Source organism: Ascaphus truei, chromosome 3 (genome assembly GCF_040206685.1).
Source record: "Ascaphus truei isolate aAscTru1 chromosome 3, aAscTru1.hap1, whole genome shotgun sequence".
NCBI lineage: Eukaryota > Metazoa > Chordata > Amphibia > Anura > Ascaphidae > Ascaphus > Ascaphus truei.
Window position 1 is genome coordinate 285,151,252 of NC_134485.1, and position 72,089 is coordinate 285,223,340.

The 72,089-nt window shown below is 42.4% G+C and overlaps 1 long non-coding RNA gene across 1 annotated transcript; it reads left to right on the forward strand.

Moving 5' to 3' along the window:
• The first annotated feature begins 11,779 nt into the window (after positions 1 to 11,779).
• LOC142491074 (uncharacterized) lies at positions 11,780 to 55,828 on the forward strand. The gene is made up of 2 exons (XR_012800263.1): positions 11,780 to 12,056; positions 55,419 to 55,828. It is a non-coding gene; the product is annotated as an uncharacterized LOC142491074 (long non-coding RNA).
• The last annotated feature ends 16,261 nt before the right edge of the window (positions 55,829 to 72,089 follow it).

Here is a 72,089-nt window from a genome sequence, read left to right on the forward strand (position 1 = left end):
CCTCAGGCCACCCTCCCCCCTTCACTCAAGGAAGCTGCTTACTACAACAGGGCGTAGATTTAACCCTAACACTGCTTGCACTGATACCAGGGCTTATGTGCTAGGCAGGGCAGATTAGTAGCCAAGGGGATACATGGCTACATAAGGATGTGGGGAAAGGATCTCCTATGTTAGCTACAGTAAGTCACCCTTAATTAAAGAAAGGGGTGATACCAGCATGGAGAAGGAAATGTTTCCTTTTTTGTCTTTTAGCCAATATTACTTGAAAATTGGGAATGATATCTTAGACTATCATTTAAATAAAATAGTAACATATAAATATTTTTATTTGCTATTATGCCCCAAATGGAAGTAATATTTATTTGTGTATTAAGTATATAGCTTTAAATAAAGTATTCTTTCTTTATGGTGTATTGTGTATTATTTTTTGTAATGTGTACTAATTTCTTTCCTGAAAGAGGGAAATAATATTTTCTCTTCTTCTTATAATTTATTTATAAAGTGCCAACATATTCTGCATAATGGTACAATGGGGAGGGAGGATGGGGGGAGGGCCAGAATTACATAAATGACGTAATCTCAGAATGACATACCAAATAACAAACTAGCAAAAACAGATTAAAAAATGGTAACAGGAAAAGGACATACAGTCCATCATCGGTGCATCAGAAGCAATCACAGTTATAGAGTATGACATCCAATAAATACCATAAAGACTGAGCAATAGTGGTCTTAATCCTGGGAGAATAAGTCCTTATGTAGCTGCTCCAATATAGTGAGCTGGAGTAATGACCTTAAGTGTATATTAAAACCTATGACTCATAAAAAAGTGGCCGCCAACATAACCGGCTTAAATCATAAAGTGGGATTTATAGAGTACTGGGGAGGCACAGACACCAAAAGGTAAAGTGCCCCCTTTTTCCCAACCACACTCAGAAAAGGCCACAGAGCATATAGGTAACACAGTCAATTTACAGCAAAAAAACTCCACAGTACACTCACTGTTTGTAGAGATGGAGGTTCACTTGAATAACCATCCACATAAATAACACAGGAACTCCGTCAAAAGCGTGCATCCAACTTGATTGAAGATCAACAGTAGAAAGAAACCTCAAGGGAGGAAGGTGGAGCACTGCGCTGGGATATGGCAAACAGGAAACCGGCACACCAATGGATAAAAAACTAATTTATTAAGTGACTGCGTGAGACACCAAAACACAGGACAACTACCCACTCTGACAAAGGGCTTAGCCCGAAACGCGTCAAAGAGTATGCCCTTTGACAAAGGGCTTAGCCCGAAACGCATCAGAGTGGGTAGTTGTCCTGTTTTTTGGTGTCTCACGCAGTCACTTAATAAATTAGTTTTTTATCCATTGGTGTGCCGGTTTCCTGTTTGCCATGTCCCAGCGCAGTGCTCCACCTTCCTCCCTCGAGGTTTCTTTCTACTGTTAAAAAAAGGTAATGAGAGCCCTGCTCAAGAGATCTTACAATCTAGAGTCTAAAATATTAATTTACTGACTCAGCTATGTGATGAAAGGAATTGGTTCCTAGGGATTAATTATTTTATGTTTCTTTATGGGGTTAAATCCTGTGTTGGACAGACACAGACACCGGTAAGGAATATGTACTGTCTTTATTACTGTACATAAAGAAAAGTAACTAGTATTTTCCTTTTACAACACCTATACAGTATGCTGATGGTAAAAACGGCCCAAACAGCTGTATAAGACTATATAGAATTACCCCCGAAGTGGCAAAAACTTTTTGGGGTAACCTGACATGTAATTTGTTTGGGGCTAGTTGGTATAGCCTTTCCCTTTTTAAGATAAGGGGTTATGCTAGAAGAGAATATCCTGTTTTCTTGTGAATTATGTAACCGATAGTATACCGTAAACATTTTGTTTTGCTAGTGTCTGCCTGAGAACGGCCCTTTTAAATTGTTATGTACTCTTTTTGTTCCCTTTTTTATTTTTGGCCCTTTTGTTGAAATGCTCCCTGCAGACTGTATGATTCCATTTTTTTCCTGTCTGAGGGATTATTAATCATGTTTATTTAACATAAAATAGCATTCCTGTCATAACTTGGTGATTACTAGAGATGGGCGATAGAAATTCAAATCCATTGCGAATTTGCAAGCTCCTTTCATCCGTGGATCTGTCTCAAAAGGGTAGATACTTTAGTTTTTTTCTATCACTGAAGATCTGCACATGGATTCCAATTTTTATAAATCCAAATTAGTTTACAGATTCGGAACCCTAAAATGAGAACGAGGGTAACCTATTTTATTAGAGTCTAACGCACTATATATATATATATATATATATATATATATATATATATATATATATATATATATATATATATATAATCCTTTCAAAGCTCCATCCACATAACATATGCGATACCCATGCTCCACTACGCAAAATAAGGGTACGGGGGGCCCACCTTCCATGGGTTACACCTGACCTTATAGCACTCAGTTCAGGGATGCCTTGTGGAAAAGCTACAAAGTAACTGGCACTACCAAGGATCTCAATCACTACAGATGCCTGCGGAACGTGTGCACAAGGCAAACAAGGTATGCAAAAGCACAATATTACTCTGACAATCTCCACCAAAATACATCAAACCCAGCTAACTTCTGGAAGGTTATCAACAATATATTCCAGGCTCCTAACCATCAACAAACAAGTAATATCACTAAGGGGGATATGACTCTGACAAACCCCACTGACATTGCAAATGCATTCAATGATTACTTTGTGGGGTGTGCCACTAACTTATTAGCGAAACGCAGCACAAACCCCAAACCTGAATCTCATCCTGGGAGTACCCCTATAGTCCCACCCCCTCCCAACACTGCCCACAATTTTCAATTTAGCCCAGTATCTGAAGAGGAGATTACACAAGCGCTCCTCAAACTAAAACTAAGCAGCCAATGTGGACCCGACTTACTACAATCTAGGTTCCTACGACTTGGTGCCCCAGCCATTGCCAAACCAATTGCGTCCATAGTCAACTCTATCCTGTCTGCAGGCCATATCCCTAAGACCTGGAAAACTGCCAGAGTTGTCCCAATCTTCAAAAGTGGGGACAAAAACACTGTCTCAAACTACAGGCCAATCTCACTTCTCCCAATTCTATCCAAAGTTATGGAAAAATGTGTCCACTCCCAATTAAGCGATTTCTACACCAAGACAAATTTCCCTAGCCAATTCCAGTCTGGGTTTCGTCCCAAACACTCCACCGTAACTACCCTGCTTAAAGTTGCAATGAAATCCAGTGTGGAATGGAACGGGGACAACTCACTGGTGCAGTATTCCTAGATTTTGCAAAGGCTTTTGACACAGTTGATCATGTTATCCTGCTTAACAAACTCCAGAGCTCTGGAATAGGGAAACATGCTTTAAACTGGTTTCAGTCCTACCTATCAGGAAGATCCCTACATGTGTCCATCTCAGGCTCTAACTCCAACCCCGTGGATATCACCTGTGGTGTCCCGCAAGGCTCTGTTCTGGGGCCCCTACTCTTCTCAGTGTTCATTAATGATCTTCCCACAGCTTGTAAGGAAGCCTCAATACACATGTATGCAGATGACACAATCCTGTATTCACACAGCCATAGCCTCTCTGACCTTCAACACATACTTCAGTCTGACTTTTTGAGACTCGAAAACTGGATTTCCCAAAACAAACTGTTTTTAAACACTGATAAGACTGTAACAATGGTATTTGGGACCAAGACTAAATTTGTAAAGCTTCCAGTGACTGAGCTCCAGATTAGAACCAACGCTAACACCACCCTAACACCTGTCACTAGTTTTAAATACCTGGACTTATGGTTTGACTCCCACTTAACATTCGGGATGCACATTGATACCCTGACAACTAAGACCTATGCCAAACTAGGGGTACTTTACAGGAACAAATCCTCCCTAAGTCTCCTGGTCAGAAAGCGTATTGCACAGCAGATGCTAATGCCAATTATTGACTATGGAGACATAGTATATGGCTCGGCTCCTCAAACCCACCTTAGCAAACTTGACACCCTCTACAATTCAATTTGTCGTTTTGTTCTCCAATGCAACTACAACACACATCACTGCGAAATGCTCAAATAACTAGATTGGTCATCACTAGAGTCTAGGTGCAAAGTTCACCTTTCCTGTCTCACCCTCAAATACTTTCTGGGCAAGCTACCCAGCTACCTGAACAAGCTCCTCACCCCTACCACATGCAGCACCTATCACCTGAGATCAGACTCCCAAAGACTATTCATGGTCCCAAGACTCAACAAAGTATCCGGACGTTCCTCCTTCTCCTTCCGTGCACCCCAAAACTGGAACAACCTACCAGAGACTCTCATATCCACCACCAGCTTAAGTTCTTTCAAATCTAAGGCTGTCTCACACTTTAATCTGGTCTGTAACTGTTTCATACGCTCATAATATATATTTTCTTTAACTGTGCACGCAATGTCTTGTATATAATGTATACCTTGTTCATTTATGTAACTGTATTTGTAACCATGTATTATTTTGTTTTACTCTGTGCCCAGGACATACTTGAAAACGAGAGGTAACTCTCAATGCATTACTTCTTGGTAAAATATTTTATAAATAAATAATAACATATGGATACATGAGGCATGTGCAAAGTATATTTAATTGACTAACACTTCACAAAAGTTTTCCTTTCAACCTATATTGACAAACCTAATACACCTTCTGAAGAAGGGAGTTCTGGTATAAGGACGAACAGGATCAGAATCCACAGCCTCTGTTATTCAAGACAGCAGCTCTAGCAGTATGAGCTAATGCAGCTGCTTGGTAGCATAACTGTCACAGCATACATTTGAGCTCTACATCTCATTTCTCAAACTGGTAGCCCACTCCCCTGGCTACCTTAAAAAGCTGACCACTTCCACTTCCTGGTTGCCAGTTCAATGTTCCTTGTGCACCAAAAGGAGCAGATCTGAGATACCAGGGAGATATGCTAATACCCAGATTAGCTACAGGTGTGAGCGCTACAGCTCCAAAGTATGCTGTGACTGTGAAGCTATTGAGAAGCTGTTTTATCTCACACTTCTAGAACTTCTGCCCAGAATAGCAGAGGTTCTAGGTTCTGATCCTGTTGGACCTTACAATACCCACTTTCTCACAAGTATCTACTGTAATATTAGGATATCTAATCTAGAAAAATAACAGAAGCTACACTGTATCCTATGAAAGATATTTGTAATGGATACTTTTTGCACCTAAGTCCCTGCACAAGTGAATGTAAGGGATACGTTATACAGTGACATTGAGTTTGTCCTAGCACCGGTAAAGGTGATTTGGGGCATGTGATTGTGTAATAACTGTATCTCATTATTGTGATTAAACAATAAGGGGATTGTGTTTGCTGAGTAATATTGCTAACTGTCTTATTTTGTCTTAAATAAATGTACATTTTTGGATTCCCAATCAAGAGGCCTTTATTATATTTTTGTTTTCAAAGGTATAAACCCTGAGTTTCCTAGCTAGGGATTGCTTATTCTTCCCTGTCCCAACCCAGACCAAATTCTCTCCTGGGTCTAATTTGAGAATTACAGTTATATACAGTAGTCCTTCCAAGAGACTTGGCTAGATTGTATATTGTGGGACCCATGATGATGACGTGGTACACCATGAATTTTTTCGGATCTACAGTGAGTTAGTCTGAGTCTGCATATATACAAGGAGTATATATATATATATATATATATATATATATATATATATATATATATATAATGTAATCAATAATTACTTTGAACTAATAATATTCAATTAAAGCTGTTAAAATATTTAGCAGAGCACTCAAATTAACCTCTTCACATATAATGGTGCGACACTTATGACTATTAGAAAAGTGAAGCCCTAACAGCATCTCAGAGGTGGCAGGCAAAAAACAGGTCAAAATAAAAGTGTGAGTGTATAAAGTACCTAAGGATTTACAACTCTGCATTTGTAATTGCTGCGGCAAGGCAAGATAGATAATAAGCCCATAAAAACACCAGTCTTTCCTTTTGCAAATCACCCAATGGCTCAGTAAGCGTTACCTCGGGCAACAAAGTCAAACAGGGAAGAAAGCTTATTAGAATAAGCTTGATAAATGCCAATTCGCAGAAACACAAGGTAATCTAGGAAATTGTCCTGTTTTCAAGAATTTTGTTAAATTCTTACTTTCTTATATAGCCACTTAAAAGACTAGGGTTGCATTGCATTTATCTCTGACAGTGAATGATGTACTCTATTGTTCTTAAGAAATATAAAGATAATTCAAATGAAACATATGCTAGGATTCTTGATCCTAATACTACAGTTACAGAAGTAATCTCCTGTTTGAATGTGTCATTTTATCTAAGGTGAGGTACAATGCTTTATATTTAAAAAATGTAGAGCAAACCACCTCCTATTCCAAACCCCTTCTAACTGTATTTTGAACCTAAGGAAATATATTGAACCTTGATCAAACATTATGGCATAACAATTATACACATGTTCTCAGTTAAACACTGGGATTTGCTTTATGATAGTCATATTATCCTTTATTTAAACATGGATTAGAGAAGATGCATGTCAAAAAAACATGCAAATAATGATAAAGATAATCCACATATTAAATAGAATAAAGCTTTTAATCACATTGCATTCCAAAAAATAAAAATGATATTGTAGTAGCACTGCCTGTAGTCCAAAAAATTAGGTTGGCCTGCTAATTACCAATTATTATGGCACACGTAATCAGAATCCTCATTAACAAAAACTCACTATATTGTCTATTAGAAAATTTGAAATGCTAATTCACTGAATCAAAACGTTAAATGAGCTCTACTCAAGATGCCTGGAGCTCCTGCCAGGGCAGTACTGCATGCTGTCCAACACCTGCCCGGAATTCTCCCTCCAGATGAATGTTTCATTCTGGTTCAGACTTAGCATCCTAATTGACCTGCTTATGATCTCTGCCACAATTAACATATGCTTTTCAGTAATGGCTGCTGGTTAAAGATTTCAAACTGACACAGTTGACAAAGTCTAATAGAGATGGCACACCATGGGAAAACTAGGGCTAATATTTCCCTCATTTCTTGTAGTGTGATCACACTAAACTGAGTATAAATTCATGCATTTGTTAAATGAATAGGAATAATTAAAATAATAACCGCCTGAAATGGGAATGCCCACACATACAGTACCTGCAGTATGCTATGAAATACTTTGTGATATTGTTTATTATTTACATATCTACTACTTTTTACTCTTATCTAATAATAGTATTACGTATATTTGTATACACGTGTGTATACTATAAATAAATAGAATACAATAGAATTCATTATTTCATTTATATTGCAAGTAAATGTAGTTAAAACTTTAAGAATGTTTTACGAAGGAAAGATCATTGAAGCATTTTTACTTAGTTTGGGATCGTGTTATTTAGAAAGAACAGGTTGTTGTTTTGATAATTTTATAATCCGTCTTAAAATATGTTCATTCTAAATTGAATTACTGTAGTAGGATAACGTTTGTATGAAAAACATGTATTTTAAGCCTATCATTACTGTTTGAGAACCTCACCCCTATGAAAATAAATTTGTAAATGAGCAAATTAAGGGGCAGGACCACAGAGCTCTATGAAATCAGGCCAAATAACGTTGTTATCTAAATAGATAACAGACTTAATTTGTCCTAATTTTAACAGGTATCCCCAAAGTTAATGATATGCAAAAACGACATTGTTTTCCAAAAGTAGCATCAGTACATTATCTGTAGTAGCATGGATGGTCATAGTGTAGAGAGCACATCTCTGCACTATGACCATCCATGCTACTACAGATAATGTACTGATGCTACTTTTGGAAAACAATGTCGTTTTTGCAATACACTGGGAACAATTTTTAACTTGCGTTCCAATAACAGCTGAGATAAAACGATTTAGAGCTATATCCAAGTCAGGATAAATGCCCTTGGCCATATGATGAGTGCTGTTGATATGTTAAAGAAGTGCTGGTCAGACAGTATGCGGAAGGTCAAGAATAAACTGGCCGACCATGCTGCCCAGATATGGGTGACAGGAGGGGCCCCGCACCACAGCTCACTCTTTTGAGCTATGAGGATGGCTTAATAGAAGTGATCTCTCCCTCCCAAATGCTGGGCCTTCCATCCGCGGTGGACACTGTGAATCTTGAGAATTAGCAGCTTGGTAAGTTTAAACTGACATCTTACAATGTTTATCAATTACATTTATACCTGTAATATTCTACACTACCTTGTCTATCACACATTACAGTATTATTAGCGAGTCACACGCACATACGTGTGGTGGGTAGTTCTCACAATAAGTTAGATGTCACATGTTTACAAGAAAGATTTCATATTATTCAAGTATTCTACAGGCCAAGTCTTACATATTACAGTTAATGAAAAATATATATACAATATATGTATATATATATGACTTATATATCCAAAATCCAATATATATATATTTTATCCCCATACCTATCTTAACTATCCTTTAATCGATTACATCAAATCACTATTTTTACTATACTTACATTATGGTACATACTAAATATTTAATCATATTTATACGCTTAATAAGGGAAATAAACGTGTATTGAAATGTTTGATTCTTCACACAATAGCAATAGTTATTTTTTTATATGTACCCAAAGACATGTACTATGATTTACCTTTTCTGGAGGATCATCAAGCAAACAGACCTCTCTGGAGGCTGAACCCTCCTTGGAGGGACAACCTGCTACAGTCTAGGAAGCGGACACTCTAGTTCTCCCCCTGATACCTGTACCAGCAGAGGATTACATGACTCCACCCTCCACTCATGTTGAACCAGCAGCTACACCTCCATCTCCTTCCTCAGCTCCATCCAGAGTTCCCTCCATCTGCACTTTAATCTGCTGTAGAGTATGATGATGCTATAATGTATTATCAACAACAGCTGATTCGCACACGCCTCAGGATACAATAACCTGACTGTGCAACTCAACAGGATGTTGTGCAATAGTGTCCGTAATTTCAGACATGTGACCAATGTAATTTGTTGTGGCAACATATTACCCAAGCGAGCAACAGCCTAGCCCTACTGACTGGCTAACGTGGGCATTACAGCAAGCACTGGAGAGCTTGTGACCACCATCCTCTGTGTCCACTCCGACAGCATCTACTGCGTTGCTACCAACATCTCTGGTATAAGCGGTGATGTCCACTCCTCCACTTCCTCATGCTCTTACCCCTAGTCTACCTACGGAAGAAGTGGCCCTAGCTCCTTTGAGGTGTGGGAAGTAATGCCAAAGGCGGCCCAGTCAGCCTGCTCTTTCCCAGCCCCAAAGAGGAAGAGAGAATGTCTTTTTTGGTGGCGTATTGTTATATGACCTTGTTTATTTAACAGTTTGTGTTTCAAAGTTATGTCCCTTTCACAGTTCTTGGTAATAAATGTTTATTTAACTATTTATGTCTTTGCAATTATTTAAAAATAATAATAATAATTATGGTAAAATAAACGTATTCCTACGTGAACTTTGCACAAATTCAAAACATTATACAGCTTATTACATTACTTGAATTATACTGTCTCACATGATGTATTTCAGAATAGTTGTTAATATATTAATTATATAACACTCACACTTATAACGTTTTCAATGAAAAGTGCTACTTGCCATTAACAAATAAAATATTAGGGTACCACTTTTTCAAACCCTTTGCTATTATAGGCTATTCAAAGAAATAACGTTATGATAATCAAGGTCTGGCTGATACTAACAGCAAGTTTAGGTGTGACCTAATTATCATAACTTTATTTCGCTGCCCTAACATGAACGGATGTTCGAGGATATGCGAAGTTAGGCTAACAAGTCATTAGCATCTCATTTGCATATGAGTTTACCGAAAATCCATAAAAGTTAGTGAAACAATATTTTACTGGCTCACTTGAGGTCATCATAACATTAATCACCATTGTGGATAGGCGTTAGGACCAATGTTACCATAATTTTAGGTAACGGCCACGTTAAATAGCAGAGCTCTCTGGATCTGTCCCATAGTATTCTGATTTTAACTATCCAACACACTTTTTAGGGAATTCTGTGCCTTGTCTTTTCATGTTTTTGCTTCCACACATTTTTGGGACAATAAGGTTAACGTTACAACATTTTCAATCATGCATAATGATTTTTGCAACTGAATTTTCTGTTATATAGAGGTTTGCGTATGCAGGCAATATTGTATTGGAATATATAAAGGTATATCAGAGAAATGTATGTTAATATTTATTATATGTGTCTGTGTAAGGCCCACAAAATCGCGTCAAAGATAGAAAACTTAAAATATTCACATTGCTATTATATCAAGGGTTCTACTGTATTTTATTTACTATTTTTATTTAATTTCTTTTAAAAACACTTTATATTTATTTACGTATTTATTTAAAAAAGAAGAATTGACCTGCTCATCTAGTTTTGAAGTGTACCCTTTAAACTGTAGTATCAGTGGTATATTTGCCTCTTAGCAGATGGGTTCATCATAAACAAAGATTTCCACAAAATACCGATTTGCTTCATGTAAGGGCGGAATGATTGTTTAATAATAACATGGAAAAATGTCTTATACTTTTTCTTTTAAGGAATAAATTGAAGATCACAAGAAAACTTTCATAGGAACAGATTGTGGACAAAGTCCTCTAGATCAAAGTTGAGCCAAAGGCAAAAGGCATTTCAGAAGATTAGACAATTCATGCAGCCCTAAAGCAGCTTAACTACTGTAGTAAATATGAATGAATGCCAAAGCCATCAGCATGCCTGTGAAGGCAACCAGCTAAGCAGCAAGATGCTATTATTTCAGAAATGTTTTCCATGCCATCTGGGTCCTATAATGGCCAGACTTGCCCACTGAAGACATGTTTTCCATGCCATCTGGGGTCCTACAGTAGCCAGACTTACCTAACATATATCTATGGCATGGGGAAAACAGGCTTTTTATTTTCAGTTTCCATTTTGTGCTGTTGGCAAAATTAATTAGGAACATAATTAGTATCGGATTTAGGCAGAACTTGATGCAAACAGGATAACTTAAATTGAATGTAGAGCCAAATCTGTTTGAAACTTTTCTAACTTTGGACATTGATATACTATATATATATATTTATTATTTTTTTGTATGTATAGCTTTTGCATTGCATTTACACTGTACTAAACCTTGACATTGCAGAGGTGTAGAAGTCATTATTCTCTTCCCTTCTTGGAAACGCTAATTAATTCACCAGGGGGAAAACTTAAAGTAATGTAGTCTTTGTACCAGGTGTTTGAATAGGCTTTGGTCAACAGACCGCTTGCAAGAGCAAATGTCAAATTGGTGGCTATGAATTGACGACATATAGAGAGGCACTACTTTATCTGAATATTGATTTGAGAAACACAGGTCATGTATAAAGTTATATATTATAAATGAAGAAAATCTATGCTATGTTACTTATATTTTAATTTATTTCCGTTCAATATGTTAAAAAATAATGATCCTCATCATATTATTACATCTGGCCACATTACCAGTTTTCACTCTGGTTTTTCTTATTCCTTTCTCAGTCAATTAGACATGTAATGAAAGAAAACACAGTGCTCTGCAGTTTCCAAAGGTCAAGTGACAGGCATAACTGCTGCTTTACTTGTGCACTGGCTTCTATGACCTCATAATCCTGAAAACACCAGCTACATTTATTATCAAGATTGGAAAGGGACATACAGATGTAGCAAGTTTTACTGTCCTCGTGTTTGCGGAAAACCATGGCCCAATCACATCCCCTTAGTGGCCACAAGGACAGCAAGTTTTGTGACCCGGAAGGACTAACACTGCAGGGTCCCATGCTTTTGAATGGGGCCCGTTGTGTTAATCCTTCACTTGAATGGGCCATCTGCAGGGAGAGAATACCAGTAATCACCTTTAAGATGATCTGTGCAGTTGTCTGCAGCCATGTCTCCCTCTCTCTGTCTGGATCCATGTCACCGCAGCTCTAAAGGTAAGAGATTCAGGACTTAACTTTATTTCCTTCCCCCTGGATGACATATATTCCCTTATATGGGACTCTATATCATGATGGGGAGGCTATTTGGCCAAATTCTGTCATATACATGATCAAGGATGCTGTTTATATGTGTTCTTTCCAGCTCCCTTGATGATGTAAACAAAAGCGGAAACAGCAACGCACAGCAAGGTTTGAAAAAGTAACAAAATCAATTTTTTTTATAATTAACAGCATCATCCAAAGGAGGTGTAAGAATGTCCTACGCGTTTTGCACCCGCACAGTGCTTTATCAAGGAGTATAGAGCTGCCCCAGTAGGTCCATTTTATACAGTCAGTTAAATTGAGAATTTCCAAATTTCGCGCCAAAAAAACATGCAATGTCGTCAGGACACTGCAGTTGCACATGCCTCTCCCACCCCTCCACCCCAAATCCCTCTTGGTTCACAACAACTTCATGCAACATTACCTTCCTCTGTGATAAAGAACCTACTAATTATGTGCACTCTGTTCTTTCTTTTGGCCTTATGGAAATGTTACTTTCTCTATCATTACAAACTCCTTCCTCCTTGACCACACCCAATATCATCATGCACCCTAGATTACTAAAAAGCCTTGCACTATCTACTGAATGTTGGAGGAGAACTCTGAAAACCAGCACACCAGCCACCACTCACTCTAATGGTAAACATCACAAATCTACAGCTTGCAAACAACTACTCAATTTTTTATTTATATTGTTACTCTCTTCAGCAGGTGATATTGAACTTAACCCAGGCCTTCACTTTTCAACTCTGTCCTATACAACTGAGAATACCCCCTTCAAATTCCAAAAAGGCATATCTGTCGCCCATAGAATTATCCGGAGCCTTCTGCCCAAACTGGATGAACTTAGGGCATGTGCCTTATGCATAAACCCAGAGCCATCATTCTCATAGAAACATGGCTAACCTCTAAAACTCTCTATGCAAATATCGCCATTCAGGGATACTCCATTTCTAGGAAAGATAAGTCAAAGAGAGGAGGAGGGGTGTTATTTTATATTGCAGACACCTTACAATTTATGCTACTAAATTGCCTCCCAAGCCCACCCTCTTTTGAAATCCTAGTTGTCAAAATCTGCCTCCCCTTTTCTAAGCCCGTCCTGATTGCTGGCATCTACCACCCCCTAAAGACCATCTACAGTCCCTGACTGATATCACCCAGTTTCTTGGCTCAATTTCCTCTCTGAATGAGAAGAGTGAGCTGCTAGTTCTTGGGGATTTCATCTACAATTGGCTCGACCATAAAGAAAACAAAATCCAGATATAACTCAAGTCACTTAACCTAACGCAACTAATTTCCCAAACCAAATGGACAAACCTGAAATCTCACAACCATTACTTGCTAGACTGGACTGTCTCCTCTAATCCCAGCAGAATCCAATCCTCTGGCATCCTTCCTGACATTTTCAGTGACCACGCAATAGAGTACTGTGTAAGTAAAATCAAACCAGCCCAATCAAGCCCTAAAGTTCTCCTCACTAGAACATTTTGAAACTTTAACCCACAACAGTTTCTGGCTGACCTTACCAGATGCCCTTTGTAGAGAATCGGCTTAATTTCCAACCCCGTTCTTCACTCGACTATTTCCAATTTGAGATTTAAAACTCTGTGATTCCCAGGCTCCACGATGCTGAATAAAATGACGGTTCCCACCTTCTGTGGGTACAACTAACCTTATAGCACTCTACCATTTTAGGGATGCCTTGTGGAAAAGCTACAAAGTAACTGGCATTACCAAAGATCTTAATATCTACAGATGCCTGCAGAATATGTGTACAAGGCAAACAAGACACGCAAAAGCACAATATTACCCTGACAATCTTCTCCAGAACACATCAAACCCAGCTAACTTCTGGAAGTTTATTAACAATATATTCCAGCCTTCTAGCCATCAACAACCATGTACTGTAATATCATTAAGGAAAATTACAAATCCCACTGACATTGCAAATGCATTCAATCAGTACTTTGTGGGGTGTGCTACTCACTTATTAGCGAAATGCATCCTGAACCACAAACATGTACCTCATTCTGAGAGTACCCCCTATAGCCCACCCTCTCCCAACACTATCCACAATTTCCAATTTGTTCCAGTATCAGAAGAGTAGGTTAAAAAAGTGCACCTCAAATGAAAACTAAGCAGCCAATGTGTACCTGACTTACTGCGATCTACGTTCCTATAACGTGGTGCCTAAGTGTATGAAAATGCCTCTAAATCCAGCAGAGAGCTGGTTAAGTGCAGTCAGGCAATCAACCAGACTCCAGCTGCCCAATCAGAGCTCTGTGAAATAGTGTCAGATGAGACACAGGAATAGGATTCCTGAGCTCACAATTGGGGCTGACCCAGAAAGGACAGACCAGAGATCCCATAGTCCACATCTGTGCTGACCTGGGGAACAACAGATGTCTGGAGCTGCATAAGGACTGCAGGCTGACAGCAAGACAAAGGGGACAAGACTTCTAAACATGTATCCTGATATTGCTTTAGCACACAAGGTGCGGACCCAGGGGAACAGAGAGGCCTTCCCCTAAAACTACAAGAATGAGATAAGAGGCTTTCTAATGGGACTGTTGTATATCTATATATATGGGAAGGGAAAAGAGACGCGTGCACTCCTGATGTAATATTGCTTGAACAATTACACTAATAAAATCAATTGTGGTTTAACTCACAAACAACGGTGGATAGCTCGCAGATTTGAGTATAATACTCAGACAGTCCCCAGCTTGGCTCAGTATACTCCTCACTGTCTCTCGCATATAGTTCGCGTTGTACGTCTTCCGCTTTCCCAATGACCCGGAAGTGATGTCCCAGGCTCCGCTGTGGGTGGGATCGTGGCTGTAGCACTCAGATCACTCTCTCCAATCCACAGCCAGTTAAAAGGTTTATTCTGTATTGAATCTCGCAACACACGAGCCTCTGAAGAAGTTATCAGTGTACGACGAAATGTGTAAGGCGGACCAAGTCTCCAGAAGTGTTGCGTCTCTCACTGTGTCTCTCACTGCATTACCGTGTGTTGCGAGATTCAATACAGAATCACCCTTTTTTTCTCTTCTCCCAATACTATCCAAAGTCATGGAAAAATGTGTTTATTCCCAATTAAGTGATTACTATAGCAAACAAATTTCCCTTGCCAATTCCAATCTGGCTCTTGCCCCAAACACAGTAACTTCCCTCCTAAAAGTTTGCAATGAGATCCGGTGTGAAATGGAACTGGGAAAATTTACTGCTGAAATATTCCTCGATTTTACAAAGGCTTTTGATACTGTTGATCATGTTATCTTGCTAAACAAACTCCAGTGCTCTGGAATAGGGAAGTATGCTTTAAACGGGTTTCATTCCTACCTATCAGGTAGAGCCCAACATGTGTCTATCTGAGGCCCTAACTCAACCCCTTGAATATCACCTGTGGTGTCCCGCAAGGCTCTGTTCTGGGGCCCCTAATCTTTTCAGTGTTCATAAATGATCTTTCTACAGCTTGTAAGGGAGCTTCAATACACATAAATGCAGATGACACAAACTTAAATGTACACAGCCCTAGCCTCCCCGACCTTGAACACATACTTCAATCTGACTTTTTGAGACTTGAAAGGATTTCCCAAAACAAACTGTTTTTTAACACTGACAAGACTGTAACAATGGTATTTGGGGCAGAAGCTAAATTTTTAAATCTTCCAATGTATGAGCTCAAGATCAGAACCAATGCTAATACCATTCTAGTGTGAGCATCTGGTGCAGGCTCCACTCCAGAGTCAAGGTGGTAAATTCATCAACCAGAGTTTCTCAGAGAAACATGGAATTCCGTTGGTGCAGAGAGAATCTCCGCTAGGTCTGAAGGCTATCAATGGCAGACCATTACAGCCTGCGTTCATTTCCTTAGATATGACTCTATTATAGTTGGCGACAGAAAAGATTTGACTGGACGTAATTCACTACCCCAATATTTATGTAATTCTGAGGTTACTGTGGCTTCAACTTCATAACCATTTCGTGGATTTTGCGGAGTCTCGACTCATCCAATGGAGTTCACGATGTCTAAAGAACGGTTCCATTCCTTTCCAAACGCTGGCTGATGTCTCAGCACCGTCCGAGGTGAACTCCGACCTACCCACTATCTACTCCACCTTTTGGGATGTATTTGACAAAGTTCAGTCCGAGGAGTTACCACCACATCGGTCATTTGACTGTCCATTGATCTTTTGTCCGGCTCAGTTCCTCCCAGAAGTGGTTCATATCCACTGTCACCTCCAGAAAACAGCTCCATGAAGGAGTACATTCAGGAAAACCTTCATCTCCTGCTGGCGCAGAGTTCTTCTTCGTTAAAAAAGAAAGTTGGAACACTACGGCCATGCATTGACTACCGAGGATTCAACAAAATCCCGGTAAAAAAACAATATTCTTTACCACTCATTTCTGAACTGTTTGACAGGTTGCAAGGAGCTTCTATTTTCACCAAATTGGATTTATGAGGGGCATACATTTGGTGAGAATTCGTCAAGGTGATGAGTGGAAGATGGGTTTCAATATGCGTGATGGACACTACGAGTATCTTGTTATGCCTTTCGGACTCTGTAATGCTTTGGCAGTATTTCAGAACTTTGTGAACAAAATATTTAGGAATCTCCTTGATAAATACGTTATCGTATACCTGGATGATATCCTGATCTTTTCTAAATCAGCACAAGAACATCCAGGCCATGTGATGAAGGTTCTAAGTTGGTTGCGGGAGAATCATCTGTTCGCTAAGTTAGAGAAATGCCAATTCCATCAATCTAGTACCTCTTTTCTGGGATATATAATCTCGGATACTGGATTAGCCATGGACCCAGCCAAAGCCAAAGCCATTCTTGAGTGGCCATGTCCCCTCAGCCTGAAAGCTGTCCAAAGGTTTCTAGGATTTGCTAGTTATTACAGTTGATTTATCCAGAACTTTTCATCCATCCTGGCGCCTATCACCGCATTAACCAAGAAAGGGTCTGATCCTTCTCAATGGTCTGCTGATTCACCAGATGCATTTGACAGATTAAAAATAGCTTTCACTTTGGCCCCAGTTCTGGTGCACCCAGATCCCGCTTTACCCTTCACCCTAGAAATAGACACATCTGATGTGGGTCCAAGAGCATTACTATCTCAGCGGAAAAACACAGGCCAAATTAAACGCTTGTGCATTCTTCTCCAAAAAATTCTCCCCAGCCGAACAGAACTATGATGTCAGCAACCGAGAAGTCTTGGCCATAAAATGACTTTGCAGAAATGGAGACACTTGCAAGAGGGTACCGAAAATCCAGTAACTATACTCACAGATCACAAAAACCTCTTGTACATCGAGGGTGCTCGTCGATTGGTTCACGACAAGCATGTTGGTCATTATTCCTGTTTAAATTGTATTATTTCTTACCTACCAGGGTCCAACAATATAAAAGCAGATGTTCTTTCTCACCAATTCCAGGTTAATGACACTGCAGTGGACCACGAAAATCACATTTTTCCTCCGTCACGCATCATCTCGGCTGCTACATTTTACTCTCTAAAAGACATAATTCTGGACCAATCCATAATTCCAGATGGCATCAAGGTTCCGGAGGGACGCATTTTCTTTGGTCAGCTTTCAACAAAAGGTCTTGGAGTGGGGTCATAGTTCCAAAACCTCAGGTCAGCCTGGAGAAAGGAGAGCCATCGATTTATTGGAATGAAAATTCTGGTGGCTGGGGATCCGGAAGGATGATAAGAACTTTGTGTCCTCTTGTCCTGTCGGCACCCAGACCAAAACATCCAGGAATCATACTACAACCTCTTCTGATCCAAGACCAGGCCATGGACTCACATTTCTATGGATTTTATGGTGGAGCTGCCCTTATCCAAGGGCATGGCCACGATCCACAGTCTTTTAAGTCTTTTAAGTGGCTATATAAGAAAGTAAGAATTGAACAAAATTCTTGAAAACAGGACAATTTCCTAGATTACCCTGTGTTTCTGTGAATTGGCATTTATTACTTTTTGCCTTTTTTTGTTAACGTGGCTAAAAATTATTATTTGTATGTAGGTTTTATATTCATAATAGTTACAATTATGATTTACATTAAAAAAAAATGTAATTACCAGAGTCTGAGTAAATGAACACGTCGTTAAGTTAGTCTCAATCATTGGAAGACACTTCTACTCATAACTCATAAGTATCGTGGTCTCATAGATTTAAATTGATTCCAAACTTTATCTTAAAATAAGAAATTCTGTGGTATGTAACCTTGAATATTACTCGTTTGGTCAATACACCTTACTAGTTTGGTGACTAGTGAAGTGCATATATTTTTTCAAATGTATTAGATTCTTTTTTCTTTTTTTTTTTAAGGCCAATTAAACAATGTTGGCATTATACTGGAGCTTGGCCATTATTTAATATAATTTCATGTGGTTGATTTCCCTGCAATCTGTCACTTTGGACCTTTTTGGATAAGGGCCTTGGATAAGCATTATCTTGTATCAGGATCCAACTGTCAATAAATCAAGTTAATAAATACCTATTTTTGCCAGACTTGCATCACCTTATGTTAAGCAACACATGTATAATGATGCTGAAATTTATCTCAGGGGGGGGGGGGCAAACCCAATCAACTGGCCCACACACCATTAATGCATATTATACGCACCAAACACATCAAACATACCATACAATAGGCAAGCTCCATACACATGCAAATGCACAATAAAAACACACACCATATACTATGCACACACATTAGAAACATATAGCACACATGATAATAGACCAAATACACACCAGATGCATGCAGCATTCATGAAAAAACACACTATATAAACACATTCACACCACATACACACACAGTGCATGTATACATACAGTATATGCTCACACAACAAATATGCACAAAATGCATAAAGATGCACCATAGTTTATTGCAGCTAATAGCAATACATGTGTTATATATGTGTGTGTGTGTGTGTGTGTGTGTGTGTGTGTGTGTGTGTGTGTGTGTGTGTGTGTGTGTGTGTGTGTGTGTGTGTGTGTGTGTGTGTGTGTGTATGTGTACCAGTTGATTGGGTTTGCCCAATATATATATTGTGATATCATCAGGTATCTCTAGGTGCTGGAACAGTTTAGTAAGTGTACTTTCCAGCTCACAGAGAGTTGATCCCTAGAGAGAATAGCTAATGCAGCTGCTGCCTAATTAATCAGAATGGACTCCTTGAGTGAACAAGGAAGTGTTTAAGGCAAACACAGAGAGTTGCAATGCTGCCATGTGTGAGAGACACATGCTTAGAGTCACAGACATTGACACTGTTGTTCCCATAGAGGGACAGAGGAGCATCCTCCCCAACTGCGGAATCTGGCACAGACTCCCAGGCCCGCTGGACGCGGAGCCTGCTGGGACTGCCTGGGTTTGAATCCCAGAGGGAAGAAGGAAAGGGCGACAGACCGTGCTGAAGCGGGGATGTCCTGTCCTTGACCGTGGACATACAGAAGAGAGTTTCTCTGGGCTCACATGGGGCAAAGTTCCACTAAGAAGGAAAGGCCGCGAGGCCGTGCTGAAGCGGGGATGTCAGCTCCAATGGACTAAGATAAGCAAAACACTTTATTGTTGTCTTAAGACTGTTCATGTGAGGTGCATATGCCAGGGCATGTTTTAAGCTGGGAACCAGTATAGTTGGCCAGCTATCGTTAGAAAATATTCCTTGTAAGCACAATCACATGTCTTAGACAGTTCTGCAACCCTGCCTTTCACGATTATTGCCTAGCATACAGTGCTTCCACTGCAGCAAGAGATTCTGGGAAATTACATGCAAATGAGCACACAGTGTCACCTTTTGCTTCAAATTCATTTTGACATGGACCCTTATAAACTTATGCTTGCTGCATTACATAGCTTTTCACCACAGCCTGGGTTAAAATGCAAAGCCAGTAAACCTACCCACAGACAGCTGTTTCAACCTTTTGGGTCTTATCAGTGTGAGGCTGGTTATACTGGCTGAGACCCAAAAGGTCAAAACAGCTGTCTTTGGGTAGATTTACTGGCTATGCAAACCCATCCTTTTTACCAACTATTTACACAGTAATATTTCCATTTGCTATATACACAACTTGATACTCTTGCAAAAAAATAAAAAAAATAACAGTGATGGATTCCAGACCTGTAAGAATCCAAAATCTGTTGGGCTGATTTTTAGTTATAGAAAAAAAAATGAATCTGCCATTTTGAGACTGACCCATGGAATTCCTTGGCTAAAAGGAAATTGTCAATCCACAGTGGAATCCGAACTCGGCGTACATTTCGCCGATTTGATACTCATTCCTCTCCCTCCTCCCCCTTTCTTCTGTGCCTTTTGGAATATCCATTCTAATAAGTTATTTTCTGTGCATTACCACTTTTTTTTCTCCGCATCTTCTTAATACAACTGAAACTTGACTCTCTCAGTCTTAATCTGCACTATTTTACGGTGGTCTCTCTTTGTCCCACACTCCCTGCCCTGAAGTTTGGAGACTTCTCTCCTCTCTCACCTCTCTCTACCACTACTGTGATCTTTCTAGGCCTCCCTCTCCTAATTTTCCAGCCATTGAGACTCACACTGTCCAACTCTTCAAGCCCCCAGGTGACTGTCATCTATCGGCCACCTACCTCAGCTTATCCCACTTCTACCTTTTTTACTTTGCATCCTATCTCTCCTTCTTTCTCTCCTTCGAATCATCATCTCTTCTTCTTGTGGACCTCAACTGCCATATGGATGATCACATGGCCTTCCAGCTTTCTCTCCTTAACATTTTCCTTTGGCCTTTACCAATGGACTACTGCCAGCATACACTAGGATAGCCACTATCTTGGTCTGGTTTTTAATTAAAAAAGTTATATTTTTTCTTTTTGAACATCACATAATCACCTAGTAGATAGTAAACTCTTCGGAGCAGGGACTCCTCTTCCGAATGTTACTTTTATGTCTGAAGCACTTATTCCCACGATCTGTTAGTTGTATTATTTGTTATTTAAATGATTGTCACATGTATTACTACTGTGAAGTGCTATGTACATTAATGGCGCTATATAAATAAAGACTTACATTACAATTTACTCTACCTTAATTTTCCTTTGCCTGCATCTACCTTTCATTTCTACGGAGACCTGAATTTTATTAACCTACCGGCTGTGACTCCAGCTTGCACTACTCCCTCTCTTCTCCTCTACAGACACAAAAACCTTGTCAATAAGTACAACTCTGCCCTATCCTCCTCTCTTGATCTACATGCACCTCTTCTTCCCGCCATTGTTGTTCATCTAACCCCAGACCTTTGTTATAATGCCATGCACCCATGCTCCACTTCTGCACTCACTCCTTTGAACATCTCTGGAAAATCTCATACTCTCACTTACTTGCTCCACTATAAATGTATCCTATCTTGTTTCAACTCAGCTCTCTATATGTGTGTGTGTGTGTGTGTGTGTGTGTGTGTGTGTGTGTGTGTGTGTGTGTGTGTGTGTGTGTGTGTGTGTGTGTGTGTGTGTGTGTGTGTGTGTGTGTGTGTGTGTGTGTGTGTCAATTGGAGTGCTACTGGGCGTGGCTAAATGTATACAACAAAAAAACAAAGAAGCCCAAAGCTACATCCAATATGATAAAAATATACAGTGAAATACCTATATATCTCTTGAAAAAAAGGTAATTTAGTTAAACCCTTTCACCAAAGCATTTTAAGCCTGCAAGCCACTTCAAGACATGACCATTAATAGGTCCTAACCGTGACGGTGAGGGGGTAACCAGGCTTTATAATAAAGGTTAAGCCCACTTGGTTGCCCCTGAACTGTAGTTTGGGGTCCTAGAGAGTCAGCTCTTGGGCCCATGTATTGTGCATGCATTAATGTGACTGTGTGCAGATTATGTGACATTAAAGATTTTTCCGTGTGTTGCCAATCCTGGGGTGCTGGATCCAGGAGATTTCTAGCCTGTAAGTTTCGGAGTGGGTTTGCCAGAGAAAGTCTTTACAGGACTCCTCCCCCTTGAGAAAGCACGTTATGACGCGCGAAACGTACGTCGGGGTACGCGTGACATCATTACGTTGACGCTCACGTGGCTTGTTGTTGGAGGCGCGATCAGCTCCGGATACCTTCCAGGGCTACAGCTGTTCACGTAATACATGCATGACACCCGGTATCAGGTTGTATACTACCTCACGGAGGTTATACAGTGTGTCTATCTATTTACAGTGATTAGTACTTCTCTGCTGCCGTGTATTCTACATATTGTTGTTCGTACAGCCTCACACACAGCTCGTGTGAGACTGTTTAGGAGCTGACAGCTCTAGTACTTCAAGGCTTTAGATACATTATATTCATTGCCTTTCTCTCACCTCCACACATTTGGGGATTTTATTCCATGCATCTCTATGCATTTTTATGGTGTTTCGTCGGTTTTTATATTGTTTATTAAAACTTTTTTATTTTTTGAGTGTGACCTTTTGTGGCTGACCCTATTAAGGGAATAGGCTATTTTGTGGCCTCTAACTTGATGACACTCTTACCTACAGTGTCATCTACCTAGAGTGCAACTACTGGGGGCTTTATATAATCCTTGCTGATTATTTGTGTGTTCATATTTAAAGATAGACTCCATTTGTCATCCCTTCTGTATTCTCCTCATATTATTCATGTCCTCTTCTTAACCTTCCTCCTGCCTTTTTTGACACTTTTCCCTCGGTCGCAGGGGAGCAATTGCAAAATACCTCTACTCATTGCCCTCTTGACCCCATTCCCTCCCTTCTCCTCAAACCTCTTACTTCACTCTAATACCTACTCTCACCCACATTTTCAACTTCTACCATTCTCACGTCTTTCAAGCATGGAATAGTTACAACTATTCTCAAAAATAACCTGCTTGACAATGCCTTCTCTTTAACCTTTTTCTACCTCCTGTCTTTTTACCTCCAAACTCCTTGAGCCCAGCTTCTCTTCTGTTGAAATTCACAATAAATTCTGTATTAACATAATTCTCCTCTCTTTTAAGGCTATACACTACTTTGCCCCTTCTTACATCTAAGCCCTATTTTTTTTTTGCTATACACTGCTTGCCTCTTGAGCTCTGCCAAAGCATGTCTTCTGTCTCCTTTGCAACTAAAGTCTTCTCTCGCCTAAAATCTTTCTCACTTACTGCTCCGTGTGCCTCTGGAATTCCCTTCCCCTCAATATCCACGAGCACTTTTTCTCTCCACATTCAAGGCCTTCAAGACCTTTAATGCATCTCTTTAATGAAACATTTTTATAGCTCCAAAGTACTCCCTGATGCATACGCATTTATCATAACCCCTTGCATATGCACCTAACATAATACCCTCCTTCTGTGTCTTTCTCCCGAAATACCACTTAGATTGTAAGGTGCTCATGGCAGGGACTGTTCCTAATGTTTATATTCCAATTACTGTATGTCTCATATTATTTTTTTTGGACTATTTCTGCTATGAAGCGCTATGTACGGGGATGGCTCTATACAAATAAAATACACATACATACAAACTTGACATTTTGGAATTTACCTACTGTCAATGGTAATATCTTGACAATGCATAATGGTACATCTAGTATTTGAGTGCTTAATGTAATACGTGAACAGATGAATTAAGTAAACTTATGAAAGAGTGAAATATGTCAGGACCACTGGAGAAATAAAATGGAGAAGCAGAATTTCACATATACAGTATATATGTAGATTTCTATTAAATGCACAGATTCCCAATTGTCCATTGCACACAATTCTCCTTCAAAACTTATGAAGTACCTAGGGAAATTTAGGTTTGAAATTTAAACGAGATCCATGTGTCACAGAAGGCAAAGATCCATTGAATGTGCCATAGAAATTATGTGATGCAAAAATAAGCTGTTGTTTGCCATAGGGCCTGGATAATCCCGCTCCATTTATTGGAAGGTCAGTTCAGTTGCACTGTCAACAGCATGAAATGATCATGGAAAATGAGGTAAAACAGTCAAATGGTTACGGATTATCGAGGAATGTAATGTTCAAGATGTCATGCATATAAATTGACAAAGAAAACGATTTAAATAGTCATTAATATATGACATACACACATATTCAGTCTGAAATGTACGAACACTTTCCTGGTTTAATACCAAACAAACATATATATATATATATATATATTTTTTCAGATTTGAATATCTTCACTTATAATTAATAATTGATGTAATATCCCATGCATAATCTCTATTTAACATGAACCCTGGCATTCGTTTCTAGATAAAACATCCTGGTAATGAAAAAAAAAAAACATTTTATAGAGTTATCCCTTAATAACAGTAAATAATGGTTTTGGTGAATGAAATATCTAAAGAAATTGCTAGCATGTTGTTGTCCTACATACCTCCAGCATTATGTGCTGTGGAGACAAAAAGGTATGAGAAACCCTTTTACTGTCAGGAAATAGTGCTGCCAGCACCAGGGTACGCAAACATGTAATTCAGTTAGTCAATGGTTTTGGAAAAATAAACAAAAATAGGCTTAAAATTAACAGTCATCTAATAAAATTTCCAGTAGTTTTGAAGTTTGCTTAAGTTAAACTGCATATGGAGGTTAAACAGGGATGCTATAAAGAAATGTTCTAATTAATAAAAAGAAAATAAGAACTGTGTAACAAGAACTTCTTCACTGAAATTTCTAATAGTGTATAAACCCACCCGCATCTCTGCAAAGTACTGAAAAATGTATACTCCACTTTACCTACAGTATATTTAAATCTACTATATGGACCTTTGATTCTGAACAACGCAATTTATATCTTTTTTCACAAGCGCTAAACAATGTTATTGATCAAAATGGTCTTTAATTTTTCTATGTGTCAAGGCTTACTGAAGAGTCTTACTAGACATATTGGTCCGAGGAAAAAATAAATTCACTGTAGATTGTTAAACATTATTGGACCCACAAGAATACTGTGTTTAGGAATGAGCTTTCAGTATAACTTCCCCTGTGATATCTGTGCAAGGGACCCTTTATAGCAGGCCTGCACAACTCGTAAAGCGAGAAGGGCCGAACTGATCCAAGGAAAAAAATTTGGGGCCGCACGGGTAAAATCATCACCATCATCATCACCACCATCATCTCTGCTCCAGCACCTCTCATCATCATCCTCATATATCTCCCCCAGAACCCCTCATCATCATCCTCATATCTCCCCCAGAACCCCTCACTATCAACCTTTGTGATACTCCCCATACCCCCATCTCTCCCCCTCACCCACACACATAATACTCCCCCTCCACATCAAACACACAATACCCCCCTGCACACCACCGACATCCCACCCCCCCATGCCCTCACATCCTTCTCCCCCGTGCACCTCACATCATTCTCCCCCTGCACTTCACATCATTCTCCCCCCCTGCACCTCACATCACTCTCCCCCCCTGCACCTCACATCACTCTCCCCCCTGCACCTCACATCAATCTCCCCCTTGCTCCTCCAATCACCCCCCTGCACCCCCAATCATCCCCCCTGCACCTCCAATCACCCCCCTGCACCTCCAATCACCCCCCTGCACCTCCAATAACCTCCACTGCACCTCCAATGACCCTCCCCTTGCACCTCCAATGACCCTCCCTTGCACCTCCAATCACCCTCCCCTGCACCTCCAATCACCCCCTGCACCTCCAATCACCCCCCTGCACCTCACCCCCTGAACCTCACATCACCCCCTGCACCACACATCACCCCTCCTGCACAACACCTCCCCTGCACATCACCTCCCCTGTACATCACCCCCCTTCACATCACCTCCCCTGCACATCACCCCCCCTTCACATCAATCCCCCTTCACATCACCCCCCTTCACATCACCCCCCTGCACATCACATCCCCTGCACCTCACTCCCCTGCACCTCACCCCCCCTGCGCCTCACCCCGTGCACCTCACTCCCCTGTACCTCACACCCCTGTACCTCACACCCATGCACCTCACTCCCCTGCACCTCACTCCCCTGCACCTCACTCCCCTGCACCTCACCTCAATGCACCTCACCCCCCTGCACCTCACATCACCCCCCTTCACATATCCCCCGGCACCTCACATCACCCCCTGCACCTCCTCACCTCACATCAGCCCCTGCACCTCCCCTACACCTCCCCTCACCTCAGATGACGGCGGGACTGCGCGCGCTCGCAAGCAGCGGGCACCGGAAGTGCCGCACTGCAAGAGCGTGCAGTCTTGAGAGAGAGCTGGGAGGAGGAGGGGGAGAGCGGGCTCGACTCGTGGGGGGAGGGAGAGGGGACTCGACTCGTGGGGGGAGGGAGAGGGGGCTCGGCTCGCGGGGGGAGGGAGAGGAGGCTCGGCTTGTGGGGGGAGGGAGAGCGGACTCGGGGGAGGGAGAGCGGACTCGGGGGAGGGAGAGCAGACTCGGGAGGAGGAGGGGGGGAGAGCAGCAGCCGCCCCTGCGGGCCGCACGGTGAGTGCCGGCGGGCCGCATGCGGCCCACGGGCCGCGTGTGTTCAGGCCTGCTTTACAGTATAGAAAGCACAAGTCTAAGATCTATTGAGTATGGTTTTTTAAGTTGGTCCAATAAATGGTATATTATTCCTGAAGTTTATTTTCCAACTTAACACAACCAAAAACAAACACTGAAATCATATTATCATAGGATAAAGCACAATGATCAGAAGATGACAACAATAACCCAGGCAATTTATTAGTCACCCATATTTATGCTTCAAATCTAGCAATATAATTTCTATAAGATCAAATTTAAGAATAATCAGCAATAAATAAAAAAAAGTACCTACTTGCTCAACCCGTGTAAAATCACTCCAATATCAGATTTCTTCCGACTATCTCTGAAGCAACTTGTACTACTAACTAGGTACATAAGGGCCTCCATCAAAATGATTTCATGTAACATACTTACAGATGCTTACATGCTTACAGATCTTAACATATATTTAGTTAGACAGATGCATATATTCCCCTTTCTTCCTGTCCAATGTCCAGCACTTAACGTGTGTATTAGAAGAGATAGATAATACATGTTTGACGTTTTGATTTGTAAAGACATAAAAATGTAACAACTTTTCCATAGGAATCCACATTGTTTAACACAGAATTAAAACCCTACTGTAGGAAAACAATGTAAAGCATATCAAGGCAGATATTAGATACAGTACAGCTTGATAAAAGGTTCTGTTAAAATGTGAGAATGTACTGTAGATTGCATGTGAATATAGGCTGGGTTTTACTAGGCTCCAATAAAGGTTTTTGGAGCTTGATCTGACATTAACTGCCATTGATTTACATAACAGTTAACAGGAGATTGAGCGCTGATACCTCTTACCATAGCTTAGTGAATCTCCTTCATAGTATTGGTTAGCCCTAAAACATGGCCTGGCTGGTGATCTCCATGCATGAGGGAACAGAAACAGCCTGTCAGACTTTCCTCTCTTGCGCTTCATTGCTCCATCCAATATTGTCTATCTGGAAGTATTATAAAGGACTTCAACGCTTGCTGTTTCTAAAGGTCACTATTACATTCTAGAAAGTACAGTGTGTTCATCTTAAATTAGTTTTACTTAGTTCAATGACACTACATCTCACATGTGTGTGGGCAGTGATAGTATTATTATATTTCTCCCACTGCTGCTTGTATAAATTGACTTAAAAGTACTACCATATGTGTTAGATCACCCGGAAGAAAAGAGAAAAAGAGAAAGTCAAGAAAATCCTGACCTATTAGGGGAAGTGAAGCATGAACTTTGGCCTAGTGGCCATGGACTGATGCATTGGGGAAGAGGAGGATGAGGAAGGGAGAAGTCATTTAAGGGTCTGTTGCCTTGTGACTCAACTCTCTCATCCTCTGGCCACCTCCTCAAAATGTTCAAGCACTGTCCTCAGAAATCATCTCTTTGCAGGGATCGTCTGCTCTTGCAAGCATCAGCTGCACCGTGGGGTCAAAGAAGAGGTTGGCAGGAGCAAAACAAGCAGAGAAAAGGAGCACCCAGACAGCACCGGCCCCCCCATTGGAGGAGTGTGAAAGGCTATTTGGGGAGGTAGAAAGAGGAAAAGCGTTGCATGGAGAGGGGTGAATGCCAGATCAGTAGCAATCCTTCTCAGGCTCTGCACCCCTGTTGGATGTCAGCTTGACAGCAGATGAGGAGAGGCAAGCCAGGCTGGGGGTAAGTGCTTCTGCGGCTGTGAGCACCCCCAGAAGACCAGGTGCAGATTGAGGTAGAGGAGCTGTGGGCGCATCTGCGGTCCTGCCTTCCTAATTGCCTCAGTCCAGGTGGCAATGTGATAGTAAGGAGCACTGCGGAGGCTAAGAGGCCCGCTGATGGAGGTTGGTGGGCGGAGCTAGGCCATGGCAGCTCAGAGCCGAGGAGTCCCAGCAGGCACAGTGAGGCAGAGATGAGCAGGCCCATGGTCATACATGTCCCTTAGTGTCCTCAGCATTTCAGAGAGCATGATAAGCCCAGGATGTAGGGGCCTTGGCCTCACAGTTGGGGATGGCAGGAGCTTAAGTAAGCCCCAATCAGACAGTGCCCCCAACAAGAGAGGATTACCCAGCACGGCCCAAGAGCAGCATCCTAACAGCACCCAAGAAGAGAGTGGAGGCCTGTTTGGCCGGCCAAGGAGGTCAGCTAAAAGAGGCATATGCGGGATCTTGCTATACAGGAGGAGGGGTGTTACTTTATATTGAAGACACCTTACAATTTATGCTGCTAAAGTGCCCCCCAAGCCCACTCTCTTTTGAAATTATAGTTGGCAAAAATTGCCTCCCCTTTTCTAAGCCCATTCTTATTGCTGTCATCTACTGCCCCCCTAAAGCCCCACTACAGCTCCTGACTTCTATTACTCAATTTATTGGCTCAATTTCCTCTCTGAACAGGAAGTGCTTAAATTTAGGCTTAAATAGGCTTAAATATAGACATAGATCTGTTTTCCTTTTTGAATTAATTTTAATGTCTGATATATTTTTATCTGATATTTTATTAGTATGCCTTTTATATGCCTTTTATAGCTCTCTGGGATATTTATTTGGTATTCTTTTCTTTCATGTGTTTAATGTATCTTATTTATTTTTGACATGTCTGTATTTGTATCTGTTGATTAATGGTTGTTTGTTTCCATTTAGATCATCTATCCTATATTTCTACGCATTTATTTATATTTATATTATATTCTATTATCTGATTTTGTGTCCTTTTCATATAGTTCGTATACTATTATTGTTTTAAGGCTGTTTTAATATGTATTGGCCAATCATTTTATGCGCCGCACCTTTTGCTCTGTGACGTCGACGCTCTGAGGGACTATTTAATTGGGACTGGTAGATCAGTATTTCCATACACCCCTGATGAAGTCTGTTTTATTCGGAGGAAACACGTAGGGTTATTTGTTTCTGCTTTGTGGACCATTATCATTTTTTCGCCCTGCTGAGCTGCTGCTGAAAAGTAGCTGTGTGACCAAGATTACCTGCTGTGTGCCTGCTGGTATCTTTGCTGATACTGTGAATTAAAGGAGACTATCCCCGATCCGATTGGAGGAGAGAGTCTGTGACATCATCTGCTACTCAAACCCGGAAGTAGGCACTTTGGAAAAGCCGGTCGGTCTACTATTCAGTGACATGCTTCCCAGCACTACAAGACCCAGAGTGGTCAAATTGCCTGTTTTATTTTGTGAGCATGTGAGTGTAATGAGCTCCGTGCTCTACTGTCTATTGATTTAAATTGTGTTGCACTATATTTTCTTTTTCTCTCTTAAATACCACACTGAGAGTACCTGCTGCTGCATCCTACTAGATTCATTGCTTGACCATCACCATATTACATCTGAGGGGAGTTTTGAACTTTCTTTGTTTTTTTGTGACGTCCTTTGAGGTGTTGTGAAACTCCTAGACGCCAGCTGCATCTCCTCTTAGTGATATTAATTTGTTTTTTACACTGGTTTTTATTAATTGATTTGGGTTTGCACTTAAACTTCTTGTATCACTAAACCTAAACCAAAAGGTTCCTCAACCCATGCACAAACCTACAATCTCACAGCCATTCCTTGCTTGGCTGGACTCTATCCTCTAGCACCATCAGAATATAATCCTCTGACATCCTACCTGACATTTTCAGTGACCACGCAATAGTGTAAGGAAAATCAGACCACCCAAGTCAAGCCCTAATGTTCTCCTTATTAGAACATTTAGAAACTTTAACCCACAATATTTTCTGGCTGATCTAATCAACTGCCCTTGGTACAGAATCAACTTAATACCTGACCCAGATTCTGCACTCGATTATTTCCAATCAGAGTTCTTAAAACTCTGATATCCATGCTCTACTATGCAGAATAAGTGTACGGATGGCCCACCTTTCATGGGTTACAACCAACCTTATAGCGCTCTACCCTTTAAGGGATGCCTTGTGGAAAAGCTTCAAAGTAACAGGCACTAACAAGGATCTTAGTAGCTATGGATGCCTGTGGAATACATGCACAAAGCAAACAAGACACACAAAAGCCCAATACTACACTGACAATCTTCACCAGAATACATCAAATCCAACTAACTTCTGGAAGGTTATCAACAATATAAATAAATACAGGGATTCCCATCACACTGGATAAAGGACTATAGGACACTGGGTGTATGCCAAAAAAGAGAAATATATTGAATACACAATTAGATGCTATATACAATGACGTGTTATAGGCAACATATTCAATGTGTACCTAAAAGTATAGACCAAACGTGATGGAGAGGGAGGGAGGAAAGGGGAATGGCATGAAGGTGGTGGGAAAGGGGAGTTGTTGTCTTATACCCCTTTTTCCCTTCTCCCTGTATTTATTTGTATTAAATTTATGAGGGCTTGGGGTCCCTCCATAATTCCCTTGCTCCTACTTCGCACCTCTCATATTCATCAATTTTGGAGTGCTGCCTATACTCCATACTTTTTGTGTCAGCAACAATATATTCCAGCCTTCTTGCCATCAACAACCATCCAGTATCATTTAGGATAATACAGTATTACTCTGAGAAATTTCACTGACATTGCAAACCCATTCAAGGAATACTTTGTGGGGCGTGCTACATCCCTATTAGCAAAATGCAACCCGAACTACAAACATGAAGTTCAATCTGGGAGAACCCCTATAGCCCCACCCACTCCCAACAATGTCCACAATTTTCAATTTGTTCCAGTATCTGGAGAGGAGGTAACACAAGCTCTTCTCAAATGAAAACTAAGCAGCTAAGCAAATTAAAGCTGAGCACCTGACCTGTTGCAATCAAAGTTCCTAAGACTTTTGTGGGCGCGATGTCTAATTGCCTTGAACTTTAGCAATAGGGGCTAATGACCAAGGCCAGAGTTAATAAATAGTGAGAGGAGCAGGAGCCATTGGAATGTTGCCTGGTTAATGTTGGCATTCACAGTGATGGTGTGGGTATGGCCGAGTTGCTGGGTTGTTGGTGCTGGTCTGTATCAGGAGAGGGGTGTTTACTGGTTTGGAATAGTTTGGTTTACTTTATAGGGGTTTGTAAGGTGTTTGAAAGTAGCTTCACTGTGGTTGGTGGCGGCGAGGCAAATTTGAAGGGTCAAATGGCATTTATGTATGGCATGTATTTAGAGATTTTAAAAGGTGATAAAAAAAGGTCCCCTAGAAACCACTGTTTGATTTGTCTTTCATGCAGTTCATAGTCTATAATAGAAAGGGCAAAAAATAGGGCTAGTCAATCAAAATGTATGTACTGTATGTATGTCTTCACAGCAGTGATAGTTACAATCATATAAATAATAAGTTATAAATAACACAAAGGGAAGAAGTGCTTCAGACTTAAAAGTAACATTTAGGAAAAGGAGTTCCTGCTCCGAAGAGCTTACAATCTAATTGGTAGGTAGGAAGAATGTACAGAGACAGTAGGAGGGCATTCTGGTAAGTGTGTCTGCAGGGGCCAAGGTTAATGTATGAGGTGTTAATTATCAGCCATCGAGCTACTCATATGCTTCCTTAAGCAGGTGTGTTTTAAGGTGAGATTTAAAGGTGGATAGGGAGGGTGCTAGTCGGATATTGAGGGGAAGGGCATTCCAGAGGTGTGGGGCAGTCAGTGAGAAGGGTTTATGGTGGGAGAGGGCTTTGGGTACAAAAGGGGTAGAGAGAAGACATCCTTGAGCATAATGCAAGAGTCGGGATGGTGCATAGCGAGAAATTAGGGCTGAGATGTAAGGAGGAACAGAAGAGTGTAAAGCTTTAAAAGTGAGGAGAATTGAGTGTGTGATACAGGATTTGATAGGAAGCCAGGAGAGTGATTTCAGCAGGGGAGATGCTGAGACAGATTTAGGAAAGAGCAGAGTGGTTCTGGTTGCAGCGTTAAGGATAGATTGTAGGGGAGACAGGTGGGTGGTAGGAAGGCCGGACAGAAGGAGGTTACAGTAATCATGACGAGAGAGAATGAGGGCCTGAGCCAAAGTTTTAGCAGTTGAGCAGCAGAGGAAAGGGCGTATCTTTGTAATATTGCTGAGGAAAAAGCGACAGGTTTTAGAAACGTTTTGAATGTGAAAAAAGAATGTGAGTGTGAGAGATGAGTCGAGTGCGACCCCTAGGCAGCGTGCTTGGGCTGCTGGGTGAATGATAGTACTTCCAACAGTAATATAGAAGGAGGGAATAGGGCCAGGTTTGGGAGGAAGTATGAGGAGCTCTGTTTTTGCCATGTAAGGACTTGATGCAAAATTTTTGCTGACAGAAGAGGATGGAGGAAAGGAGATATCACCAGCAAAAAAGGAAAGGGTTCTTTACAATAAGGGCAGTTAAAATGTGAAATTCATTACCCATGGAGACTGTGATGGCAAATACAATAGATTTGTTAAAAAAAAGGTTGGACATCTTTTTAGAAAGGAAAGATATACAGGGATATACCAAATAAGTATACATGGGAAGAATGTTGATCCAGGGATTAATCCGATAGCCAATTCTTGGAGCCAGGAAGGAATTTATTTTTCCCCTTATGAGATATCATTGGATGATATAACACTGGGTTTTTGTTTGCCTTCCTCTGGACCAATAAGTAAGTATAGATATAGGACAAAGTATCTGTTGTCTAAATTTAGCATAAATTGAACTTGATGGACGTACGTCTTTTTTCAACCTCATCAATATGTAACTATGTAAAATGTAATTGACTTTTTCAAGATTGCAAGTTATTAATTTTATATTATACTTACCATAAATAAGTAATTTGGAAAACATATCTCTCGGTAGCATTTTTATTTTTTTAAACTACAGGTGAACAGATGTAGCCACCAGTATCCGAACACTTGCCTGGTGAAATACTGTGGCTCTCTCCCAGTAATGCTGCAACATTTCTGTGAGATTTCTGCAGCCAGACAAATGGCTCATCTGATTAACACAGTGGGGGTTCTTGCAGTCCCATTCAGTTTGAATGGGACTGCCAGCGACCCCCGCTGTGATAATCCGATGGGCCATTAGTCTGTCTGCAGAAATCTCACAGAAATGTTGCAGCATTACTGAGAGATTGCCCCAGATTTTCCAAGGCACGTTTTTGGATACTCGTGGCTGCATGTAGGATGCAGTATTGTAAACGCTAACATGGTTTGTTAGACTGTACAGAAATTACACAAGAAACATTACTGTCCTTGCCCACTAGTTGATGCCAATCCACAGTTTGTGAAAGTAAATAGATAGCCATAAGAAAATTCTGTGACAGGCATGTGTAATGTATGTGACCGATTTCACTAAGCAGTGATAAGTGCTTTTAAGTGAGATAACTGCCTTTATAGCATGATATGGCCATCTGTGAGATTCACAACGCAGTGATAAGTGCTTTTAAGTGAGATAAAAAGACATTATAGCACGATACTGCACTGTTATCACTGCTTTGTGAGTCTCACAGCAGGCAGTATCACGCTATAAAGGCAGTTATCTCACTTAAAAAGCACTTATCACTGTGAATAGGCCCCTATGTTTTCCAGAGATGAACGGCACCTGCCTTTAAAAATGCATAAGTACTGTACATATAGTTTACGTAGTAAAGATGTACAGTGCAATGCTAACCTAACTGTACCTGCAGCTGCATTATGGAAAGCTGAAAGTCATAGTTTCCCCCTGCGTCGCTGCAGGTGGTCAATTACTTCTGATTGGGACTACCCGTGGCTTTCCCAAAGAGGGAATCCTGAGATGTGACACGTCTGCATGCACAATGAATCTGGCTTCATCTGTGGCTGCGAATAGGGCATACGGGGCTCTAAAACAAGGTTACTTGGAGGTGTGCATTTCATTTATATATTGTGCCTTGAAACACATATGAGAAAGATTTATAACTTTTAAAAATGTGTGTAGCCTTGTAACAATGATGTACAATACACTATATTCCATGTAACCACAGAATAAACCCCCCCCCCCTCCGCCCCCATTATTTATTATGTGATTTTTTATGTTGTGTTTTGTGGGTAGGTTACCCTGCTCATACGGTCAGCATTTGCATTTTAGGCTGCCCGAACCTTGATGGGAGCATTTACTCTAGCCCTGTCCTCAGACGCTGTCTATTCAACTGTTTGAAAAGAATGTGTCTTTCAGACGCCCACATTAAATCCCCCAGCAGCAGTGTCTTGCTGTTTTCCCTAATCCCCAGACACAGAATTGTTACGTGATATTCAACTTTTTTGTTATGTTTTCCTTCTAAAGCCTAGCTGGTCCCCTACTTTCACAGTCAATCTCTTGCTTTTCCTTGCACTGTATCTCAATAAGTCACCCTTCCAAATTTGGGTTTACCAAGCATGGAGAGTGTTTAGGTTGCTATGCTGTTTGGACCAGCATTCGCACCTTGGGCTGCCCTATCTTGACATGAACAATTATTCTAACCCTATCCCCAGACACTCTGCATTCAGGGGCTTGAAAAGAATAGGCATAGCAGAGGACCACATTAAATTCCTGCAGCAGAAGTTTCTCACTGTTATCCCTTATCCCCAGGCACAGACCATAAAGAGATATTCACTTTTTTGTTTCCCCTCTAGAGATGATCTGGCCACTGTTGGCACTAGTATGGGATTACTGTAAAGAGGTGATTGTAGATGCTCAATATAACCAATAAAATTAAAAAGAATATCAAATAATAAATCAATTTAATATGCTGTGTTTGCTTAAAAATATAGAGAAGTAAGCCTTTGTTCCAGCCCACTTAAGGGTACTCTCACTAATCGTCAAACACGGCATATTAGACCAAAGGCCTTTATTAAACGGGCTGTAAAAGTGTGTTTAATAATACCCATTCCCGAGGCCAGACTTTCAAATGTTTGATAAATAAAAGTATTACAATGAAGCTTTGAGGCATTCCTTCCAGAACCAGTGCAACAAGTTCATGTTTGTTTTTGGGTTTAGCATGTCTCCTCACATTTTGCTTTAGTGTATGCCAAACCAATAAGGTACCATAGGACTCATATTTGGGGACTCTGGTGGTGTTCTTTCCCAGCTGATTTCATTTATAAATGCAGCACAAGCTGTATGTTTGGAGTTATTATATTATTATATTTTATTTATATATTATTATATAATTATAATATATTATACTGGAAGAAACAATAGCTGTGTGTGTTGCAATATATGGTGTCACTTCATGTGACATCTTGGAATATTTTGTCCATACTTTCTAGCAAAAAAAACCCCCACAATCCATCACAAACCTTAATATACAAGTGCTGTCTTTAAATATATCTAAACATCTCTTTCTTAAAACACATTGCTTCCTTTCCCACCCACATAGTATTACAGTACTTACATGCTCTGTCCCCTTCTGTGTCCTTTATTTGCCAGTACACATCCTTTCTCATGTACTGTATCTCTGACAATATGCCATGCTGCTGAACCCTCTGTGTCTCTTTTCCTTTACAATAATTAAAAACATTAACTTATTGTGTTTATCACTGTGCAGGTACAAAGTTATTGTACAGATGCAGCGGCCGTTATTCGAACATTTCTCTGAGCCATTTTCGCAAAGTCTGCTATATTCCACACGTGATTCACTCGCTATTCTCGGCGAGCGCTAGCATTAACGCGGCCAGTCACACCAATCACTCCTGTGTTTAGCGTTCTTGATTTCTTTGAATTACCTGGATTATGATTTGGGTGCAGTTCTTCGCGTATCAGCCAGGTGGCACAATGAATCCCCTTTGTACTATCTAGTGTATACTGTAGCATGATTACTGTACTGTACAATGTGTCAATTTGCAGGTGTTTAAAACCCAGATAAAAAGAGAGTCCACCACAGTGATCCATTGTAAAATGACCTTGGTCGCTGAAGACGTTATCAAATGTATGCGTTTTCATCATTTAAGTATCTAAACACAATGTTGGGTACATTTTTCTCATTCGCTATGTCCGCACAATTGCTGAATACACCGAACCTCTGCACTCAACATCATGCCAAGTCTTTATTCAAAACCGAATGCCAGTTACACATATCTAATATTTTCTGCAATTAATGCTGGAACAGATAAGAAGGCAACTTTAGCAGAGATTTATCATTGAGAACTATGATTTTTTCAAATTTTCACCTAACCATCGTGGGTGGAAGCATTCGATAAGGCAAATTTTTAACTAATGAGGATTAGTTTTGTTGCACTGCCCCTCCTGACGGAGATAGCAAGGGTTATTGGTCTGTGCTCCCAGGTTTTGCCAGTATGTATAGCTTGTGGCAACTTCAAAAGTAGAAAGGTCAGGTTTAATCCATTTAAGATTCATATTTCCTGACCCCACAATGTACCAACCCCGGCTTGCCAATACGATTGCAATAGCTGGCCGACCGTCACTGAAAACCTAGTGAACCCACCTGATTACAATCCTTGCTACTTGACCCCACCTGTCAACAATTATTGCTACCTGGCCCGTCTGACTACCAGCTTCAGCAGTTAACTGACAACTATAATGCAGACGACATATATAGAGTGTTACACTATACAGTATTAGTTTTAATTCCCAATGACACAACAGTAGTGTACAGTATGATTATAGACATAAGTGAATAACCCTAACTCAAGCGCTTAACCTAATTAAAGTGTGATTTACACGTGAATAAATGACCATACAAATACAAACCAATTGTGATTACAAGAGGCCAAAGCTGCTGTAGGCTTCCCACAATGCAAATTACCTCAATTTGCATACAAAACTGTAAAGGTGAAATGAGGATACCTGGCGCTTAAAGAGTCACTGTGTCCATAGGAAACAAAACCAGTCTTTGAAGAGTGTCCCAAAGTCCAAAACTTGAAGTAGATGGCTGTAGTATTTCTTCACTGCTGCTATTTTTCAATACACCTGGAATTGATAAAAGGGTACACCATTGCGCAGTACTACTGATGGTTGATGTTAACCCCTTGTTACAACTTCCCCAGTGTGGACTGAGTACACTTACACGAGTGTCTCTTTCAGGGTACAGTGGAGACAATCTGTGCTTTACTCCTTTTACGTTCTTATGTACCACGAATCCCCTGGGTACTTCCTTGATCTCTTGGGATTTCGTGATTCCCAGAATCACCCGAACTCCACGAACCCCCAGAGAAGGAGAGTGAACAATGGCAAAAGGGGGGTCACAAATTTATTAAAATCGGCTTAACCAAGCCTAACAAACCGGCTAATACGCCTACAATAAAAACAAATGAACCGCTACTCACATGTACTCACATGAATACATGCGTTTCAAATCAACACGAGGATGCCGTCCGCAGCTTGTGATGTACCTCCTGTGCTTGCTCCGGAAAGATGGGCTCTCTCACAGCTTAACCCTTCCGGTTGGGTGTGTTGAGTCTCTCCCCCCACTAGGCCACGTTCCGGTTTGCAACCGATGGGTAAGCAGACTCCTCACCTCTCAAGCCACAGCGAGTGCACTGCTGTCACGGGATCCTAACTCCTCCCACCCTAACGCGTTTCGTGACGTAGGGACGCCACTTTCTCCTTTGAGAATCCTTTGAGAAAGTGGCGTCCCTACGTCCCCAAAGACTGGCTTTTTTTATCCTTTCCACAGAGTGACTCACGGACTGAGTTAGCTGTGTTCTGTTGTTTTATTGTCCATTTAATAAAGACTTTAGCCTTGAATCTTTCGGGCTCAGACCTTTTTGACCCATTTGGGGGGGGGGGTGAGGACCCACGTCTAGCACCAGTGGACCTCCCCCAGCTGGGACCATAGAAGGAGAACCAAAAGATACCATATCCAAGTGTGCACTCACACTTGGCCGTGGGAGTAGTAACATTTTATATTGTTTCTGCCTTTTAACTGAGGTGTGGCCTTTTAACTTTCTGTTTTTAGAGCTTTAACTTCACATTAAGAAGTGGGACTGCCCCATAAAGACCAAGAGACCATCCCCTAGAGCGCACGCACACATGCCCGTGTGAGTGTTTTATTTATATTCTTGCTATACATCCTGATACCTTCCTGATACAATCACAGTTTGCTCATACATTTTGCGTGTATTTTTATTCCGAGGGTGTGACGAACATCAAAGAAGTAGGAGAAGGAAATTACAGACGCAAGGCGCGAAAGAATCCAGAAGACAGAAAGGAGACACAAGAAGAAAGAGAAGAAAGAAAATGGAGCCCAAAAGATACTTTGATGCGATAGCATTCGCACAAGGCCGTGTGTGTGTTAAAATTTATTTTACACCCTCAAAACCCTTGACATTGTCATAGAGCATTACACAACCTTTTTAGGTTATTTACCAGATTTTCACCAGTGCTCCCCCATCCCCCCCTTTTTTTCTTGTCTCATTTGTTGAAGGATCCTGGGTAGATCCTTTATTGGGGTTTTTAGAGTCACAGGTGGAAAAGAAGCAGAGGGACACCTTGCCTACTACCAAGGTTGCTATATCCCCCTTTACTATACCTACCATCTCCCTAGGTAGCGCCCGGGTTTTTGTTCTCCATCCATGAAAAATTGAGAGAACATGTACTGTAGGCACTTTTTAACCATAATGTACGGTGCGATTGATAATATAGAATATTGTCTCTTTCTTTACAGACCCAGATGTCCAAGAAGCACCAGCCATTGCGAAGAAGGAAAAAACAAGATGGTAAATTTTGAAGAAGAGGCGACGTTGTATTGTATTGTATTGTTCTATTATTATTTTTCCCTTTATTATCCTGTCCAAATAAAAATTGTCATTCTTTAAATATATTTATTTGTGTGTTCATGTTTTTACTGTATAGATATTTACAGTAGTACAATACCTAAAGTTCCAAAGGCATTTAAATATATAAACATGGCATTGATACTGTATACTGTACAGAATACAGTACAGTATGTAGAAATACAGTGTAAAGCTAGAAAATGAAAGTGTTTGGTACTATTTAGAAGAATGATAAATTGCTGCACACTATTATAATCAGAAAAAAGGGGATACAACTACCGGTGCTCCTGGTTCAGGATTCTCTGTATCAATCCAGGGTATAACGAAGGGAAGAAAATCAGGGCTCCACGGATTTGCTCAATAAACTAATATATTGCCAATAGACTTAACGTTTCGGCCACACGGGCCTTTCTCAAAAGTATGCCATTTCTGCTATTGAGAAAGGCCTGTTTGCTACTATTTAGATACACCAACAGCAGTAGTACTGTACTACTGTTTAGCAGATACAGTATCTAGTGACTCCGTGAGAAATGCACTGTATCTTACAGTAATTTAATTAGGAACATCAGGACACGCATGCGCAAAATGTGATGACACGCATATGCGTTTCAACAAGATTCCAATTTGCCCTACACACATGCGCAGAAATGTGATGACACGCATATGCGTTTCAACAAGGTTCCAAATTGAGAAACATGCATACGTAGAAATGTGATGACACGCATATGCGTTTCCACAAGTTTCTAATTTGAGAAACACTTATTCGCGGAATACATATTTTACATTCGGAAGACGAGACGACGTTGTATTGTTCTATTATTATTTTTCCTTTTATTATCCTGTCTAAATAAAAATGTTAATTCTTTAAAAATACTGTACTTTTTTGTGTGTTCATGTTTTTACGGTTTCAACAAGGTTCCAATTTGATAAACACTCGGAAAACATATTTTACATTCGGCAGAAGAGGGAAGCGACGTTGAATTTTTGTATTTTTGGCAAAGGAGCCTCAGAAAGGACTTCTTTCCCATGTATACTGTATGAACACATAATGTTAATAACGTTATTCTTCTAATTACAATTACACAAACTGGAATTACTGTACGGCAATAAAAGACACGTTGAATTGCAATTAGATCTTTAAGACAACAACTCACGATCGCCCACTTTTTCTCGATGGTAATGCAGACAATGCTAAAATCCTATTTTTGGTACTCGATCAAAACTCTACTAATCTCGCATCTTAACGTGAAAATATCTCGAGAAATCAAGCTCCGTCACCCAGTAAGCAAAGGGATCCAACGCGTGAAATATTCGAATAACGGGCGCTGCATCTGTAACTGAAAATTTCATACATTTTGATTTGTAATTTTGTGATCACTAACTCCCTGTGCATTTTTTTGCATTGGTTTTGCCCCAGTTTTGAAGTCAGGGGACTTTAATACATAAACCCCATTGTATCTCATCTTATTGCTGCCTTTCTCCTTCCCCTTCTTTCTTCATTATTTTGTTCCCTTTGCATAATTACTGCTTTATATACTCTTGTCTTTTCAGTCCCCTTTTTTGACCTTTTCATCTTAGACTTTTTTCACATAGTTACATATTAGATGAGGTTGAAAAAAGACATGCGTATATCAAGTTCAACCTATGCAAAATGTAGACAACAGATACTTTAGCCTATATCTATACTTACTTATTGATTCAGAGGAAGGCAAACAAAAAAACCCAAGTGACATATCATCCAATGATATCACATAAGGGGGAAAATAAATTCCTTCCTGACTCCAAGAATTGGCTATCGGATTACTCCCTGGATCAACATTCTTCCCATGTTTACTTATTTGGAATATTCCTGTATACCTTTTCTTTCGAAAAGATGTCCAACCTTTTTTTGAACAAATCTATTGTATCTGCCATCACAGTCTCCATGGGTAATGAATTCCACATTTTAACTGCCCTTACTGTAAAGAACCCTTTCCTTTGTTGCTGGTGAAATCTCCTTTCCTCAAACCTTAAGGGATGACCCCGAGTCCTTTGTACTGTCCTTGGGATAAATAGTTCTTTTGAAAGCTCATTGTACTGTCCTGGATATTTTTGTATATAGTTATCATATCCCCTCTTAGACACCTCTTTGCTCATGTAAATAAATCAAATTTAGCTAGCCTCTCCTCATAAATTAAATTGTCCATCCTTCTTATTAATTTGGTGGCTCTTCTCTGCACTCTCTCTAGATCCATAATGTCTTTTCTAAGGAATACTCCATATCAAGGTGTGGTCTTCCTAATGCTTTATAAAAGGGCATAATTATTTTTAATTCCCTTCCATCTATTGCCCGTTTAATACAAGATAAGATTTAGTTTGACTTTGCAGCTCCTGCATGACTTTGGGCACTATTGCTAAGCCTTTTGTCTACAAGCACTTCTAAATTCTTCTCCATCAAGGATTGTCCCAATTTACCCCCATATAAATTTGTAAGTCGCCTGTTTATTCTTGCTTCCCAAATGCATAACCTCACACTTATCTGTATTAACCCTCATCTGCCATTTACCTGCCCAAGTTTCCAGTCTCTCCAAGTCCTTCTGGAGAGAAATTACATCCTGCTCTGATTCTACTACCTTACACAATTTAGTATCATCATCAAAAATGGAGACTTTGCTCTCGATGCCAAATTCAAGGTCATTAATGAACAAGCTAAAAAGCAGGGATCCCAGTACTGATCCATGAGGTACTCCACTCACAACCTTAGCCCAACCTGAAAAAGTTCCATTTATGACAACCCTCTGTTCAACCAGTTTTCAATCCAGGTGCATATATTTTTACCGAGTCCAATTTCCTTTATTTTGTACAACAACCTCTTGTGTGGAACTGTATCAAAAGCCTTTGCAAAATCTATGTAGACCACATCAACTGCATTACCCTGGTCTAAAGTCCTACTTACCTCTTCAAAGAAACAAATGTGTAGCGCACTTTCCCCCACCCCATGGGATATGTGTGGCTACGGTGTATGGGTGTGGTGCAATACCTGATGGTGCCCAGGAGATCTGAGCCTCCACTGCTGGAAACCTGGGGTGCACCTGAGTGGTGCTCGGTAGTGCCTCCACCCGTATGGGATTCTAGCATGTGGAATTCCCCCGTTACAGGACACATAAAGAATACACACTTGGTAAATCAGAACACTTTTACTATATTCAGCTAATATAGTTCCAGCCTACCCACCAGGCACTGCACGGCCATACCTTTCAATACTCCACCCCCTCTCAATGGAGTAACTGACCCCGAAGTACCTAGGGGCTCTTGGGCACCTAACCAACCCGATGTCCACAAGGTCAATCCCCCCACCCAATATGTGGTCAGCACTGCTCACTAAAGTGTTGTTGGTGCACATGAGGAGTTAGGTACCTGCCAGGTGTGTCCACACCCGGGCATGCAGATGCATTAGCTGATGATGGGATCCATGGATCTGTTGTGGAATAAGTGATATAAGGCGCAAACAACTATTAAAAAGTAACAATAGTGAATAAATCTATATAAAGGGAAGTGTGATGATTAAAGTCCAACCACCCAGCTCAAACCTCACTGGTGGGACCTGTTTCACGGGTTCCAAGGATTCAAGTATTTTTCTCAAACATCCAGGGGGAGCATATGGGGAAAGAAATAAAAATTTAAGTGCAGACGTTTCTATAAAGTAGAATGATATAGTCTTGGCTCGTATAAATGTATTACTCACAAGATGTATGAGTTAATCAGGCAATTGGCAAATTGGGTTACCACCCATCTGTATCTGGACCCCCCTTGTTTAAGATACCGTCAGCAGGATGATGTATATATAATAGAGAGAGAACTACATAGTGCGATCAAAAAGGTACAACTTTATAATTTAAAAAAACGGGTCAATAAAATGCGCACTTACAATGTGCCAGTAAAAATCATGCATGTATCTCACAAATGGAGAAAATGGAAGCTCCCCGAACTGCTCACCGCCTCCCTCGGGTGTTTGGCTGGCTTTCTCTCACGGATCTGTGTGCCGATTCAGAGCCTCCCTCACGGCGCCCGTCCAGGAAGATGACGTCACGGCTGCAGAGTTGGTCAGCTACGGGTCGCGTTTGAGTCCAAAATTGGTACACTCTACGCGTTTCGCCCAGCTTGCTGTAGCTGTTGTCGGCTTCGTCAGGAGTGTGCACACACTCCTGACGAAGCCGACAACAGCTACAGCAAGCTGGGCGAAACGCGTAGAGTGTACCAATTTTGGACTCAAACGCGACCCGTAGCTGACCAACTCTGCAGCCGTGACGTCATCTTCCTGGACGGGCGCCGTGAGGGAGGCTCTGAATCGGCACACAGATCCGTGAGAGAAAGCCAGCCAAACACCCGAGGGAGGCGGTGAGCAGTTCGGGGAGCTTCCATTTTCTCCATTTGTGAGATACATGCATGATTTTTACTGGCACATTGTAAGTGCGCATTTTATTGACCCGTTTTTTTAAATTATAAAGTTGTACCTTTTTGATCGCACTATGTAGTTCTCTCTCTATTATATATACATCATCCTGCTGACGGTATCTTAAACAAGGGGGGTCCAGATACAGATGGGTGGCAACCCAATTTGCCAATTGCCTGATTAACTCATACATCTTGTGAGTAATACATTTATACGAGCCAAGACTATATCATTCTACTTTATAGAAACGTCTGCACTTAAATTTTTATTTCTTTCCCCATATGCTCCCCCTGGATGTTTGAGAAAAATCCATGGATCTGTTGCCATAACCCGCGAAGCTTCCACCTCTACGGTGGGCGGGGCCCTCATGGATGGTACCACCGTATGCAATGTCTCTGATGGTCTGGTTCTGGACCGCAGGTCGCAGTCACTGTGTGGGGCAATGTCCCTGTCTAAGGGCAAGTCCCTATAGCAACCACAAGCGGTTGAAACGTGTTGGTGGGGGTCTTTGGTACCCCATTATATAGCTGTTTTTATCTGGATCCAATAAATTGTTAATACATGGGCACGCACTCTGCTTAACTCTTTTATCATGCTTTGGTGCAAGTAGTGCTTTGTTTTTCCATCGACTTTCATCTTGTCCCAGCTCTGACTGACGTGGTCCTCAGCATGCCAAAAGTATCTATCCACCTGCAGGGGATTGCTGCAGCCCGATTGGCTGGTGTATGTCATGTGATCTAGCAGCCCCAGTGGCTGCTGGGTGTTGTAGTCCCCCTGTGGGGCATTTGGGTGTAATGGTCACCTGTGTACCTCTCTGCGCATGCGCAAGGTGCACCAAGATATCCGCCGCAACATAGCTACCTGCACTGCGCATTCGGGACCACACAGACGATGGTGGCGCCCTGCTATGGGAGCCGCTGGCGACTCAGTCACCTCCCCTAACCACAGCTACTCTGCCCACACCTCACCAGCATCCTCTGGAAGCGCACGCCCTAGACCAGATGTAAGGGGGCCCAGGGGGAACCCTGCTATATAAGGTTAGTTTGGCATTATCTAGCCTTCATAAATCCATGCTAACTATTACTAATATTTTTGTCATAATACTAATACTTTTGATAATTAACATTATTTATTTTTCTATCGTTTTCTCACTCTCTTACTTCTATGTCCTTTTACCTCCTTCCCTCATTAGATCTCTGTTTTTCTTTACCTCAATTAAAATAATAATATTAGCCTAGCATGTTAATATTTTCTTTTGAACTATCTGATATTACTGATTTACAACAACGGAGGACATCCCCAAGACATTCCACTTAACCATGAGCTTGATGTTACTACAGTCCACCGTACTAGCAATTACTATGGTCTTGTTTATACTGTATTAAAGCACCATACAGTACTTGTTAGGTCCCCAATATCAACAAAACACCTCAACCAGTTGCAATCCCACAGTCTGCCAGTCAAACATCTCATGGGGAAGTGTTTGTCAATCAAGTGTTTAATTTACCTTTATTCCATCCTGAGGACCAATAAAGATAAGAGGAGTTGGTGGTGGGGGGAGGGCTGGTGGAGTAATGTATAAGCACTTACAGTACTAACACAGTGACATCACACAAAAGAAGGGAGTAGTCCTAGGAAATCAAATCCCTCCCAAATGTAACTTTAACAAATTAATGAACAATATTTATAGGTGTCAGATCTGGGGAAAAAATGTTTCAATCACCAAGATGAGACCCTTTAAACATGCCAATGAAATTAGTCAACCTTGCTCCTAGGAGGGACTGTCCCTTTAAATGAATTATTAACTCAACCAACCACTAATCCTTCTCAACTCCTTCACACAGTCTCCTTATAGCAGCAGCCAATGTTCAAATTATAATATACTATTGTTAGTACTTTTTCATATTGCTGCTCCAACTCTTGAAAAAGAAGATGGAAAAAGGTACGCACTGGGGTACAATTCTGTAATGAATACCACAATGTACTGATGGTGGTGCATCAACAAGACGTTTAACCCTTAGATGGAAAGTAAAGATGTGTCCACAAAAAAGGTAATATATTTACTTACCTACAAATGTGATGGTATGTAGAAAGATGTATATAAAACCACTGATAGAAATGTATACCATAATGAAAACCAAGGTGTACCTGTGTATATAACCAAAACAATATATACTGTATGTAAAAAAACAATGTCTAAGATAATATAAAGTAGTAAAAATGCTCCAGTAAGGTCAATGTAGCTGATAATAATATCGAAAGGATGCCTGTTCTGCTACCCCAGATAAGGATAACCACTCCTCTTCTACACAACCCTCAAAGACAAGAAGAATGGTGCAAAAATAGCATAAAATCCTTTATAAATCATAATAATAAAAACATATACTTGTAGCCAGGTCTCCCCAGCCTGTCAGCACCCCCTTCACCTGGTTGCCGATCGCGGGGGGCGCATAGTCCAATGGTGGCTCCACCCGGCGATCGCAGAGGTGAGGGCGGTCAGGTCCCGGATCGGGGGTTGCCAGGGACGCGTGCGGCCGGTTGCGGCCGGTTGCCAAGGCCGCACGTGCGTCACAGTGATCCCGGCGCTCCCGGAGCCGGGCTGCGAGGGCGCCACTATTGCCCCTTACCTCTCGCATGCGCAATGATCGCGCATGCGCAGGAAGACCCCAGAGCCAGGGAAAAGTCGCGCAAACGTGAGGCTAAGCAGGGAGACAGTGAGGCAGCCCCAGATAGATCACGCATGAGCAGAAGAGAGCCAGAAAAGCCCGCGAAGCCCTAGCCTACCAGGGAAGGCTCTGAGCAGGGACTACGAGTCCCGTGAGCCTCTGCGTGCCCCACGTGATGCCAGGGAGCCAATAGGGCTTAAGATGTCCCTGCAGATTGGATACATTTTCGCGCGCTTGCACCACGTTAGTCAGTTGGAGCAGGGGAGCTGTGAGGGAAGGAAGGGTGCGGGGAGAGAGTGCAGCTCCTGCACCCAGATAGGTACCCACACCCCAGGTAGGCCCCAACTCCCCACTAGGTTAGTGGGTAAGTGCTGAGGGAGGCCCAAGATAGGGACGCTGCCCTTAGTGTTAGTGTGCTGTCTTGTCAGGGTCACGGCTGTCAGTGCCGTGAGGTCTGACAGGCAGGCACAGTGTTGTATAGCACGTTGGCTGCACACATCCAGTGGGTCACAGGACTGGGACAAGTTAGGGGAGTGAGGCAGGTTATTAACCCCTGTAGGCCCCTAGGAGTTTCCCCATAAGCCATCAAGGTTGCTGTGCTATAGGGACGGCCTATAGTACAGTATTGTCCATGTAGTTAGTGAAGTCAGTTAGGGACTCAGCGGGCGCTGCCTCCATGCATTGAGGTAGGCGCAGTTCATCGTTGCGGCTGCAGCAGTCTTCCGGGTGGGATCGTCCTGGAGGTGGTTCCGGTGTTCTTCGGTCGCCGGATCCTTTGCGAAGCCAGTTGGAGATCCGAGCACTGGAGTGCTCGGCAGGTACTATCTAATACACAAGTGCACCAACTTAGTTTAATAGTGACTGCGCAGTAACCCACGTTCTCTCCAAGAGTGCGGGACATTGGTGGGGATTCTCGGGACACTGGGTGGGACCACCTGGTGTTGGGGAAGCGTCCTGCGCGACGCAGTAAGTGTCTCCTCTAGAGAGGGACGCAGGTTATTATGATATTGCCGTGATATGTGTTATCTTACGTTCTTAAGTAAAAGGTATTAGTTATTATCTCTTCAGTTGTATGTGATTATTGTGATTGTCCTGCGAGGAACCACTCCCCCTATGGTGGGAGCCATCGCAGGTGGAGGCGCTGCACCGAGTAAGTGGTTACCCATAGTGTTATAATTGCCCCAGGTTCCCCGTGGCGGAAGCTCAGCCCTCCTGTGAGCCAACAGGTAACGCACCACACCCGAGTAACACTGTATGCTTCTCCGCACCCACAGTATAATCTGCGATTGGGGGGGGGGGGACCCGTTACATTTGGAGGCACTGCTGAGATAAACCTGGGGTGCCCGGTATTTTTTTTCTTAAATTGTGCTATTTTTGTTCGCCATGAAGAAGCCATGTGCTGATTTCCCGCCCGCGCGGGAAAATGTTGCAAACGTCTGTCCGGGATTGGTGGGAAAACCTAAGCCCCACCCCCACCAACTGAGTGGCACCATGCAGTGCCGGAAACATTCCTTGAAAGAGTGTGCTGCCCCTCCTTTAAATTCCACCAGGGTGAGCAAGCACCGTGAGTTTCGACCAGTAACTGCTGTCTCCTTCCAAGAAAATGCTGGAGGCAGAGAAACCCGCTCTCCATCGTATGGAGTCTGGCAGATGAAGGCAGGGTGCGTATATTTCCTTTTATGTCCGTGTATAGACAAATTGGTGAGTGAGTCGGGTAGTATGGGCTTTGATATTTTGAAGGAAATAATAGAAGATCAGTTGGCACACGCGAGCGAGGAGGGATGCATAAAATGTATCTGTAACAAATGTGACTGCTCCTTTTGTAAAGTGGCCTGGGGACCCAACTGTATCTGCTGCGGGGATCAGCTCCTAAAGCCCGTGCTGCTGTGGGCTGCAGAACTAGCAGAGGCGGAGGATCCGATCGTGATATTCTCCGAGGAAGTGGTTGAAGTCCCATCGGTGGCGATGCGCCTACCGGCGAACCACCCCAGCGGCGATACAAAGGAGACAGAGGAGGAGGAGCCTGACCTCTATATTACTATGAGTCCTGCTGAAGTCCAGTCTGTCTTCACGGCGAAGTTACTTAGTACTTCCAGCAACCAACCGTTCGTGGTGATGCGCCTGCGGGTGGACCACTCTAGTGAAGTCATCGAACCAACTATGTCTGCGGATACAGAGCCTGTTGTGGGCCCGTGGGCCCTAGAGGAGGTATATCCTGATGTTGCGGACCCTGCTGTGGGTCCGTGTGCCCTACAACGGCCAGTCCGGCCTACTACAGAGGTACCATCGGTCCTAGGCTGGGGATCAGTACCTGTTAACGACTACAAGGGTGAGTTGACTGCCCCAGGGGTGTTGAGTGTTAGCCTCCAGGTGACCGTGGAGCACGATAGCTTCCTAAGTCTGGACACTCGGGCGAATGGCTCCACTCGACATCGCGTCCTGGCGGAGGTGTCTCCCATAGATGATAGCTGTCCAGTAGTGTGAGTGGACCAGTACCTGTCGCTTACCGTTCTGGTGAAGAGAACAGTCAGCTCTCAGCTCCTTTGTGGTGTCCGATGAAGCACAGAGGATACCTGACAGTGTTCCAGAAGAAGAGAAACCCATTGCAAGCCAGCAGAGTGGTAAGGAACCTCTTTGCTCCCCACGGCTCCGATGGAGGTGGTCGTGAAAAAGGCCAGACTTACGGTGCCTGATCTGAGTGAGAGCCCGTGCGCTCCAGCCCAAATGGTCCCAGGACTGGGATCCAACGCTCCCGAGTTGCAAGACAGTGAGTGGACTGTCCCAGGAGTGTTTTGGACAGGTCCCAAGACAGCTGAGGTGGGAACTGACAGCGTCCCCGAGGACCTGTTGGCCACTGGGAATCACCGCCGTGGTAAGGTATCTACTCCTTACCCCCTGCAGGGTGAAACAGAGACTTTGAGAAAAGAGACATTGTTCATTTCTCGCTTCCCAGTGGAAGCCTCGCAAGCTCTTAGGGAAAAGGACTGTGTTACGAGTAATGTAGTAAAAGTCGCCTCCTTTAAGCCCAAAAAGGAGCGTCCCATTCGCCAGGTAGTGGACCGCGGGAAAGGTCCTGGCCTCCTGGTCTACCGCATCCATGCTGCGGATGACCGGGTAAAGGCCTGGTTAAAAGACATTGTACTCTTCCGTCCACCAGGGGGAGGAATGAGTAAGGAACCGGTGACTGTTGCCCTCAAATGTGCTCTCCAAGAGATTTTTCTGGGGGAGGCTCACGGACGCAAAAGTGAGGTACCCCCACATGATCAGTTAGGGGCACCCCACAAAAATGGTCTATGCTCGCTTCGGGTATTGTATGTGGAGTGTATTGTAACCTGATGTTTAAAGTCACCAGTGATAAGTTGTACATATGCACTGCATTTTCATTGTATAAATGTGTACCAGGTTATGTCGTTCCCCAAGCGAGGGCGTTGGATTTTTCACCAGGGGGAGGATGTAGCCAGGTCTCCCCAGCCTGTCAGCACCCCCCTCACCTGGTTGCCGATCGCGGGGGCCGCCAAGTCCAATGGCGGCTCCACCCGGCGATCGCAGAGGTGAGGGCAGTCAGGTCCCGGATCGGGGGTTGCCAGGGACGCGTGCGGCCGGTTGCCAAGGCCGCACGCGCGTCACAGGGATCCCGGCGCTCCCGGAGTCGGGCTGCGAGGGCACCACCATTGCCCCTTAGCTCGCGCATGCGCAGTGATCGCGCATGCGCAGGAAGGACCCCAGAGCCAGGGAAAAGTCGCGCGAGCGTGAGGCTAGGCAGGGAGACAGTGAGGCAGCCCCAGATAGATCACGCATGCGCAGAAGAGAGCCAGAAAAGCCCGCGAAGCCCTAGCCTACCAGGGAAGGCTCTGAGCAGGGACTACGAGTCCCATGAGCCTCTGCGTGCGCCACGTGATGCCAGGGAGCCAATAGGGCTTAAGATGTCCCTGCAGATTGGATACATTTTCGCGCGCTTGCACCACGTTAGTCAGTTGGAGCAGGGGAACTGTGAGGGAAGGAAGAGTGCGGGGAGCGAGTGCAGCTCCTGCACCCAGATAGGTACCCACACCCCAGGTAGGCCCCAACTCCCCACTAGGTTAGTGGGTAAGTGCTGAGGGAGGCCCATGATAGGGACGCTGCCCTTAGTGTTTGTGTGCTGTCTTGTCAGGGTCACGGCTGTCAGTGCCGTGAGGTCTGACAGGCAGGCACAGTGTTGTATAGCACGTTGGCTGCACACATCCAGTGGGTCACAGCTTGTTGCTGCAGGCGCTGGGATCAGTTAAGTGATAGTCAGGACTGGGACAAGTTAGGGGAGTGAGGCAGGTTATTAACCCCTGTAGGCCCCTAGGAGTTTCCCCATAAGCCATCAAGGTTGCTGTGCTATAGGGACGGCCTATAGTACAGTATTGTCCATGTAGTTAGTGAAGTCAGTTAGGGACTCAGCGGGCGCTGCCTCCATGCATTGAGGTAGGCGCAGTTCATCGTTGCGGCTGCAGCAGTACTCCGGGTGGGATCGTCCTGGAGGTGGTTCCGGTGTTCTTCGGTCGCCGGATCCTTTGCGAAGCCAGTTGGAGATCCGAGCACTGGAGTGCTCGGCAGGTACTATCTAATACACAAGTGCACCAACTTAGTTTAATAGTGACTGCGCAGTAACCCACGTTCTCTCCAAGAGTGCGGGACATTGGTGGGGATTCTCGGGACACTGGGTGGGACCACCTGGTGTTGGGGAAGCGTCCTGCGCGACGCAGTAAGTGTCTCCTCTAGAGAGGGACGCAGGTTATTATGATATTGCCGTGATATGTGTTATCTTACGTTCTTAAGTAAAAGGTATTAGTTATTATCTCTTCAGTTGTATGTGATTATTGTGATTGTCCTGCGAGGAACCACTCCCCCTATGGTGGGAGCCATCGCAGGTGGAGGCGCTGCACCGAGTAAGTGGTTACCCATAGTGTTATAATTGCCCCAGGTTCCCCGTGGCGGAAGCTCAGCCCTCCTGTGAGCCAACAGGTAACGCACCACACCCGAGTAACACTGTATGTTTCTCCGCACCCACAGTATAATCTGCGATTGGGGGGGGGGGGGGGGAAACCCGTTACATACTGTATACAGTATATGGATTTCAGTCCAAGTTTAAAAAAATATAGTCGCCTTGAGTTTGGAGTAAGAACTGACAATGAGACACCTTTGAACTACATTTTTTGCAATTTTGTGCTATTTACATTCCTAAAGTACCTGATGTTTTGTCATTGACTTAAGGTATTTCATTCAGCCTGACACTACCTGCTCCTCAAAAGTAAATTCAAATAGACCTTAAAAATATAATACTTACTGTATAGGCATGTCAAGTATCTGTTGCGGGTTATTCATGGCTCCAAAATAATTACATTCAGTGGTGTTGATCATTACCAGAATCTTTGTTTTCAAATGTTATGTCTGCTCCTCTTCCATTTCAGAGCATCCTGTGGACATGCAATATGTTTTCTCAGTAACAGAATAACTTGTCCTTATTAATGTTGGGGACAATGCTACAGTATCTTAGCAGCCCTGACTGGTGAGAGCTACTAGTGATCAATAGAAAAGGTTGAATTCATATGTTGGGCACATAAGATAAAACCAAAGATCTATTGGCTTACAAGTCCAATGTAAATTACAATGCCACAACTACAGTCAATGTAGCTTGTACCTCTAGACCTCCCCAACAGATACATCTAGTCCTCCACATTATGAGTGCATTATGAGTGCATACTAAAAGAGAGCTGAGCACTCTTGTATTTTCTCCCTATATACACCTGCTAATGGGCCACAATCCTAAAAGCAATTGTAAATACAATTGTGGAAGCTTTTTCTTTTTTCCCTCATTCATCTTTCCTTTGTCTTCTCTTTATTTTTGGTGACCTCTCTTTCAATCAGCAACAAATGAGAGCACATTAACTTCATGCAGAACAGTAACAGAATGGAAAGTGACTACATCTGATGGTGGTATTCTTTTATGTTAGCAATGTCGCCCACACTAGTCAAAGCAGTGAGCTGTTGCCCCTGAATCATGATTGTCCTTATTTCACCTTAATTCTGTTTTGTTTTTTTGCTCGACTATGCTCCTATGCTATTTGCTGCAAAGTTGCTGCTTCATGCTAGAGAATATTTTAGTCACATTCATTTGCATGGAGCCGGTCTTCTCCAGCCCTTGGAAGATGCTTCACAGGACATTGAATGACTCCCACTCCAGAGTTACTTATATTACTTTTCATTATTATTATCTTGTATTTGACCGGGGCCAACATAATCTGTAGCGCAGCACAATGTGGGAGGGAGCACAATAACATACACAAATAGTACATATAAGTTAACACAATATGGGACAAAAGGAAATGAGGTCCCTGCCCCAAAGAGTTTATAATGTAAGAAACAAAAGGGGGGAGTGGTGACACAAAGAATTGTGGTGAGTGGTTGTTTAGCAGGGGTTAAACTGTAGCTTAAAATCCAATGGGATGGGCCGCAGAAAATAGCAAATGTCACTTGGCAGCTGCTAAGACTTCTGCCTTGTGAAAGTCTAATGAGAGAGATTCCCTTAGTTGTAATGAGATGCAGTTAGGTTGGGGACTGAAGTTCCACAGTTAAAATTATTGGCTGGGAAGGCTGATGAATCTAAGCAGAGTGTGAGTTAACCCTTTGCTGTTGGTCAGCTGGTCCTGTGTAGAAGGGGTGCAGAAGTTTGGGGGCCTCTCTCATGACTGCTGCATTGTGCAGGTCCATGGCGTGGTCAGGAGAGATTATCCCTCAGTTGGAGTGAGATGCAGCTGGGAAGGAAATTGGAGTCTCACTCTGGCAGCACAGGTCAGTAACAAAAAACTTTTCATGCTAGTGTATCTACCTCTCTCTTCAACTTCGGAAAATTAAGGTAAAAATAAAAGCTGCCTTTAAAAGTCCCACCCATCTTTACTGCATGGCTCTTCACATTGTTGACTCTGTTAATCCTTTTAACAATCTTACGTTCATTTATTGAAATGAGCAATATGAATTATTATTATTTAATCATTTAAACAAACATTTCTTTTTAAAAGCTACACCAATGAGATGTATAAATATTTACTTGATGTTTACTTTGTGATTTATAGTTTACTGAATACCAAGTTACAAAAGTACATACAACTAATTCAGAACAAACTGAAATAATCTAGTTCCCATACTCAGTGGTGTTGTAAGAACACCACCTAATTAATGTTTATTTTTTTTAGGCAATTCAAAACATATGGATAAGCAATTGTTTAAACTAATTGTATATGTGCGTGAGTGGGCTGCAAAACTGCTGTAAAATAAGTTATTCATATTTATTCAAGGAAAGAATCCAATTGATTTCAATGGGATTTATTTTGGTGCAATATTTGCATCAGTTGTGCAATCAAAAATTGATAAATAATTCCCATATGCACGTAGGGTGTCAAAGGTGACCATGTTTAAATTCGAATGGTGCCAAACAGGATGCAAAATAACTGCACCAAATGTATTAATGTAAAAAAACAAACAAAAAAAAACTTTTCTTTCAATAGGATTCCTTTGATAAATCTGGTGCTTTTCAATCAGTTTTGCAGCCAAGAGACTTTAATAGATAACACTATGTATATGGTGTATAGTAATATACAAATGCCAACGTATTCAGGAATCAGGTCATACAATATAGTACCCAGTGAATGTGTCTCCTCAAGTGTGCTGTCTTTTTTAATGTTACTGTCCTGGTATGCAGCTCTATTTATAATTTCCTGTTTGTCTGTTTGTCTTACGTTCCTGTTGTATCCGGTTGCTGAAGCTGAATGAAGTGTTCTAAGTTACCTCTGCCTGTTTTTCATACACATACCAAAAACACAGCTTGTGGTCACGAGAATGGGATCGTAGTATTATTAATAACTTGAGTGCTGGAGGGTCAACAGCACACGGGTGCCATGGCCTGTCTGGCAATCGTGATTAGGCGTTTGCTTCTGAGCTATCATATGAGTGCTACATCGCCACGGTGACAAGAATGGAAAATGTACTTGTGCCACATGTCATCTTGGACCATGTTTAAAAAATTACCATGCTGGGATAAATCAAGTAATTTGATTTAACTCAACTTGCATCATGGGAGTCTTACTCAGAAATATAAATACATTTTCTTAAGATAAACTAGATAGATAACACACAACAGAAAGTTCTGTGCTATTGACAGTTCATGGGGCCCAAGATGTGAGAATGTCCTCACATTTGCTTTGCAACATTGTGATTAAATGGACAGACTGAACAAATGGTACAGATGACCTAAGATGCTCCATGAAGCATTAATGAGGGATGCTGGCTGTCAAGGATTGCCTGGTTCTTCCTTGCACAATATGTCACCCCTTGCCCAAGCTGCATATGGGACATTGTCTTAAGACATGCCTTACCTATCTGAGGGCTTAAAACAAAAGCAGCAACAGACTCTTCCCTCATCATTATCCCTGTGTTCCTTCAATCCACAACAACTATAATTCATGAGAAGCTATGCAGGTGGACCATGGTGTGTTCCTGCAACAGTCACTTAGTTATGGACCTGTCTATAACTTCCAAACAACAGATGGGCAGAACTGCCATCTTTATGTTGATAAGTTACAAAGATGCTCATCCACAATTGACATAACTTTAGAAGAGCTTCTGGGTGAGCCTCCTCTGGAGACAACTGTTTATGCTCTAGGTTCACCCACATTTCCTCATCTCTATTCTCCAGAACACCATCCTTAAAGGGAGTGTGAACATTAATCAATGGGAGTTTCTGTGATAGTGCACCAACCAGCACTATTGCAGTTTCATGAATAAACCCCATTGTCACAAGTTTTAGTTTTGGACAAATTAGATATTGGTGCACTGGTTGAGGGGGGATTATAGTCTACCTTTTTAATGCCTAGCATGGGTGGAATAGTGAGAATTCTTTAAAAAAATGGGCATATATCAAATGGGTTAAGGTACAGTATGGGTAACTTTCATACTGTTATCTTTCACCTTTTATGATGAGCAACAAAGTGGACTATCTTGTTTTGGTGTATACATTCAATCACTCATTTAAGCTCATCAAGTCAGAAGTCAATTGTTCTGTAAATTCAACTTTTGTGTTTTTTTCACAGAATATCTGCAACCGATTGATGTAGAATAAGAAACAAAAATAGCAACCTTCCCTAGAAGACACACACAGTTTATTACTCAACATGCACTTATCTTCAAAAGAAGAACGAAATGCAAAATGTCAATGTTAAGTGCTTCACCAAGCCGATTTTCTTATATCGCCTGTAGGAGAATTTACAGAAGACCTTGCAGAGGATTGTTTCATAATCAAAGATACAGAACAAAACTCAAGCCTTGAATTCTTCTTACACTGCAAAAATACAAAAGACAGAGGTACAGCACAACACACTTCATCTACTACAGTACATCTGACAGTAGAATCTATTCCAAGGAAAAGACAATGTTACATTCTGAAACACATTCATTTTCGTTAACTTATAAACACATTATGAATTAAAATCATTGCATCTTTTTAATAGTCTTTTTACTGATTGAACGTGTTAATATGTTTCCTATATTTCTTCTAAATGTACTGCACACACCACTTTTCTTTAATGTTCCTGCATTTTCCCTCTTATTAGCAATTCCATGTCCTCTGTTCTTTATATTCCATAAAACTGTTCATCTGTTAATATGTCCCTGTTCAGTTTGTGCAAATATTCCTTTGAATATTTTAAGAAATGTAAAAATCACAGACCTTTTTTTTCTTCAAATGTTGCTTGGTAATTTGCAATGAAAAATAATACTCACTGCTGGTGATTGTGACCACGGTTATGTAGACAGCGGCAACAGAGGAGGAGGGTAGCAGAGGTAGGGGGTTGTTGAGAGATACTGTTCGGGGGGCATTGCGACTGTTGGGGTGGGTTTTTTTTTGAGACACTGTTGGGGGAGTGGTGTTGAGAGAAACTGGTTGGGGGCAAGAGGATAAACAATGGTGTGGGGGGAAAGAGAGAGAGAATGGTGTGTGGGGGGTGAGAGAGAGAGAGAATGTGGTGGGGGAAAGAGAATGGTGTTGGGAGCAGTGTTGAGAGAGACTTGTGGGGGAGGGAGAGAGAGAATCATGTGGGGGGAAAGAGAGAAAGAATGGTATGGGGGGCAGAGAGAAAATGTGGTGGGAGAGAGAGGGAGAATGGTAGGGGGAGGGAAGAGAGAGAATGGTGGGGGGTGAGGCGAGAGAGAATGGTGGGGAAGGGTTGAGAAATGGTATGGGGAGAGAGAATGGTGGGGTGGAGGGGAGAGAGAATGATGTGGGAGAAAGAGAATGGTGTGGGGGAAAGATAGAGATAGAGAAGGGTGTGGGGGAGAGAATAATGGGGGGCGAGAGAGAATTTTGGGGAGCGCGGCAAGAAAGAATAGTGGGGGAGGGGGAGAAAGAATGATATGGGGAAGAGGAGAGAGAATGGTGGAGAGGAGGGGGATAGACAATGGTGTGGGTAGCGAGAGAGGGAATGGTGTGGGGAGGGGGAGAGAGAATGGTGTGAGGGAGGGGAGAGAGAATGGTGGGGGGAGGGGAGAGAGAATGGTGGGGGGAGGGGAGAGAGAATGGTGGGGGGAGGTGTCAGAGAGAATGATGGGGGAGGGGGAGAGAGAATGGTTGGGGGAGAAAGAGAATTGTGTTTGGGAGAGAGAGAGTGGTGTGGGGAGGGGAGAGAGAATGGTGTGGGGAGGGGGAGAGAGAATGGTGTGGGGAGGGGGAGAGAGAATGCTGTGGGGAAAGAGAGAGAGAGAATGGTGTGGAGGGAAGGGAGAGAGAATGGTGTGGGGAGGGGGAGAGAGAATGGTGTGAGGAAGGGAATAGAATGGTGTGGGGAGTGGGGTGAGAGAATGGTGTGGGGGCAAGAGAGAATGGTGGGGGAGGGGGAGAGAAAATGGTGAGGGGGAAAGAGAGAGAGAGAAGGGTGTGGGGGAGAGAGAATGGTGGGGGCGAAGAGAATTTTGGGGGGCGCAGCAAGAGAGAATAGTGGGGGTGGGGTGTGAGAGAATGGTGTGGGGAAGGGGAGAGAAACTGGTGTGGGGAGGGGAGAGAGAATGGTGTGGAGGTGTGAGAGAGAAAGGTGGGGGGAGGGGGAGAGAGAATGTGAGGGGAGAAAGAGAATGGTGGGGGAGAAAGAGAGAGAGAAGGATGGGGAGAGAATGGTGGGGGGATGGGCGAGAGAGAATGGTGGGGCGGAGGGGTGTGAGAGAATGGTGTGGAGAGGGGGAGAGAGAATGGTGTGGTGAGGGGGAGAGAGAATGATGTGGAGAGAGGGGAGAGAGAGTGGTGTGGGGAGTGGGAGAGAGAATAGTGGGAGGGAGGGGCCAGGGCGAATGGTGGGGGGAGTGGTGAGAGAGAATAGTGTGGAAGAAAGAGAAATAGGGGGGAGAGAGAGAGAGAGAGAGAGAGAGAGAGAGAGAGAGAGAGAGAGAGAGAGAGAGAGAGAGAGAAGAAGAAGAAGAAGGAGAGAGATTGGTGTGGGGAGGGGGTCAGAGAATGGTGTGAGGAGAGGGGAGAGAGAATGGTGTGGGGAGGGGAAGAGAGAATGGTGTGAGGAGAAAGGGAATTGTGTGGGGGAAAGAGAGATAGAATGATTGGGGGAAGAGAATGGTGGGGGGAGAGGGATAGAGAATGGTGAGGGGAAAAAGAGAATGGTGTGAGGGAAAGAGAGAGACGAGTGGGGGGAGAAAGAATGTTCGGGGCATGGCAAGAGAGAATAGTGGGGGAGGGGGGAGAGAATGGTTTAGGGAGGGGAAGGGAGAATGATGTGCGGAGGGGGAGAGAGAATGGTGTGGGGGAGAGTATGGGAGTTGAGGGGGAGGAGAGGGTGAGTGTGTGTATGTGAGAGAGAGGGCAGGGGGATTGGGTTGAAGACAAACCTTCCTCCCCTCACTCAACAACCCGCATTCAATTAGATTTTTATTTTAAATACCTAGTTCCTCCTCTGCTCACCACATGTTTTATGCACACGCTGGAAAGTTTAGCACAGGGTTCCAGCATTCATACAAAATGACTAATAGGTTTTTTTTAAACTTTACTTTTCATTTGATCTCATTATATCAATGTCAGGGGCATCCAAGTGTCATTTTCACACTGTTATTTTGACATTGCAAAATACAGATTATTTTCTCAGCCTGTCTCTTTTATTAGTGTCAGACTTCAGTGAATGTCACTAAATTATATATACAAATCTCAGATTTTTTTTTGGTTTATGATGGTGACATACAGGATACAGTCGAGAACACTCCAAAGACACCGATCAGCTCCCTTAATTGAACTCAATTCTCAGAAAATAGCAAAACACACAACACATCAGAAAATCATTCTTTTTTAGGTTACTCAAAGACATTATTCAGTCATATGGCCTAATACTGAACTGTACATACTGTAGCAACATTTTCTTTAAGTTTACTTGAAAATGAAGCCAGGATGTGGACAACACCCAACATGGTATTCCAACATTATTTTGTGACAAATATGAAGCAAGCAAAATGTGGTGATTTTCCGCTGGAGATCATTTGTGTAATGTTTAAAACAATCGTTCCTATTATTTTGAATTAGTGATATGGTAATCAACACTGAAATATCATGTATAGAATATTCTCCAAGCCTTAGTGGCAGATGCTGAGTATATTTTAATGTATGAAAGACAGTTTCGTTCTAACATATCAGTGAGAAAGGGGACATTTTTCCGTTATAGTGTCACAATGGCACCTACCTAGCATTCACTCAAAAGCATTTTGCTTATAACAAAAAACAAAGAAGCCCAAAGCTACTTTACATCCAATATGACAAAAATATACAGTGAAAGACCTATATATCTCTTGATATACAGTAGGGAGGAGCCACTAACCTCCAAAACAGCTGAGACAAGCTGGAAATTACCACAATATATATATATATATATATATATATATATATATATATATATATATATATATATATATATATATGTAAGGGGGTCACTACCGGTTTCCCTGATATCCCTTTGCCCCCTGTCTTACCGCTGTGGCCGTGGGGGAAGGGGACGGCGACTTCTCCCGGTGGGCGCCGCCATCTTGGTTGTGGCGCTATATTTGGAGGCGCTGCTGAGATCCAGACTGGGGTGCCCTATAGATTTTTTTTCCAAATTAAAAATGTTCAAAATGGAGGTTTCCTCAAGCAGTGTCACACCTAAGATGGCGGCTCCCGCCAAGTCGGGCGAGCGCCAGGACTGTGCAAGAAATTGTTGCAGAATATTGTCCGGGTCTGGCGCGAAAAACAAAGCCCCGCCCCTGCGCTGTGAGTGGCTCAGCGCAGAGTCAGAATCACTCCTTGAAAGAAGGTGCTCCTCCTCTGGAGTCCACCAGGGGGAGCCAGAACAGTGAGTCTCAATCAGTAACTGCTGTCTCCACTAAGGACAGTACAGGATGCAGTAATACACACCCTCACCTGTATGTGATCCGGCAATTACAGGAATAGGCAAACTCGTGCTACTGTGCCCCTGTTTACTGGCAGCCTGGGAGAAGGGAGTTGACCTATTCCAGCTCCCGCTAGACTGCAGGAGGACAGAGGTTGACCGGGAAAAGTGCCTACAATGCTTTATTGCCACCTGTGACTTCTAGGGATGAACTGATGTGGGGGCCCGACTGTGCCTGCTGCGGGGAACAGTTCCAGAAGCCAGTGCTGCTGTGGGCTACGGAACCCGCAGAGAAAGATGCAGCTAACCAACCTACCTCAACTACGGAGGGCCCGTGCGCCCTAACCGCGGTTCCAGATTCGGTTCCCATGCCGGAACCACAGACGGAACCACAGATGACGGAATCAACGAAGGGTAAGTCGCCCAGGGAGAATGGGGATCGCTACCACTGGTACTGCTGGAGCAGGATCGCTTCATTCCGATTTCCGCCAGTAAATGCGAGGCGCCCCGACGCTGTTCCCCTGCGGAGGTGTCCCTACCCCCATCCGTGTCTACTGATGACAGCAGCCAACCAGCCGTGGTGATGCGCCAGCCGATGGACCACCCAAGTGAAGCTGAAGCATCTGCTGTGGGCCCGCTGCACATCGACATCCCTCGGCAGCAAGCGCTGGTGCGGCTGGAGCCGCGGAAGAGTCCCACGGCCGTGGCGACTCCCAGTGTCTCGGAGGGACATCTGGAGACGGGACCGGAGGAAGAGGAACCCATCGCAAGCCAGCGGAGTGGTGAGGAACCTCCTTACTCCCCACAGGCTCCGATGGAGTTGGCCGTGGAAAAAACCTAAACTAAGGCTCATGACCTGACGGTGGCCCGTGTGTCACCATAACCACTACCATAACTGAACTGAGTGTGAGCCCGTGCGCTCCAACCCAAATGGTCCCAGGACTGGGATCCAACGCTCCCGAGTTTCCAGAATGTGAGTGGACTGCAACAGAGGTGCCGGGAACAGGTTCCAAGACAGCCAAGGTGGGAACTGGCAGCGTCCCCGAGGACCTGTTGACCACCGTGAATCACCGAAGTGGTAGGGTATCAACCCTTTACCCCCTGCAGGATGTAACAGAGACTTTGAGTACAGAGACCTTGCTAAGCGCTCGCTCTCCAGTGGAAGCCTCCCGAGTGCTAAGGTGTGTTGTGAGTGGTCCAGTGAAGTTTGCCTCCTTTAAGCACAAAAAGGAGCGCTCCATTCACCATGTGGTGGACCACAGAAAAGGTCAAGATCTCCTGGCCTACTACATCCATGCCGCGGATGGCCGGGTAAAGGTCTGGCCAAGAGACACTGTGCTATTCCTTCCACCAGGGGGAGGAAGTAGTATGGAACCAGTGAGACTACAGAGACTCCAGTGTCGGTAACTGAGACTACCCAGGCGGAGGCTCACAAAAGTCAAAGTGAGGTACCCCCACATAATCAGTTAGGGGCACCCCATCATTGGTCTCAGCAAAAAGCTAACACTCAGCTGGCCTCGGGTATTACTGTGGTTGTTATGTGGTGTACCAATTCATACAAAGTATATGTGATAAGTTGTATATATCATGCCCTGCATTTTTATTATATAACTTTGTGCTTTGTGACGCTGTCCTCCAAGCGGGGACGTTGTTATTTTCACCAGGGGGAGAGTGTAAGGAGGGTATCTCCTGTTTTCCCGGATGTCCCTTTGCCCCCTGTCTTACCCCTGTGGCCGTGGGGGAAGGGGACAGCGACTTCTCCCGGTGGGCGCCGCCATCTTGGTTGTGGCACGAGGTTCGCGCATGCGCAGAGGTTGGCAAGGGTAGGGGTGGCCATTACAAGTTTGCAGCAGCTCTGGGAAGTTGCGCAGGCGCAGTTAAGCGTAGCGGCGGCCATTACAGCTTCGTACAGGCGCAGTAGAGATCACGCATGCGGTCCCCATAGGAAAGAGGTCCTGAGTGGAATACATCTCCCAGCAGCCTTTGGGGAATGCCCTATGATCCCTGTCACCTGCAGCCAGCCAGCCACTGAGACTTGCAGATTCTCTGCAGCAGGGAATTGGATATAATGTTGTGTGCAGACAGGGATTGTTCAGTCAGGCTGAGGACACAGAGGGGGAAAGAAGGGGGGCAGAGAGCTGCGAGCTTCTGCCCTAGGCCAGAAATCCCCAGGCTAGAGCTGAGGCTCTGACTCCCCACTAGTGAGGGTGGGTGGTCACAGGGACAGGCCCTAGGATAGGGACCTGTCATATTAGAGAAGAAGCTCTGCGTGTAGGGAGGCAAGTAGCCCCTACACTAGGCTCTATACCCCAGGCCCAGTTAGGCCCTGATTCATTGAAAGGTTGGAGCTGCTACAGGGACATGCCCTAGATAGGGAACGGATCCCCTCAGCAGTCAGGTGTGTTATAAGATAGTCAGGGACACAGCTGTGTGCACGTGGCCTGGCAAGTTTGGTCTGGGAACAGACCTCTTCAGGAAAGAGACAGTCTTCACGGTGGGAGCGTCTGGCGGGACATCACCCCACATGGAGGCAGGTTTCATCGCAGGATCAGCGGATCCTTTGTGAAGATTCATCATACCTAGTGTGGACACACTCGGCAGGTACAGTCACCAAGTGCGCCACCATTACCGGTACCACACAGGCACTGATCACGCCTAAGGTTGCATAACTCTTGGGACACTTGGGACTCAGGGAATAAGGTGTGGGGTACAAGGCCCTGCGAGGTGTGTGGCTAGTTGTGTCTTCCGTGGGTGGAGTGATAAGATATTATCATAGAGTTATGTCAGTACATTAGAGCGTTAAGAGATATGTTATGTTCAGTAAAGCCCATTGCTATCTCACATCCAGTGTATGTGTTCATTTGTAGGTGTCCTGCGAGGAACAACTCCCGCTCTGCTGGGAGCCATCGCAGGTGGAGGCGCTGCACCATATAGTAGTAGTAAGAGTAATTCACCCCAGGTTCCCCGTGGCGGAAGCTCAGCCCTCCTGGTTGCCAAACAGGTACAGCACCACACTGATAAGTAGTCAGATACACCTACCCACCTCAATCTCACTTAGGGTGGGGGTAAGAGGGCTACATATATATATATATATATATATATATATATATATATATATATATATATATATATATATAAATATATATATACACACACACAGGCATACCCCGGTTTAAGGACACTCACTTTAAGTACACTCGCGAATAAGTACATATCGCTCAATAGGCAAACCTCCAACCACCCTCCCCTGCACCTCCAACCACCCTCCCCTGCACCTCCAATGACCCCCCCTGCACCTCCAATGACCCCCCTGACCTCCAATGACCCCCCTGCACCTCCATTGACCCCCCCTGCACCTCCAATCACCCCTGCACCTCCTATCACCCCCCTTGCACCTCCAATCACCCCCCTGCACCTCCAATCACCCCCCTGTACCTCCATTCACCCCCCTGCACCTCCAATCACCCCCTGCAACTCCAATCACCCCCTGCACCTCCAATCACCCCCCTGCAACTCACCTCCCCTGCACCTCACCCCCTGCACCTCACCACCTCAATGCACCTCACCTTACCTCACCCCCCTGCACCTCACCTCACCTCACCCCCCTGCACCTCACCTCAATGCACCTCACATCACCCTCCTGCACATATCCACTTTGGGGTCAGGGGGGGGAGCGGTCGCAGAAGAGCTCAGCTGGCTGTGACTTCCCCCTCCATCCCATGTTGCGAGCGGGGGGGGAGGGAGCAGGGAGGGGGAGCGGGCCCTGCGCATGCATGCCGGGACCACGGGGAATCGCGGCCATTTTTTAAGTTTTTTTTTTTTTTAAATCTCATCGCGGGCCGCACAGAGAGGCCAGGCGGGCAGCATGCTGTGCAGGCCTGCTATACAGCCTGTTACACATGTGTTATTTACATCAGTTATGCTTCACTTTAAGTATATTTTCGCTTTACATACATGCTCCGGTCCCATTGCGTACGTTAGTGCGGGGTATGCCTATATATACAGTATATATATATATATATATATATATATATATATATATATATATATATATATATATATGTGATACGATACCGTTTGAGCGAATATCAGAGGCAGCACTCCACAAAGTTGTCAAAAAAGTTTTGTATTTAGTGAGACATAGTCTCACTAAATACAAAACTTTTTTGACAACTTTGTGGAGTGCTGCCTCTGATATTCACTCAAACGGTATTGTATCACTTATTTGATTTATATAGGATTTGCACCCACCTTTATCTACCTGACGGAGTGCCTTGTTCTCTTCTATTCACTATATATATATATATATATATATATATATATATATATATATATATATATGAAAAAAGAACTTTAAGCGCTACAGTGAAAATTACCTATTGTGCGTATAACCACAGTTTATAATTATCAATTGCATACAACATCAACCAATTTTAAATAAATAAAGGGGAGGTGCACCCCAAATTACCTGTCCCTAAAACAAATGCAGCCAACAAGGTCCACGACCCCACAAAGTGCCGAGTAGAAAAGTATATGGAAGAATGACCTAGGCGCAAATGAAAGAACAATATGTGTTTGATATACTCTATGATAAATTATTTAACCTTTTTGTTTTCCCAGTATAATTTTAAACTATTGGTATTTTTATATTATTTTTATAATTATTCCTTTTGCCTCCTTTGCTTAGATGGAGGATCAATTATAATATCACAATGAACCATCATTCTAATTAATTTTTTATTTATGTGGTATTCAGAAATGTTCCAATATGTTAAAAGAATGACCTAGGCGTAAATGAAAGAACAGTTCCAGATCCCAATTGTGTGGATAAAGGCTCTTATTTACCACCTAAGGGTGAGTGTATCTCTCACCAGCTGTTTGTGACGCTTGAATAGACATACTACCCTATGTTTTCTTTCCTCAATCTCCCTTGTTCTTTCATTTGCGCCTAGGTTATTCATATATATATATATATATATATAAAAACACAGAAAAAACAGGCGCACTCATAGCGTAAAATTGTATAACAATAAATTTATGGAATAAGGGATAAAAATACACACTCACAAACAGAGCTGAATAAAATGCATTTTTGAGTACAATCTCTACGCGTTTCGTCTCGAACGAGACTTCATCAGGAGTAATAGCATAGGCATTAAACACAGTTATATAGTACATAAGACCAATCAGAGCATAGAAGACAGAGGATTAGTAATGAGATGCACATGATGAGTAATAGGGTTGGATTATTATAATACCTATTTTATCTCCTTCTACATTTAATAGTTATTCAGTTATCTCTTTATACTTAGGGTATTGTTTACCATGTATTGACATCTGTTTCTTGTATTATATGTATTATATATATGTTACTATGCAAGTTATCTACCAATGACATTCTACTTAATCTTTTTGGTTAACCTTTTTGGTTAACTTGTGTGCTTAATTTTTATTTTACAATTGTGATATATAATTAATGCACTAGTTGAAGCGCTTAATACTATATGCAATAATATATTTGGTCCTTAGGATTAAAATTGTGAATCTGTATCTATGTGTGCTTTGGCATATATGGGGGTTAATCCAACCCTATTACTCATCATGTGCATCTCATTACTAATCCTCTGTCTTCTATGCTCTGATTGGTCTTATGTACTATATAACTGTGTTTAATGCCTATGCTATTACTCCTGATGAAGTCTCGTTCGAGACGAAACGCGTAGAGATTGCTGTGGAGCCTACTGTCCAGTTTGTATATTTTATACTGACACTCATCTGCATATATTGCACTTTTGCTGCGTTGCTAGCATTTTGCTACCAGCCATTCAGACATTCAAGTTCCTGTTTACACTGTGAACTCTCTCCGGCTGAAACCTCGCTGACGTCATTGAGCTCACGCGAGATTTGATTCAGTGTATGCTCTGTGTAGCGCCGGAGCAAGGGGAAGGCGGCGTCCCTCGTGGCTTTCGGTCCCTGCTGGGACATAGAGGGGCTATTGTGGCAAGACACACCGTGGACATCACACGAAGTCCTCCTCTTTGGGTTCCTGCGTCTGAACGGGCTGAGTTGTACTCAAAAATGCATTTTATTCAGCTCTGTTTGTGAGTGTGTATTTTTATCCCTTATTCCATAAATGTATTGTTATACAATTTTACGCTATGAGTGCGCCTGTTTTTTCTGTGTTTTTGTAGATATCCTCAAGGAAGTGGTGTTCCCTTCATTCGGGCTGCAGTGACTCTTTTGGATAGCAATTGGAATATCTTGGGATTTGTATATATTTTTTGTATATATTTTTCTGGACATTTTCTTTTTTTATATATTTTTTATGTATTTTTTATGTATTTTATTAGTTTAATACATTAATTTTTATTCTATCCACTGTGCTTAGCATAGGTTTTTTATTCTTATCTGTATTATTTTTACTTTTATTTTTACAATCACATTTATTTTTATAGAGATATTATATAGTGGTAGGTTGGCGCTAATATTTTTTCTCTTGATATATATATATATATATATATATATATTTATATATATATATATATATATATATATATATATATATATAGTGTGTGTGTGTGTGTGTGTGTGTGTGTGTGTGTGTGTGTGTGTGTGTGTGTGTGTGTGTGTGTGTGTGTGTGTGTGTGTGTGTGTGTAAGGTAGGTAAGTATAGATATAGGATAAGTATCTGTTGTCTAAATTTAGCATACTGTAGGTTGAACTTGATGGACATATGTCTTTTTTCAACCTCATCTACTATGTAACTATGTAACTAATTAGTTGTTATTTGCAACTGGAAACATGCATGCATTTGCTTGCCTTTTTCTATTGTCACCAGAAAACACATGCTAATGTAAGAGGGCAGTTCAGGAATAATTCCCAGAAGTAGAAGGGTGACTGCTGAAATTAGTCTGTTTATATCATACAGTACAGTATGTCTACTGATACTTTATGGCTGATATTTATAGAAAGTTGAATATAAACCTTGCTACTATTTATTTTAGATATCAGTACAATTGAAGAAAAAACCTCTGAGGTTTCGAAAGCTCTGAACACGTTAATTTTATCTACGAATAACTCTAATATTGGTTTGCTAAAAGGTATCAACCTCCAATGAATCTGTATTTCTCCAGCACCAATACAACTACGAGAACCTTGAACCACATCAGCAGCATCCCCAATTGCAAACGAGAAATGATATCCATTATAAAAGTAATATCTTATTCTATTCCTGTGAGCCAAAAAATGCATCATTTACAAAGCATCAAAAAGGCTTAATGTGTGTGAAGTGCTAATAAATTCTAATTCACTTGGCTTTTCCCATTCACACCAGTGAGACGAGCAATGTCCCAAGAATAATGATAATTGACTGTGACAAGACTGTCAATATTAAATCACAATTTCACAAATCCTGTGACATTTACTGTATTATCTGGACACCTCTGTAGAAGAACACTAAAACATTGAAAAACAGAATATGTGGAACAAATAACTTGACATTATTTTCTCTAAAACCAATGTAACTAGAGTGTAATATCATTGTAGTTACAATGTGATTATTGTACATGTACCTAATGTTTATTTATGCATATTGTAAACTGGTACTTACACAGCTGTAGCAATAAATTAGTCAAACATTGTTTAATAATACTTATTAATAGATACATTTTTTATTTTTTTATTTTATTTATATGATGACCACAAATTTGGTAAGGTCAAGAGCAAAATATAAAATATCTACAACTTAAAACATAATGAAGCAATAGATAATGAGGTTCCTGCTAGTGAGCACTCTTAGTTGATGACCCTTTGGGTCCCTTTTATGAGGACACCCTAAGGCTCGTTGCATCTGGCTCTGACCTATACCATCTCCTTTTAACCCTTCACATTCCACATTAACCACATAGGCAAAACTGACCAGTTTAAACCCCTCCAGCTGTGATAAAAGCAACAACACCACCATCATCTCTTCACCATACCTAATATACTCACTCCGCGGGGCCGGTGGTCTTAGGCCATAACCGCATGGATGGTTGATGTTGGATCCACAGAGATGGAAATAACCTTGCATCGAGGGGCAGACCTGTGCCACACACCCACTCCACCCCCCATCCCTCTTGTCTTCCCTTCCCCCCCTCCACCCATTGTTGACTGGTGACTGGTGTTAATGCTAGAACAACTTCAATGTAAAAATTGTACTGGATGTCATAACCATTCCTGTATTGCATCAGAAAAACAATAAAACCAAAGTTATATAAAAAAAGAAAATCCCTCAGCAGAGGGGTAGGTGGTGCTTGGTAAAGGTAGGTATGAAAGTCAGTGAAGATCGCAGAAGTGATCCAAATACTGTACCAGCACAGCATAAGGGGTAGAAGAAAAAAGGTATTTATGCAGACAAATCTCGACATTTCAGGCCTCAAGGGAACACCTGAAGAAGATCTCCCTGGGGTCAGAAATGTCGGGATATGTCTGCCCTGGGACTGCAAAAACTGCCTTTTCTCCACACAATCAGGCCGAGATTTAACAGCTGATGGGAGAGGACTGAACCAGGTTCAGCTGCATCATTGATTGTTCAATCATCTGGATCCCAGGTAACTACCCTGCTATCACACAATCACTGCTTATTTGAATCTTACTTCTTCTAAGTGAGCATGTGTCTGCGGTTGTTCATTAAAGTATTTAATTGTTTGACAGTATTATGCTATGGAGCGTGTGCTTCTCCTTTTTTTTGGTTTAGAGATTTATCATTGACATTACCCAAACCAAGATCCAGGGCAAATGAAGAGGCTGCACATTGCAGATTGTGGTATGAAAAAAGTGTATTGAGTGAAAAAAGTGCAACAAAATACCAACATCTCTGTCCCTTACAATGGGTGGTGGGGGACCGAAACTTTGGTATTTTTTTGGATTTTTTTCACTCCATAAACTTTTTTGATACCACACCGTGCAATGTGCAGCCTCTTCATTTGCTCTGTGTGGGTGGCTGCAGGGAAGCAGAGCTTACGTGACCAGCCAAATCAGTCATCCAGCTACAGGGAGAAAATCAATCCAATGTGTTTCACCACTGGCTGTGGCTTCATTAGGGATAATTATCTAAACACCAGACATTGTTTATATACACTCTGTGTGTTTTCTATTGGTATAAAGTAACTTTATCATATATACTGTACACAGATGCCAGATAAGATATACTTGGCTGGGGAATAAAACATGGCAGGGCTCTCTATCTGTAGTTATGAGCATATTTAAATAAAATAAATAATTAAAATTGCTATACACGCAAGAATTGGTGATTGTGATCATTAAATCAATGGACATGCATGAAGATACATGTAATTGTGTACAAAACACATAGAATACACATTGGGGTAACAATGGTCTTGCTAAAAAAAAATCCTATGGCAATTACACTGATGTAGTTAGCTACTGTTTAAAACAGATGCAGATATATCTGAAGACCAACTGCATCTAATAAGAACATACTGTATATTCAAATTAGACATTTACATATCCTCTGTAAATACCTTCATATCAATAAAAACTATTTCAGAGAAACACGTGAACCAATAATGATTGGTTTGGAGAAATAATGTTTCTTTCAGCAATTATATAACCTTGTAGTCTAGCTAATGGAACCACCTCGTGGTCATATCGGAGGTTGATTTATTGCATTTCCACAAAAAGTGGTTTCACATTTAAACAATTGGAACATAAAGTATAAAGCAATTGCAAATTTAACAACATTTGGGTGGCAAGCCAGGTGACTACAGATACAGTGATTCAATTGAACGGCTGCAGAATCTATATCGTCATTGAGGCCACAAGAGTTTAAAGTTTGGAGCTTAAAACTCCAATAGGTCTCCTGTTTCCGCGGCCTGGAATATCTATCCCCTGTGATTGAAATTTCCGTGGGATCCTTATTGTGTGTATTTAAAAAGTGACGAGAAAAAACATGTCCTAAAAAGGCTTTGAGTGTTTCTTTGGTGTTCCTGGAATCTCTCCTTCAAAGATCTATTTGTGCGGCATATATATTGCAAACCACATTTGCATGTGAGCATGTAAACCACAAATGGGGAGAAGTTGTATGTATGTATGTATTTATTTATATTGCGCCTTTAATGTAAATAGCGCTTCTCAGCAGTAATACACATGACAATAATATAAATAACTAATAATACAAATAACAGATCATGGGAATAAGTGCTTCAGACATAAAAGTAACATTTAGGAAAAGGATGCATGCTCCGAAGAGTTTACAATCTAATTGGTGCGAGGAACATTCAGATACAGTAGGAGCATACTGGTAAGTGTGTCTGCAAGGGGCCAAGCTTTATGTATCAGGTATATAGTATTAGCCACGAAGCTACTCATATGCTTCGTTAAGCAGGTGTGTTTTAAGGTGGGTCTAAAAGGTGGATAGAGAGGATGGTAGTCGGGTATTGAGGGGAAGGGCATTCCAGAGGTGTGGGGGCAGTCAGTGAGAAAGGTTTAAGGTGGGAGAGGGCTTTAGATACAAAGGGGGTAGAGTGAAGACATCCTTGAGTGGAACGCAAGAGTCGGGATGGTGCATAGTGAGAAATTAGGGCTGAGCTGTAAGGAGGGGCAGAAGAGTGTAAAGCTTTAAAAGTGAGGAGGAGAATTGAATGTGTGATACAGGATTTGATAGGAAGCCAGGAGAGGGATTTCAGCAGGGGAGGCGCTAAGACAGATTTAGGAAAGTGTAGAGTGATTCTGGCAGCAGCGTTTAGGATAGATTGTAGGGAAGACAGGTGAGAGGCCGGAAGGCCGGACAGCAGGAGATTACAGTAATCATGACGGAAGAGAATGAGGGCCTGAGTCAAAGTTTTAGCAGTTGAGCAACAGAGGAAATGGCGTATCTTTGTGATATTGCAGAGGAAAAAGCGTCAGGTTGTTGATACGTTTTGAATGTGAGAGGAGAAAGTGAGAGAGGAGTTGATTGTGACCACTAGGCATCGTGCTTGCGCTACTGGGTGTATGACTGAACTTCCAACAGTAATGTGGAAGGAGGTAGTGGGGCCAGGTTTGAGAGGAAGTTAAAATCTTTTATATGGAACCCCTCATTCGTGACTTGTAATCTGAATTATTTTATTTTATTAAAATGGACAAAGGTCAGATATCTTCCGTCTGCATCTAAAACAGCCTGTGGACAATCTTGATTTGATAAATTATCCTTTACACGGGGTCGTTAGTGAGGATGTTCCAGTGTTTCTTTATGATTTTCTGTATGGCATTAGCTGCTCTTTTGTATTTGGTAAGACATTTATCTGCAACCCCGTCTTCCTTTTTTCTACTTGTTGCAATGTTCTAACCGTAGCTGAATGGATGATTTTTCTGGTCAGGTAAGCCCTTGAGCGCTGCTTCCCTGCACCTGCCCACACAGTGTAGAATTATTTCCGGAGCGAGATTTTGCTTCCTGGATACTGCCTAACAATGAGCACGCCAGCCAGTGAGATGGCACTGAGGGAGAGGACGCCACTGATTCCCACTCAGGGGTCACCCCCTCCATTGGGGGTCCATCTTAACCGTTGACGTAATTGACCACTCACTAACACACTCCAGTAGTTCTGGAAACATCGGGAGGACAGGACATAGCAGCCAAGGTGCAGCAAGACAGTTAACATGCTTTACCAGGTGATTCAAATATTTTTAAATTGAGTTCTTTCTTTTAAATTGGTATATTCAGTTTGTCATATAAAGGATTTTATGCTACTGTAAGTTTCCCCCCCCCTATTTTTTGTTTGAGGTTATTGCAGAATGAAGAGGATTGGTGATCCTGAGGACTCTGGCAACAAACAGTGGCTTTCCGTTTTAGAGGGCTATGCTATAAGCCTCGATAAGCCACTTTCGCCAAAAAGGCCTACTGCTATTCAGTAAGCCTCAATAAGTGGCCGATAAAAGGCTTTTTCGGCATTTTTTTTTCTCCCAAAAAACAATCGCCATGTGAGCTGCAATAAGACACTTATCGGCAGGTTTAAACATTTGTGTAATTCTAGTAGCCTCGAGTAGGTTATCAGGGCTAATCGAGGCTCTAGAATAGTGATTTCCTCTGAAAATCCTCCCACCAGGAAAAGTTGTCGTGAAGGTGATAAGAACCTGCCGATAAGGTGGCTAGAGAGGACTTAGAAAAAATAATGCATTATTCCTGCATCGGATTGATGCCGGGAGTCTCCAGAGCTGATAGCCATTAATATCAGCACCGGAGGCTCCTGGCATGAAACCCATGCAATAAAAAGGCATTTACAGGCAACTTCATTACCTTAGCGGCTAACTGCTAAGGCAATAAAGGGGTTAACTACCGGTGCCAGGTTTATTGTGGGTAGGGGGGTGGGTGAAGGTGGT